The sequence below is a fragment of the Gorilla gorilla genome, chromosome 17 (genome assembly GCF_029281585.2).
Source record: "Gorilla gorilla gorilla isolate KB3781 chromosome 17, NHGRI_mGorGor1-v2.1_pri, whole genome shotgun sequence".
Lineage (NCBI taxonomy): Eukaryota > Metazoa > Chordata > Mammalia > Primates > Hominidae > Gorilla > Gorilla gorilla.
In genome coordinates, this window is record NC_073241.2 from 83,846,705 (window position 1) to 83,911,963 (window position 65,259).

The 65,259-nt window shown below is 39.7% G+C and overlaps 2 protein-coding genes and 1 pseudogene across 3 annotated transcripts; all 3 read left to right on the forward strand.

The window, feature by feature from the left end:
* The first annotated feature begins 5,097 nt into the window (after positions 1-5,097).
* Positions 5,098-58,225, forward strand: LOC129528278 (mucin-2). 2 transcript variants are annotated; one of them, XR_010131245.1, is made up of 2 exons: positions 5,098-5,264; positions 58,124-58,225. XR_010131245.1 is itself a non-coding variant. In XM_055368162.2 (2 exons), exon 2 carries the CDS (start codon positions 7,377-7,379, stop codon positions 12,294-12,296), a length of 4,920 nt encoding a protein of 1,639 aa, XP_055224137.2. In that variant the 5' UTR covers positions 5,098-5,264; positions 7,065-7,376; the 3' UTR covers positions 12,297-13,487. The 2 variants fall into 2 exon arrangements, 1 of the variants encoding a protein (XP_055224137.2); XM_055368162.2 differs by lacking the exon at positions 58,124-58,225 and adding an exon at positions 7,065-13,487.
* Positions 26,589-30,488, forward strand: LOC129528279 (endogenous retrovirus group K member 8 Gag polyprotein-like; annotated as a pseudogene).
* Positions 27,570-35,953, forward strand: LOC129528280 (endogenous retrovirus group K member 6 Env polyprotein). Its single transcript, XM_055368163.1, has 2 exons — positions 27,570-27,646; positions 33,004-35,953. Exon 2 carries the CDS (start codon positions 33,021-33,023, stop codon positions 35,118-35,120), a length of 2,100 nt encoding a protein of 699 aa, XP_055224138.1. The 5' UTR covers positions 27,570-27,646; positions 33,004-33,020; the 3' UTR covers positions 35,121-35,953.
* Positions 58,226-65,259: the final 7,034 nt, after the last annotated feature.

Below are 65,259 nucleotides of genomic sequence, written 5' to 3' on the forward strand. Positions count from 1 at the left end.
TAGAGATTAATTGATCTGTCAATAGTTTTTTAAAAATCCATTTTTAAAATATACTCGAGAGTATATTTTATTTATTTATTTATTTATATTTTATATATTTTATTTTTTGAGATGGAGTTTCACTCTTGTTGCCCATGCTGGAGTGCAATGGTGCTATCTCAGCTCACTGCAACCTCCACCTCCCAGGTTTAAGAGATTCTTCTGCCTCAGTCTCCCAAGTAGCTAGGATTACAGGTGCATGTCACCACACCCAGCTAATTGTTGTAGTTTGGGTAGAGACAGGGTTTCACCATGTTGACCAGGCTGTTCTCGAACTGTTGACCTCTGGCGATCCACCCGCCTCAGCCTCCCAAAGTGCTGGGATTACAGGCGTGAGCCACTGCACCTGGCCAGGAGAGTATATTTAAATAATATTCTTACTGTTGTATTAGAAAAAAAGTTCTAGATAATTGTATAATATTTTTCAATTGTAACAAATTTACATGGACCAATTTGCGGTCCCTTGAATATCTAACACAGATTATTCTCCTTTTTCTTAAAACTGTTTCTGAGATTGTTTTTTCTTTCAACCACCCTTTAAGAAAAACCTAACCCCCCAAATGTTTCACATTTGAACCGACATTTTTAATGCATTTAGTTTAAAAAAATTTTAAGTAGGCACCCATGTACCAAACACAGATGGAGTCTTCTTTTTCTTTTATTTTGGAGACAGAGTCTCACTCTGCTGCCCAGGCTGGAGTGCAGTGGCGCGAACTCGGCTCACTGTAACCTCTGCATCCCATGTTCAAGTGATTCCCGTGCCTCAGCCTCTGGAGTAGCTGGGATTACAGGTGTCTGCCACCACATCTGACTAATTTTTATATTTTTAGTAGGGATGGCATTTCACCATGTTAGCCAGGCTGATCTTGAACTCCTGACCTCAGGTGATCCACCCACCTCAGCCTCCCAAAGTGCTGGGATTACAGGCATGAGCCACTGCGCCCGACCATGGGTTTTTCTAAAGGAGGGAGTGGAGACCTTCTTACTCTCTGATACTCCAAGATATTCAGGCTCATCTTATATATTTCCTGCTCTAGCACTAGAATCAGCCATTTCTCCAAGGATCCCTGGGTCCTTTTATTGGAAATGGTATTTAAAAACCAAGATTTGGGTGCTGGGTGTGCTTGTTGCTACTAGCATTTTGTTGATTCTGGGTCCTCTCAGCTGACAAAGCAAGGAGACATATGTGAGTGTACTAACCCATGCATATAAACATATCTATAAATATTTCTATATGTAACTATCAATGTTGCTATTAAGCTAAACATGAGTTTATATTGATATCTCCAACTATAATTCATCCAGTCTCCAACTGTAATGATCCATGGATCATTCTAGCCTCCACTGATGAAAAAAGCCAAACTCTAAAATATTTGAAAAGGTTTCTTATGAGCCAAATATGAGTGACCATGGCCTGTGACATGGCCTCAAGAAGTCCAGAGAACATGTGCCCAAGGTGGTTGTGTTATAGCTTTTGGTTTTATACATTTTCTGGCGTCAGAAGTTACAGGCAAAGATGTAAATGAATACGTGTAAGGTATACATTGTTTTGGCCTGGAAAGTCAGGGCATCTCAAAGTGGGTGGGATGGGGGAGCAGTAGACACACTGGTCATAGGTGGATTCAAAGGTTTCCTGATTGGCAATTGGTTGAAAGCATTGATCTTTGCCTAAAGAGTGGAAATCAGCAGAAAGAAAAGCTTGAGTTAAGATAAGGAAGATTGTGGGAGCCAAGATTCTTCTTATGTAGATGAAGCTTCCAGGTGGCAGGCTTTAGAGAGAATAGATGGTAAATGACTCTTACCTGACTTTAAAAGCTGTCAGGCTCAGTTAAATCTCTCCTGAATCAGGAAAACACCTGGAAAAGGAAGGGGCTTTTTCTACAGAGCACAAATTTCCCCCACAAGAGATGGCTTTGCAGGGCCATTTCAAAATATGTCAAAGAAATATATTTTGGGGTAAAATTCTTGTATTTCCATCAGTGCCTGCTGTCATGTGATGCTAAACCAAGGTCAGGTTGGAGCTGGGTATCTCATTGCTACAAAGAGTCTGTTTTGTTAGTCTATGATCTCTATTTTAATGTTAATTCTGGTCAGTTGTGCCTAAATTCCAAAGGCAGGAGGGAACAATGAAGTATGTCTGACCTGCCCTTCCTTTTGTGGCTTGAAGTAGTTTTTCAGGGTTCTTTGGGATCCCCTGGCCAAGAGGTGAGTCTGTTCATTTGGTTGGGCAGCTTAGAATTTTACTTTTGGTTTATACTTTCTTATCTTGCTTATCCGTAAACTTCTACTCTAACACGGAGAAACCTGGCTCCCACACTGCCATCCTCCATCCGTTTGCTTAATTATTTCATTCCAGAATGCATGTATGGAACTGTTACCCTGTAGGTAACAACTTCATCAACTATGATTCAATGCTGCATCCAGTTTTTTGCTTTTAGTGTGACAGTCTCCACTTGTTCCCAAAGTTCCTTTAGTCAGCACCTTTTTACTCCATCCACTTCAGTGAAGTTGTTGATTCTTACATTTGTGATATAGTCAGGTTGTTTCATCCTACTCTGCATTCCATTTTGGGATTCTCCAATGTCCTACATGATTTTCAAAAATTTTCATATATTAAGGTTCATTCATGTTGTAGCTTAGTATACTCATTATTTTGAATTTTTAAAAATTGAGGTACAATATACTTTATGTAAAATACACATAAACATATTTAAGTGAACAAGTTAATGAATTTTTACACATATATGCGTGCATATATACATCAAACACATACCTGTGTAACCATCCCCTGTACAGTCTTAATTAGGGAAAAGGAGTCAGGCTGGTGGAACCAAGGGAAAGCAAAAACCAAAAGCAGATAAGCTATAAGTCTGCCATTCTTCATGGTCCAGGACACACAGCTGTCCTGTGCAAATAATTCACAATCTTCCTGTGCCCAACCGATCACCAGACACCTGCAAGTTAGCTCACTGCAATCTTGGCATTATCAATACTGCATAAATCCCTCTTCAGCACACAGCACAGGCACCATCCTACAAAATCCCCAGCAAGCCTTTATCTCCTTGCCATCAGCTCCTCTCTTGCTAACTTGCCCACTGTTTCCTTGCAACTTATTTTGCAACTTTCTCTGATAAATCTACTTTTCTTTACCTACAAGTGTTTTGATAAATTATTTTTACCACCCATGCCACTGGCCCAGATAGTCACTGATCACCTGTGACATCCCCTAGATCTAAATACAGAACATTTGCAACATCCAAGAAGACCCCCTATGCTGCTGCCAATCAGTACCCCATCCTTTCAGAGGTAACCACTCTTACTTCTGTTGCCACATCTTAGTTTTGTGTTTTCCTGAATTCTGCATAAATGGAGTTGTACAGTACTCTTATGTGTGTGGCTTATGTTGCTCAACACCATATCTGTATCACTGGTTTCTTCTTTATAACTGTAAAATATTTCATTTGCATAAACAAACCATAATTTATTTATCCATTTTCCTGTTGATGAACGGTTGTTTTCATTTTTTGCTGTTATGAATCAAGCTTCTGTGAACTTGTTGCACCCGAGCGAGTTAGAGAAACGCCACACTTTGAGAAGAAATTGAGAGTCCTTTATTTAGCCGACGACCGAGAGGCGGCTAACGCTCAAAATTCTCTCAGCCATGAGGAAGGGGCTTGATTTTCTTTTATTCTTTGGTTTAGGTAGGGGAGGGGGGTTCAGATGCAATAATTCTACAGAGGTAAAACATGCAAAAAAATTAAAAATGACAAATGGCTACAGAGAAACAAACAATTTAAAAGACAAATGGTTACAGAGAAGCAACAGTACCAGGTGCGGGGGCTCTAAATCCTTCATAAGATGTTAGATATGGGTGCTATGCCGGACACAAACTCAAGGCTTTATGGTGTTATCTTTTGAGCAAAATCCTGGGAACTTCATACATTGCTTGTTTTAGTACCTTATCAGTTAATTGGACTCTTGATATGTTGAGAATCTGCTTACACAAGTTAACTCCTTGAGGAAAAGGGGTGGGTAAGGAGTCCTTAATGTCTTGTAAATCAAGGGAGCCAGGTGGAGTTCGTCGGGCTTTCTCAGCTAAGTGAGAGTCTATTCATGTGGAAACAAGGCTAGGTGATTAAGGGAGAAAAAAGGAGAGTCTAAAAACTGGGTTAGTAAAATAAGGTTAGGGATTACAAACTTCCTTGTCCATGATTTATGGAGCACATATACTTTCACAGCTCTTGGATGTACAGGCAGGAACACAGTGACTATGTCATATGATAGGTGCTGAGAGATGCTAGCTGTCCAGGTGTTCAGTTAGGACTTTGAGCCAAATTAAAAGTAATGACTAAGCCCTTTTTCACTTATTGCAATAGTATAAGCAAGAGGTCAAAGAGATATGGTGTCAGCCACCATAATGTTCCATTTTTTTTTTCTCCGCATAACAGCACTGGGCAAGAGTTAAATGGATCAGCATAGACCAGGATGACCCCATTGCCAAGGGAGCACTGAACAAAGGGCTTCTGCCATTTTATGGACTGGGAGATAGAGAAAGAGGAAGAAGGCCTAGAAGTGGGAAAGAACTGAGTACTGAGTCAGGGTGGAGAAAATTGTCTTCAAGGCCCCTGTTAAGGAGATCTCCACACAAGTGCTTGAACAGTATCTCCCCTGAGGCAACCCTTGCTTCTACCCCCTCACCAAACAAGGAAGCCTCCAGATGGAAGTTCCTAGGCAAGGAATGAAGATATGCTCAACAGCATGATTGCCCAGGGTGGCATGGGGGAAGGGAAGGCTGAATTCCTGACTGCAGCTTCCTTCATAGACTGCAGTGCACAAATGCAATGCAGCTTCCTGACTGCAGCTTCCTCCAGATACTGCAATGCACAGCTGCACCAAATCTTCAGGGAGGGCCGCTTTCTTCTTTGAGGCTTTCCAGGTGAAGACTTTGCAGTGGCCTATGGTTACATCAGAAAGGTCACACATAGAATTTTGGCCTGGAGCCAGACATCTCAATAGGTAGTACATGTTTTACATTTTTTCCCATTCTTTTCTGCCTATAGCCTTTCCTGAGTCCAAGAAACCGTGAAGCTCACAATTCAGCATGTCAGTTCTCTACATCAACTGAAATAACTGGTGATGTTGGTACTAATTTAATTGGTGCCTGCACCAGCCCAGCGACCCTTGAACACTCAGAATTTCCAAACAGAGAATTCCAACACTATCAGGTAATACTTGGGACAACACTGTTTTCTGGATTAAGATATAATCCACATGAAAATACTCTTGATCCAATATTTGGAGGAAGAACGTTTGGTCAATTAACATTAACATTTTTCTTTTGAGAAATCCTTTGAAAATGTGAAGTCACTGAGAGGGAATATAGGAGAGGTAGAAGATTTATGGGGCTGTTTGTTTGCTTAAGGAGTTAATGATCTTAATAGAAAGACAAAAACATATAAGGAGTTTAGAGAGGGTCAAAGAAAACAAAAATTAGAGGCTTTTGTTTTTGAAGTACTGAATAGGTAGCAACATAACAAATACATTGGCAGTGAATGACATTGTCTGTAAACCTTGCTCAGGTGGAAGATGACATCATGTGTTGAGGTCCAGGCCCTAATCTGTGGATGATCTGTCTCACTCTGCCTTCCTGCATGCCTCTGAACCTAACTGTGGGCCTTCCTGTAGCCCTCCTGGCTCTGATCTCATATGTTTTCAACCTTGACTTAGATGGTTTATGTACCCTGGGAGGTATAAAGAGTTTCTAAGAAGATATTTATTATTTTTTAATTTGGAAAGATATATTCATGTGAATGAGAAAGCAAGAGAGATCAGCGGAAATTTCTTTGAACATTAAGGAAACAAAAGTACAAGGTTTTTCCTAATAAGAGCTAAAATTTGGGCCCAGCATTTGTTATTTAAAATAGTTTTTATCTTCCTGTTTTATGCTCAATGGGTTCTTCTTGCCCACTGCTTAGATAGAACCAATTTGTCAAGACAGGGGGATTGCAATAAAGAGTTTTATACACTTAGAGCTGGCTAAATGGGAGGCCAGAGTTTTATTATTACTCATATCCACCTCCCCCCGGATTTGGAGGCTAGAGTTTTTCAAACATAGTTTGGGAGAAGGAGAGGTGGCTAGGGAATGGGTGCTACTGACTGGTTGGGGATGGAATCACAGGAGTGTGGGAAATGGTCCTCATGGCCACTGAAGTTGATTCTGGGTGGGGCCACAGGACCAGTTGGGGCCACCAGTCACCAGAAATGCAAAAACCTGAAAAGGAATCTCAAAAGACCAATGTTAGGTGCTACAATAGTGAAGGAATCTGCAGGAGTAATTGGGGAAGTTTTAAATCTTGTGATCTCCAGAATAATGATAGGTAATCATTTATGTCTACACCTGATCAGAATTCAGGCTCCTCTCATCCTCCTAACCTGGTGGTCTTTCATTAGCTTTACAAAGGCAGTTTAGTTTTGGGGAAGGGCTATTATGCCTAGGAACAAGTAAGGACAGTTTGGAGATTAAAGGCAAGATGAGGGTTGATTAGATCAGATATCTTTCACCATCATAATTTTCTCACTGTTATAATTTTTGCAAAGTTGGTTTCATTTATACATTGTTTCAATGAAGTAATCTATTTCAAAATCTACTACAAAGCTGTAGTAATCAAAACAGGATGGTATTGGCACTAAAAAACCAGACCAATTGAAGAGGACAGAGTCCAGAAATAAATCCACACATTAATGATCAATTGGTTTTTCAACAAAGATGTGAAGAACACACAATGAAGAACAGTCTTTTCAAAAATGGTGTTGGGAAAACTAAATATCCACCTGGAGAAGAGGGAAATTGGACTCTGATCACTCATCATATACCAATATCAACACAAAATGGCAAAACACTCAAGTGTAAGACTTGAAACTATAATGCTACTAGAAGAAAACGTATAAAAAGGATGAACAATGGCATTAATTTTTCATAAAATATTTATTTTCATCCTTAGTAATTTTATTTAAATCTGTTCCAGGTGACACGAAATTTCTTCTGTGACTGGTCTCTATGCAAAACCTTTCTGGCTTGTCTCTTAGCCTGTGTGATAACGACAGCAATTGGAGTACTCATAGTATCCCTGGTATATAATGGGAAAAATAATAATGCCTCCATTGTTATCCAATTTCCCCAAAGCCATGGAACACCCTCATCTGCCACTGGAATAACCTCATCTATAGATTCTCAACCTACTGTTACCACTATAATAAATTCTACCACAAAATCCACTTCACCTAAACCTACTATTATAGGAACCACTGCAAGCACTTCTATAGAACCTACCAGCACAATGACCTCCAATAATACTTCAGCTGCAACTACAATATCACCAGCCACCACTTCAACTGAAGCCACAGCCACAACAGCAGGAATTTCCACAGAAGCTACAACCAAAACAGCCACCACTAACACTTCCACTGAATACACATCCGCAACAACAACAAGCAATGCAACTGAACAGTCCACCACAACAACTGCAAGCACTTCCACTGAGTCTACAATCACAACAGCCACCACTGCCACCTCTACTGAACCCACAACCACAACAACAGCCAGTAGTGCAACTGAACAGTCTGCCACCACAACTGTAGGCACTTCCACTGTGACTACAACCACAACAGCCACCACTACCACGTCTACTGAATCCACAACCACACCAGTCAGCACTGCAACTGAACAGTCTGCCACCACAACTGCTGGCACTTCCACTGAGATAACAGCCACAACAGCCACCACCACAACCTCTACTGACTCCACAGCCACAACAACAGCCAGCACTGCAACTGAAAAGGATGCCACTACAACTGCAGGCACGTCCACTGAGGCTACATCCACCACAGCCACCACTACCACTTCTGCTGAACCCACGACAACCACAGCAAGCACAGCAACTGAACAGTCTGCCACCACAACTGCTGGCACTTCCATTGAGACTACAACCACAACAGCCACCACTCCCACCTCTACTGAACCCACAACCACAACAACAGCCAGCACTGCAACTGAACAGTCTGCCACCACAACTGCTGGCACTTCCACTGAGGTTACAACTACAACAGCCACTACTACCACTTCTACTGAATACACAATGACAACCACAGCAAGCACTGCAACTGAACAGCCTGCCACCACAACTGCAGGAACTTCCACTGAGACTACAACCACAGCAACCACCACAACCACTTCTACTGAGCCCACAACCAAAATGACAGCCAGCATTGCAACTGAACAGTCTGCCACCACAACTGCAGGCACTTCCACTGAGGCTACAACCCCATCAGCCACCACTACCACCTCTAATGAACCCACAACCACAACAGCCAGTACTGCATCTGAACACTCTGCCACCACAACTACTGACACTTCCACTGAGGCTACATCCACAACAGCCACCACTACCACATCTACTGAACCCACAATGAAAACCACAGGAAGCACTGCAACTGAACAGTCTGCCACCACAACTGCAGCCACTGCTACTGAGACTACAACCACAGCAGCCACCACTGCCACCTCTACTGAACCTACAACCACAACAGCAGCTAGCACTACAACTGAACAGTCTGCCACAAGAACTGGAGGTACTTCCACTGGAGTTACAACCACAGCAGACACCACTGCCATGTCTACTGAACCCAGTACTACAACAACTGGCACTGCCAGTGAACAGTCTGCCACCACGACTGCAGGCACTTCTATTGAGGCAACAACCACAACAGCTACCACTACCACCTCTACTGAACCCACCACCACCACAACAGCCAGCCCTGTAACTGAACAGTCTGCCACCACAACTGCAGGCACTTCCACTGAGACAACAGCCACAACAGCCACCACTACCACATCTACTCAACTCACAATGACAACCACAGGAAGCACTGCAACTGAACAGTCTGCCACCACAACTGCAGCCACTGCTACTGAGACTAAAACGATAACAGCCACCACTGCCACCTCTACTGAACCCACAACCACAACAACAGCCAGCACTACAACTGAACAGTCTGCCACAACAACTGGAGGTACTTCAAGTGGAGTTACAACCACAACAGCAACCACTAGCACCTCTACTGAACCCAGCACTACGACAATTGGCACTGCGACTGAACAGTCTGCCACCACAACTGCAGGCACTTCCATTGAGACTACAACCACAACAGCCATTACTACCACCTCTACTGAACCCACCACCACCACAACAGCCAGCCCTGTAACTGAACAGTCTGCCAACACAACTACAGGCACTTCCACTGAGACAACAGCTACAACAGCCACTGCTACCACTTCTACTGAACCCACAATGACAACCAGAGCAAGCACTGCAAGTGAACAGTCTGCCACCACAACTGCAGCCAGGGTCACTGAGACTACAACTACAACAGCCACCACTGCCACCTCTACTGAACCCACAACCACAACAACAGCCAGGACTGTAACTGAACAGTCTGCCATCACAACTGTAGGCACTTACACTGAGACTACAACCCCATCAGCCACCACTACCACTTCTACTGAACCCTCAACCACAACAACAGCCAGCACTACAGCTGAACAGTCTGCCACCACAACTGCAGGCACTTCCACTGAGACAACAACCACAACAGCCACCACTACCACATCTACTGAACCCACAATGACAACCACAGCAAGCACTGCAACTGAACAGTCTGCCACCACAACTGCAGCCACTGCTACTGAGACTACAACCACAGCAGCCACCACTGCCACCTCTACTGAACCCACAACCACAACAACAGCCAGCACTACAACTGAACAGTCTGCCACAACAACTGGAGGTACTTCAAGTGGAGTTACAACCACAACAGCAACCACTAGCACCTCTACTGAACCCAGCGGTATGACAATCGGCACTACGACTGACCAGTCCGCCACCACAACTGCAGGCACTTCCATTGAGACTACAACCACAACAGCCATTACTACCACCTCTACTGAACCCACCACCACCACAACAGCCAGCCCTGTAACTGAACAGTCTGCCAACACAACTACAGGCACTTCCACTGAGACAACAGCCACAACAGCCACCACTACAGCTTCTACTGAACCCACAATGACAACCAGAGCAAGCACTGCAACTGAACAGCCTGCCACTGCAACTGCAGCCACGGCCACTGAGACTACAACTACAGCAGCCACCACTGCCACCTCTACTGAACACACAACCACAACAACAGCCAGGACTGTAACTGAACAGTCTGCCATCACAACTGTAAGCACTTACACTGAGACTACAACCCCATCAGCCACCACTACCACTTCTACTGAACCCACAACCACAACAACAGCCAGCAGTGCAACTGAACAGTCTGCCACCACAATTGCAGGCACTTCCAGTGAGACAACAACCACAACAGCCACCACTACCACATCTACTGAACCCACAATGACAACCACAGCAAGCACTGCAACTGAACAGTCTGCCACCACAACTGCAGCCACTGCTACTGAGACTACAACCACAGCAGCCACCACTGCCACCTCTACTGAACCCACAACCACAACAACAGCCAGCACTACAACTGAACAGTCTGCCACAACAACTGGAGGTACTTCAAGTGGAGTTACAACCACAACAGCAACCACTAGCACCTCTACTGAACCCAGCGGTATGACAATCGGCACTGCGACTGACCAGTCCACCACCACAACTGCAGGCACTTCCATTGAGACTACAACCACAACAGCCATTACTACCACCTCTACTGAACCCACCACCACCACAACAGCCAGCCCTGTAACTGAACAGTCTGCCAACACAACTACAGGCACTTCCACTGAGACAACAGCCACAACAGCCACCACTACAGCTTCTACTGAACCCACAATGACAACCACAGCAAGCACTGCAACTGAACAGCCTGCCACTGCAACTGCAGCCACGGCCACTGAGACTACAACTACAGCAGCCACCACTGCCACCTCTACTGAACACACAACCACAACAACAGCCAGGACTGTAACTGAACAGTCTGCCATCACAACTGTAAGCACTTACACTGAGACTACAACCCCATTAGCCACCACTACCACTTCTACTGAACCCACAACCACAACAACAGCCAGCAGTGCAACTGAACAGTCTGCCACCACAATTGCAGGCACTTCCAGTGAGACAACAACCACAACAGCCACCACTACCACATCTACTGAACCCACAATGACAACCACAGGAAGCACTGCAACTGAACAGTCTGCCACCATAACTGTAGCCACTGCTACTGAGACTACAACCATAACAGCCACCACTGCCACCTCTACTGAACCCACAACCACAACAACAGCCAGCACTACAACTGAACAGTCTGCCACAACAACTGGAGGTACTTCAAGTGGAGTTACAACCACAACAGCAACCACTAGCACCTCTACTGAACCCAGCGGTATGACAATCGGCACTGCGACTGACCAGTCCGCCACCACAACTGCAGGCACTTCCATTGAGACTACAACCACAACAGCCATTACTACCACCTCTACTGAACCCACCACCACCACAACAGCCAGCCCTGTAACTGAACAGTCTGCCAACACAACTACAGGCACTTCCACTGAGACAACAGCCACAACAGCCACCACTACAGCTTCTACTGAACCCACAATGACAACCAGAGCAAGCACTGCAAGTGAACAGTCTGCCACCACAACTGCAGCCAGGGTCACTGAGACTACAACTACAGCAGCCACCACTGCCACCTCTACTGAACCCACAACCACAACAATAGCCAGGACTGTAACTGAACAGTCTGCCATCACAACTGTAGGCACTTACACTGAGGCTACAACCCCATCAGCCACCACTACCACTTCTACTGAACCCACAACCACAACAACAGCCAGCACTACAGCTGAGCAGTCTGCCACCACAACTGCAGGCACTTCCACTGAGACAACAACCACAACAGCCACCACTACCACTTCTACTGAACCCACAATGACAACCACAGCAAGCACTGTAACTGAACAGTCTGCCACCAGAACTGCAGGCACTTTCACTGACACTTCTACCACAATAGCCACCACTGCCACCTCTTCCGAATCCAGTAGTAGAGCAACACCTGGCACTGCAAGTGAACAGTCTGCCACAACAACTGCTGGCCTTTCCACTGAGACTACAACAACCACAGCCACCACTACCACCTCTACTGAACCAAGCACTACAACAGCAGCCAGCACTACAACTCAATAGTCTGCCATAACAACTGCAGGCACTTTCTCTGAGGCTACAACCACAACAGCCACCGCTACCAACCTTACTGAACCCACAACCACAACAACAGCCAGCACTGCAACTGAACAGTCTGCCACAACAAGTGCAGGCACTTCCACTGAAGCTACAACCACCACAGCCACCACTGCCATCTGTACTGACCCTGAAACCACAACAACAGCCAGCACTGCAACTGAACAGTCTGCCACAACAACTGCAGGCACTTCCACTGATACTGCTACCACAGTTACCACCACTGCCACCTCTACTGAGCCTGGCACTACAACAGCCAGCATTGAAACGGACAAGTTTGCCACAAGTGCAGCAACTTCTGCTGAGTCTTCAACCACATTGGCCACCACCACTGCTTCCTCAGAAATCACCACTTCAATCCAACAAGCCACCTAATTGCCAGCACTTTTACTGAGGCTGCCACCATGGTGAGCACTACTACCTCCTCTACTTGATCTACAACACCAATAGCAACAAGTACCTCCATTGAAACAGCCACCATAATAACATCAGGCCCTTCCACTGTGGCTACAACTACAACAACCACCACTCTCCCTTCTACTGTACCCATAAGCACAATAGCAGCTAGCACTGAAAGTAAACAGACTACCACAATGACTGTGGGTACTTGCATAGTGGGTACAACCAAAATTGCCACTGCTAATGCCCTCACTGAGTATACAACCACAATAGTAGCCATGATGCCCACTGAACAGACTAGTGCAACTGCAGGGACTTCCACTGAGCCATCAATCACAGTGATCCCAACTCTGCTTCTACTAAATCTTCAACCACAACTACAGCCACCAGTTCACCTGAACTGACCACCACAACAACTGCAGGCACTCCGACTCAGGCTACAACCACAAAATCCCCATTACTACTTCTACTGAACCCACCACTCCAACAGCATCCACCTCTTTGACTGAACTAAACCTGGAAAACAGAAATAGCCACCATTTTTACTATGGTCATTACCATAACAATCATAGGCAGCATTTCTACTAGCCTGTTAGTATAAGAGCCAGGACAATTGCTTCAAAAGAACCAATTATCACAACAGCAGCCATTCCTTCAATTTAACCACAAACCACACAACCATATATAGCACTTCAGCTGAATTTAACAGAACGACAACATGGACCTCATCTAATGAGTGTGTAGATGCAATTGGTAGTGCTACCAGTTTTTTTTTTTTTTTTTTTTTTTTTTTTTTTTTTGAGACAGAGTCTCACTCTGTTGCCCAGGCTGGATTGCAATGGTGCCACCTCTGCCTCCTGAGTTCAAGCGATTCTCCTGCCTCAGCCTCCCAAGCAGCTGGGACTACAGGCATGTGCCACCACGCCTGGCTAATTTTTTGTATTTTCATTAGAGATGGGGTTTCACCGTGTTATCTAGGATGGTCTCAATCTCCTGACCTCGTGATCCACCCGCCTCAGCCTCCCAAAGTTCTGGGATTACAGGCATGAGCCACCGCACCTGGCCTGCTACCATTTTAAATAAACTAATAACCACAACAGCAGCTGCTACTTTAACCGAAGTTACTATAAGGACACCTACTGGTAGCACCTCATCTGAACGTGTCAGCATAATTGTGAGCACCATTTCTTAATCCAGACTTATCACTGTAACTTCAAGCTTTGTTCCTTCAACTGAATATATTACCACAATCACAATTATCTTTTCGATTGAGGCCACAGCCATGACAACCAGGTTCATATTAACTGAGTCTATGACCATTGTAACTTTTTACTGAATCTGCTATCATAAGATTACAATAACAGTTTCACTCATTGGTATCCACAGTGGCCAAAACTCCCACTTCAGTTAAAGCTACAACTACCTAAATCATCCAACAACTTTAACTCAACCCTGAATTACTCTCATATCAAATGAACCTACAAATGACTATTACTTTAACAAAATCATCAGGCACTACTACCAGCACTTTAATTGAATTTACAACCCTCACAATAGCTACCTCCAACTCAGTTACTGAATCTATTCTGTTTTCTGATACAACTAAAACATCATCTTTAACCTCCACTGACACCAACTCAACTAAATGAAGGCCAACAGATACACCACTAACTCAACTGACTCTTCTGTCACAACTCCCTAGCAATGTCAGCTCAGTTTACAATTTCCATGAGCATCATTACCTGTTAATAGAAAATGCAATTACAGTTTCTACATAATCTGCTATCATAATACTGCCAGCTCTTCCACGGCCCCTTCAGATGAGTCCATTCATAGCCACAGCAACCATGCCACATCAGCAAAATGTGCTATTCCCATGACATCTACTGAAATTTCACAATAGAGACCACATTTCTACTCTATGTACTCCTACAACAGACAAAACTTTACTGAACCTTTTAGTACCCTATCGCTGGAATCTACAATCATCACAATTTCTATTAGCATGTTATTCAAAGTCATTCACTGCTTATTCATAAATGCAACACTATCATTTTTTTCTAGTAAATTGACTAAGTCAGATTACTACTGTCACTTGACAAAAATGACAGCTTTCTAATGACCTATTCCTGGGGCAACTGTGGTTAGTATACCTAGAAATTAAATCCTAACATGTACTATCCTCATTCCTACACCAGATATACCAGATTCTGTATCAACCATCAATACCATAGGGAATTCTATGGCCAATATCAGTGCCAACATATAACTCCAAAAACGTGGGGTTATAGTGGTTACCAGAAACAACCACTTCTAAAACAAGACTTACTTGTTGACCAGTTCAGCTATTGCTACCATGACAATGAAGTCATTTTCATGCCTACACTTAGATTTAAAAATATGACTTAGCAGACCTGAACACTTAACGTGGAGTTTTCCTATTTTCTCTGTGAAGTTTTAGATAATACAATTTTTATACAAAGTAAGTTCAATCTATTTATTTATGTTGGAAACCTGTTCTGATTAAATAAATAAGTTACCAAATATGAATATAGTCTTTTATTATTCCAAAGATTTAGTGCTTAATGCATATACTCCTTATGTAATAGGGAAAGAACATTCTGTATGGTGAGGGTATATTAAATGTATGGAGTACCACATTTCCTCTTCAGATTGTGTGAAATTATTTCCATTTCATTATTGACTGTTTAAATTGTTTTACTATTTAAGTAATATTTATGAATTTGTTCTCGCTATTTTTGGTTTTAAAAATTTATTTTCCGCTATTTTTCCCATAATCTTGTACAGTCATTCAAGTAAAAATTTTGAGTAGTGATTTACTGTGTGCCTGCTATTTGCTGAAGTACTGAAGAAAATTTAGGAAAAGAAAATAGCAATGCAGGCCAAGCACAGAGGCTCACATCTGTAATTCCAACATTTTGGGACCCTGAGACAGGAGGATTGCTTAAGGTCAGGAGTTCAAGACCAGCCTGGACAACAGGGTGAGACCCTGCCTCTATAAAAAATTAAAAAATTAGCTGGGCGTGGTGGTGCACACCTGTAGTCCCAGCTACTCGGTAGGCTGAGGTGAGGGGATTGCTTGGCCCAGGAGCTCAAGGCTGCAGTAAGCTATGATTATGCCACTGCACTCAAGCCTGGGTGACAGAGCAAGATTCTAAAAAAAACAAAAAAATGCAGATAAAAATACTTACAAATTTAGGTTCTGTTATTTAGAATTCTTGGTAATTGACAGATTTAAATTAATGTTGATGGTACTTGCATTCCAGTGCAGTTCTACTGAATCAAAATCATCAAGGATGGGCCAGAATTCCATATTTTTCAAAAAGTGTGTAGCTAGGGCTCATAACTACCCAATGAAGCATTGAACTCAGGAGGACATTCTGACTTGTTACAGCTTTTGGATGGTGTTGATGAGATTGATATAAATCATCTAACAGTTTTTAAGCACTAAGAAAATTCAATCACTTTTTGGTGTTACTGCTATGTATAAACAAAAGATGGCGGTATACAGGCACTTCACTTGAGCACGTGGTTGGGAGTGGGAGTGAAAATGCTTTATTTACCAAAAAAAAGTGTTCTCAAGAAATTTAAAACAAAGATTTTGATAGCCTTTATGCTACTTAGAAATCATATTTAACTTTTTTAAATGTCATTCCTATAAAAGCGTTTCCCCCCATTTTGCTAGCCTGCTGTCATTATATGCAGTTAATTTAACAAAACTGTATTCAAATGCTTTAATTCTATTTCCTTTCTTCATTATATTTTCAATTAGTATTACTTTATTATTAAATGTATCATTGATTAAACTTTTCTCTTTCTGCAAATTCTTTTACAGTAAATTTTAGTAAAAATTATAGTAAAATAACTTTTATTGGTTATAACTTTTACTATTTTCTAGTTCTACATTTCTGCTGCTAATTAGGATGAGAAATGTTCCAGAGTAAATTCATTATGTAAATAAATACAAGTTTGTTTTTTTAAAAGATAGAAGATTTTCCCAGTTTAACACATTGCAGGTGCTTAATAGATATTTATTTAATGCAGTTGACCCTTGATCTCTGCTCAGTCTAAAATCTGCATATAACTTTTAACTCCTCAAAAATTTAACAACTAATAACCTACTATTGACCAGAAGCATTTCCGATGACATAGTCAACCAACACATCTTTTGTATATGTATTACAGACTGTATTCCTACAATAAAGTAAGCTAGATAAAAGAAATTATTAAGAAAATCAGAAGGAAAAGAAAGCACATTTACTATTTATTAAGTGGAAGTAGATCATCATAGACTTCTTCCTTCTTGTCTTCATGTTGAGTAGGCTAAGGAGGAGGAAGAGGAGGGTTTGGTCTTGCTTTCTCAGCATGGTGGAGATGTAAGAAATTTGCAGCACAGTTCAATCCCATGACATTCAAGGGTCAACTATGAGCATGTAAATGCATCATAGGAAGGCAATATGAGTTAAACTTTCAGAGCCAGGGACCTGGCCTCTATGTTTAACCACTATGTGTACCTGGCAGCTAGTAGCTAATAAATATTTGTTCCACTAAAGAAAATAGTGATCATTGTAAGAATTTATTACCAAACTAAGATGACTAGAATTGGAATTACACTGTTACCTCAATTTTTAATCTACTTTTGTTTATGTTATCTATTCCTATTAGTATTAGTATTAGTTTTCTAATTTTTTTAGTTGAAGTACAACATATTAGCAGAAAATGCACAAATCATAAGACACAATGCAATGAATTATCACAGAGTGAACATACCCACATGCAAATCAAGAAATAGAACATTATCAGCACTTCAGAAACTCTCATGTGCCATTCCCCAATCACCACTTCATTTTTCTTCCCCGCAAGGTAAACACTGTTCTGATTTCTAACACTGTTAATTACTTTGTCTGATTATGAACATAGTAGAAATGACATGGTATCACAGGAACTCTCTTCATCTGTCTCTTCATCTGGCTTCTTTGACTCAACCTTATATTTGTGAGATTCATATATGTTTTTGCTTATACCAATGGTTCCTAGTGTTAGGTACTGATCCATGTGGCTATCCAAAGGATCCTGCATCATTTATTTAAAAGGCTATCCTTTCCCACTTCTCTGCTGTCTTACCTTGTCATAAATCACATCTGCCCTTTGACTCCTATTATCGTGAATTTGCTTGATTAATTTTCCCTGTGTGTAACCAAGGTCCCATTCCATGACACTCCTGCCACTCCTTCAGTGACACAGATGCCCACTTCATGCCACTCCGCTACAAAACCCAGCGTCATCTCTCATAACATCCGCTGTACCCTGTTCAGCCTCTGACTGTCCTCCTAGAGCCATTCTGGCCCTTTTCGCTTTTAAAGCAGATGCCTGCTTTGCTCTGTCCCACCTAGTGGGCTTTAGGGCTGAACAATTCAGAAAGGGAAGGAAAAAGAAGAGAAAGAGAAAAAGTAAAAGCAAGAGCAGAAAGTTTTTATGTGGTTTGAGGTTATCTTATTTTCTCCATATGAAGTTGGCCTCAAAGTTGTCAACCTAAAGAAAGGAACTGAGGCAAAATTAAAATAAGTAGAGAGTTTATTTGGACCAAATTTGAGGACTGCAACCTGAGAGACACAGATTCAATTTTCCCTGAATATGTGCTCTAATTAGCAGCTATCAAAAATGAGTTTTTAAAGGAAAAAAAGAAAGCAGTTCCTACATTGTTCATTAAAATAACAAACTATTGATTGGCTATAAATTGTCTTCATGAGATATCTTTATTTAATCTTGTGAAGATACTGAGTGTAGGTCACTCTCATGTGATGACATTTTAGGTAATTTATCAGCTAGTCTGGAAACTGTAAGGAAGAAAAGAAAGAAAAAATGCCTTTAACAATTGTCCCTGGGCGTGGATTTGATGGGGTAGGGGGTGGGTGTAGTGGGTGGTGGGGGATGGGAAGTCCTGTCCTGACTGAAGTCTCATATTCATGTTTCTCTGAACCTGATCAATTTTGCATACCTCACATAGTTCACACTGCTCTGAGCTACTCTTCTGTCTCAAACTCTTCCTGTTGATAAGAAAATTATCAATCAATTGTTCCTGCTTTGAAGAAAATCTATCTTTTACTCTGGTTGCTTTTAAGATTTTCTTTTTTGTTTTTGGTTTCTTGAAGTTCAAGTGTGATCTCCCTCTGTCATAGTTTTACTTGTATTTATTTAGTGATGAAGCTTTTATTGATTTATATTTCAATGCTCTTTAGTTTTGGGCTTAATGTTTTTTATATTAGTTTGAAAAATATGAAATCATAATATTTTCCAGCATAACTGCTTCTGCTTATCCTCTCTCTTCCCTCTTCTGTGATGGATATATTTAAATCATGTCCATTTGGACTCATACTATTCCCCCATTTTTTGGTCTCTGTGTGCTTTACTCTGTATTTTTTCTGATGCATCTTCTAGTTTGCTAATCTCTCTCCTTAATTGTATCTAATTTGCTAATAAAGCCTGATATGAGTTGGCTGTGTCCCCACCCAAATCTCATCTTGAATTGTAGTTCCCATGAACCCCACATGTCATGGGAGGGACCTGGTGGGAGGTAATTGAATCATGGGGGCAGTTACCCCCATGCTGCTGTTCTCATAATAGTGAGTGAGTTCTCATGAGATCCGATGGTTTTATAAGGGGTTTTTCCCCCTTTTGCTCGGCACTTCTCCTTGCTGCCACCACGTGAAGAAAGATGTGTTTTCTTTCCCTTCCACCGTGACTATAAGTTTCCCAAGGCCTCCCCAGCCCTGTGGAAACTGTGAGTCAATTAAACCTCTTTCCTTTGTAAATTACCCAGTTTTGGATATTTCTTCATAGCAGCATGAGAATGGACTAACACTGTAAATTTGTACTGGTAGAGTGGGACACTGCTGTAAAGATACCCAAAAATGTGGAAGTGACTTTGGAACAGGGTAACAGGCAGAGGTTGGAATAGTTTGGAGGGCTCACAGGAAGACAGGAAAACGTGGGAAAGATTGGAACTTCCTAGAGACTTGTTGAATGGCTTTGACCAAAATGCTGATAGTGATATGGACAATGAAGTCCAAGCTGAGGTGGTCTCAGATGGAGATGAGGAACTTGTTGGGAAATGGAGTAAAGGTCACTCTTGCTATGCAAAGAGACTGGTGGCATTTTGCCCCTGCCCTAGATATCTGTGGAACTTTGAACTTAAGAGAGATGATCTAGGGTATCTGGCAGAAGAAATTTCTATGTAGCAAAGCATTCAAGAGGAAGGAGAGCTTAAAAGTTTGAAAAATTTGCACCCTGGCAATGTGATAGAAAAGAAAACCCTATTTTCTGGGGAGAAATTCAAGCAAGCTGCAGAAATTAACATAAGTAAGGAGGAGCCAAATGCTAATCACAAAGACAATGGGGGAAAATGTCTTCAGGGCATGACAGAGACCTTCACAGCAGCCCTTGATGTTAAACCACAGGCCTGGAGGCCTAGAAGGAAAAAGTGGTTTCCTGGGCGGGCCCCCCTGCTCTATGCAGCTTTGGGACATGGTGCCCTGTATCCCAGTTGCTTCAGCTCCAGCCACAGCTAAAAGGGGCCAATGTAAAGCTCAGGCCATTGCTTCAGAGGGTGCAAGCCCTAAGCCTTGGTGGCTTACATATGGTGTTGGGCCTGTACGTGCACAGAAGTCAAGAATTGAAGTTTGGGAATCTCCGCTTATATTTTAGATGATGTATGGAAATGCCTGGATGTCTAGGCAGAAGCTTGCTGCAGGGGCTGAGCCCTGATGGAGAACCTCTGCTAGGGCAGTGCAGAAGGAAAATGTGGGGTTGGAGCCCCCACACTGAGTCCCCACTGGGGCACTGCCTAGTGGACCTGTGAGAAGACAGTCACCATCCTCCAGACCCCAAAATGGTAGATCAGCCAACTGCTTGCCTTGCACACCTGGAAAAGCCACAGACACTCAATGACAGTCTGTGAAGGAAGCTAGGAGGGGGGCTATACCTTGCAAAGCCACAGGGGTGGAGCTGCCCAAGGCCATGGGGGCGTGACCTGGATGTGAGACATGGAGTCAAAGGAGATCATTCTGGAGCTTTAAGATTTGATGCCCCACTAGATTTTGGACTTGCATGAGGCATGTAGTCCCTTCATTCATGTAGGCAGTAACTAACTTGCTTTTGATTTTACAGGCTCATAGGTGGAAGGGACTTGCCTTGTCTCTGATGAGATTTTGGATTTGGACTTTTGGGTTAATGCTGGAATGAATTAAGAATTTGCGGCACTGTTGGGAAGGCATGATTTTGTTTTTAAGTGTGAGGACTTGAGATTTGGGAGGGGCTGGGGTGGAATAATATGGTTTGGCTGCATTCCCACCCAAATCTCATCTTGAATTGTAGTTCTCATAATCCCCACATGTTGTGGGAAGGACCCAGTGGGAGGTAATTGAATCATAGGGTGGTTACCTACATGCTGCTCTTCTCATGATAGTGAGTTCTTACAAGATCTGATGGTTTTATAAGGGTTTTTTTCCCCATTTTGCTAGGCATTTCTTCTTGCTGCCACCATGTTGCTTCCCCTTCCACCATGATTGTAAGTTTCCTGAGGCCTCCCCAGTCCTGCAGAACTGTGAGTCAATTAAACTTCTTTCCTTTATAAATTACCCAGTCTTGGTATTTCTTCAGAGCAGTGTGATAACAGACTAATACAAAGCTGTAAACCAAAAGTATTGGAGGTGAGGCTCATTCAGTTTAGAAAGCTTATTTTTGTCAAGGTTAAGAACATGCTCATGACATAGCCTCAGGAGGTCTTGATGACATGTACCCAAGGTAGTCGAGGTATAGCATGGTTTCATACATTTTAGGGAGGCATGAGACATCCATCAATACATATAAGAAGTACATTGGTTCAGTCTGGAAAGGATAGACAACTTGAAGCAGGGGCTTCCAGGTCACAGGTAGATTTTCTGATTGGGAATTAGTTAAAAGATTTATTAGTAATAGAAAGTAATGTCTGGGTTATGATAAGGGGTTGTGGAGACCAGTATTTTTCAGGCAGATAAAGCCACCAGGTAGTAGGCTTCAGAGAGAATACATTGCAAATGTTTCTTATCAGACTTAAAGAGTCTGTTCTATCAGTAATTCCAAAAGGGAAGAGGGTATAATGAGGCATGTCCAGCTCCCTCCTTCCCATCATGGCCTGAACTAGTTTTTCAGATTAACTTTGGAATACCCTTGGCTGAGAAGAAGGTCCATTCAGATGTTGTGGAGCTTAGAATTTTATTTTTGGTTTACATTCTCCCCCTTCTGTCCAGGATTTGCCAGAATCAATGCCACGGAACTTTTACTTTGTCTCACAGTGTTAACAGGGTGGCATGTCTGCCTGCCACAGGCCCATCCTGTTCCTCAGTGGGACTCCCAAAGGCCAAGGCACTTAGAGCCAAAAGACTTATAGTCAATGAAATTTTTTAGGCCAGATAGGAATGGATGTGGACAGGCATTCATTACCCCTCAAAAATTTTAAAGTAGTATAAAATCCAACAAACAAAAGCCAACAGCAAGGTTAGAAAATTGACTTTATCTTTAACTTCTATGCATTGAGCTACCATTATCTTGGTTTTGGTTACAGACTTACAGGAATTAGCTATAGAAAACATAATTATTATTGGCCAGGCATGGTGGCTCATGCCTGTAATCCCAGCACTTTGGGAGGCTGAGGGGGGTTGATCACGAAGTCAAGAGATCAAGAATATCCTGGCCAACATGGTGAAACCCTGTTTCTACTAAAAATACAAAAACTAGCTGGGCATGGTGGCGTGTGCCTGTAGTCCCAGCTACTTGGGAGGCTGAGGCAGGAGAATCACTTGAACCTGGGAGGCAGAGGTTGCAGTGAGCCGAGATTGTGCCACTGCACTCTAGTCTGGCAACAGAGCAAGGCTCTGTCTCGAAAAAAAAGAAAAAGAAAAAGAAAACATAATCATTATTAAAACCTTTTACACTAAGAAATTTAGAGGCTTTTGTTGTACCACAATGCTTTTTGTGGTCTTTTAGTAATTTTGTTGTAAGATGGCTGATAAAATTTAAAAATATATATATATGCATAAATTTCATAGTTAGGAGTATTATACCCAGAAGGCTTTGTCATGAGGTATCATTATATCCTCTCAGTAATAATTTTCTTTCAGTTATATGGGAAAGAGAAAAATTCTTTATGGTTGGGGTGGATGAAAAGGTGCCATGCACATAATAACACAGGAGGCAAAGCCCATTATTTTGCCAGCTGTTTAGACATCTGTGTAGCTCATCCTTGATTTGGAGGATCTGAATTAATTCCAGCCCTCAAAACTGGCCCTTACGATCTCATGGACCCACCTCTTCCAGGATAGTCCTGGGCCTAGGAGCTTGTATACTTTTAGCAGCAGTGCATTTGCAGTGAAAAATAGATTGGGCTCAGTGGGATTCTAGATGAGGAAAATTTACAGGCTTTGCCAAATCATCTCTAGTCTTTGGAATATCATGATTCTAGTTTTCTCAGACCAAGTAAAACTATGGGAGATAAATAATATTAATAATTGGACAATTAAAAGATAATGTACGTGTCAGAAAAGAAAAAGGAATCTATTCCATTAGAACTCCAACTAAAAATGTGAAGAAAATTATAACCTGGTGCTGTGCTCTTTAGATGATTATTGTAGCCAAGAAATAATTCATTTTTCAATCTGCACTCAAAAGTCAGGGCTAGAATCTAGTAGTATGTGGTACAGTTTTCCTTTGAAGCAATTTCCTTTTTTAGCCCTCATTTTCTACTAAAGAGAAATAATAAGACCAATTTGTGTGCAAAATAAGTTTTAGGCTTATTATACTTGGCTTGATTATTTGCGTAAAGTGCAACAAGAATTGATTGGCCATATAGGCTCTTTTCAAGTTGGCTTTGCTGGAACTTTACCTGAAAATGTGTTAGTCCAGTCAAACCCTTGGTAAAATAACCAGCGTCTCCAATTGTGACTTGTTTCAAAAGAAGGGATTCTTACTAAACTTATGCAAATAACTATGTTGTCATAAAATCAAAATATTTATGAATAGCGTTTGGATTTTGGAATTTAGAGTATGATCCATCATCTAAATTCCACTGGTTACTTTTGCTTTTAGTAACTGAATACAGCCCTGCTGCAACTCCATACCATGGGTGACCACATGGCCACCCAGTAGTCAAAGGTTTCTTATTTCCTGAACTTTTATTTCTCTTTATTCATTAGTTTTATTTATATTTTTTCTTTTATTTTGAAGCAACCCCTAAATAGTCAATAAATGAGAAAAATTACATTTTCTTTAGCAAAAACTACACATTCATGTTTTTATAAACTTACCAAAAACACATTTTTTATTTCCTACTGTTCTGTTAGCAACCCTAATTCCCATAAGAAAACCTAGTATTACTTAATTTAACATAGCATGACTTTAAGAAGATTTTAAACTACTGGAGAAAATTGAGATTTAATTTAACAAATTAATCTTACCAAAGATTGCTAGTCATATGAACTAAAAAGCATCTGAGCTAGATTCTATTAGTCTGAGAAGCACTTACTTTTGTTTTTCAAGCCAATTGATTAGAGCTTTTTCATATAATGGGTAGTGAAATATCACTTCCACATGACATATAAATATATAGATATAACAAACACACAGACAGAGGCAGATCCTATAAGAGTTTGCATTTGCCATTTGCCAGTTTTCAAAAATTTTCCCTTACTTTAGACTATTAATTAAAAAAAATTACACAGCAGCCAACAAAAGTTGGAGAGAATTACCATCCCAGGCCTTCTAAAATGGAGAAAGAGCTGAAGCAGCAGGGTACAGCAGAAGTTGAACTTCTGAGGTATCAATCTGAAGAATTTTAAAAAGAAAGAGATAATAGATTTTAAAAATTAAAAGCTTCTTGCAATTTCACTGAGTAAATCAAATTATAAGAAAATATAGTTCTAACCAATTCTTTAGTTTTATATTAGTGTTCTTTTAATATCAGTCCAATTTTTAGAAAGACTATTTGTTATAATTTCCTTTAACTATGACCAACTTAATCACATACATTTTTATAAATTCCTTCTTTCAATGAACCTTATTATGACTTACACAGACCATTTGTGATGTGCTTGGACTTTCTGTTTTGTTCTAAACATCTCTCTTAAACAACCAGTCATTTTATTTTAGGTCAAAATTTACTATGTGATTCTTTCTCATAACCTTTCTTACCAAAAATATATCTTTATATCTACAACCTTCTTTATATCTCTTACTTCCTGTTTCCTTTTACCTTGCTTTATAAATAACCTCTGAATTAGACAAAAACGTATTTTTTTAGATAGTTGTTTTCATATGATTTCTTAAACTGGAAATGACCCAGACATTGAATAAATATCTGTAATTTAGTTTCATATGTTTAGATTCTAAATTATATGACAATTTTACTTATATGCATTTATTCCATTACATTTATTTGATTAACTTATTATTTTTTAATAGTTTACCTACATTATTGATAAAAACTGTGATAGTCATCATTTAAAGTTTTTTCCTTGTTAACCATTTTTATAGGCTGTGAATTTTAGATGTTTACCTAAATAAGAACCTTAAGTTAAATATATAGGTATTTTACCAGTAACTCAGGATTTAGATGTTTTTATTAAAGCAACTATATTAAATATCATATTTATCAAACATTTCACAATCAAAGATCATTCTGTTTTGGGCTGGGTTTATAGTTTTATAGTCCTTATGGCAAATTTTGATAACTTATAGTATTTGGCAGGGATAAGTATGAACCACTTGATCAATAAGTAGAAATGAAAATGCTGACAGTTCTTAAGACATTTCTAATATTACTTTACCAATACTTTTAAAACCAGCTTATTTATTAAATATTTTACTTAAGTCACATAAACTTGAAAAGCATGTGGTCTTATTATTTAGTTTTATGAGTATTCTTTAACTTTAAGACAATTTGGTACCTTGTGGCCAAATCACATAACAAAATACATGTACATGTGTACATGTATGTACACATTAAACACACACATACATGCTCATACAAACTAAGATCCTACAGCTTTTACTTTAGAGCTCTAGGCATGGGATACTAATACAAACTCACTGGTTTACAAAAACAATAACAAAAATTAAAAGTTGCATTCAAATAGTGGGTTTTATCTCAGTAGAACAGTAACAGCAGATTTAAAGCAGGCAGAGAAGAAAATAAAGAAATAGACAACTTAGGAACTCTTTAGTTGCAGGTCAACCCCTGGGCTCTGAATTTTTCCTTGATGTAATTTGTCCATCAGTTTAAAATGTGCACAAAATGACCATAATATGCAACCAGCTGGAGTACTAGAGAGCCTGGCATGCCCTCAACCTTTTCCATTTTACACAAATACTTGCAAGGAGAAGCTCCATAAAACCAATGAGGTGCCCCAAAAGGGGTCCTTCTCCTTGTCTTTCCTCATTCTGAGATGGTTTGTTTCCCACATTTTTTTCTTACAAGGAGAAACTGAGCTGTAGCCTAGGGTTTAGTGTAGTGGAGAGAAGTGTGCTGATTGAGTAGAACTCCACAGTGTGTCACTATTGTGTCATTTCTTCCCTCTTTCTCTCTCTGAAGGGCTAGCACCTTTAAGAGATTCAAAGTATAGAGTGACCAGCTCTTATATGTGCTTCTGGACAAGCCTTTTTAATTTTGGTGGAGTTTCCCTGTAGGGCCACTGCACTTTGCAGGGAGGTCAGCTCCCTAAACTATCCCACTTGCGCCCACTTGGTCACCCAGGGGCACCTTTTGGCTGGTGTGGGGAAAAGCAAGAGAGATCAGATTGTTGCTGTGTCTGTATAGAAAGAAGTAGACATAGGAGACTCCATTTTGTTCTGTACTAAGAAAAATTCCTCTGCCTTGAGATTCTGTTAATCTATAACCTTACCCCCAACCCCCTGCTCTCTGAAACATGTGCTGTGTCAACTCAGAGTTAAATGGATTAAGGGCGGTGCAAGATGTGCTTTGTTAAACAGATGCTTGAAGGCAGCATGCTCCTTAAGAGTCATCACCACTCCCTAATCTCAAGTACCCAGGGACACAAAAACTGCGGAAGGCCGCAGGGACCTCTGCCTAGGAAAGCCAGGTATTGTCCAAGGTTTCTCCCCATGTGATAGTCTGAAATATGGCCTCGTGGGAAGGGAAAGACCTGACCGTCCCCCAGCCTGACACCCGTAAAGGGTCTGTGCTGAGGAGGATTAGTATAAGAGGAAGGCATGCCTCTTGCAGTTGAGACAAGAGGAAGGCATCTGTCTCCTGCCTGTCCCTGGGCAATGGAATGTCTCGGTATAAAACCCGATTGTATGCTCCATCTACTGAGATAGGGAAAAACCGCCTTAGGGCTGGAGGTGGGACCTGCGGGCAGCAATACTGCTTTGTAAAGCATTGAGATGTTTATGTGTATGCATATCTAAAAGCACAGCACTTAATCCTTTACATTGTCTATGATGCAAAGACCTTTGTTCACGTGTTTGTCTGCTGACCCTCTCCCCACTATTGTCTTGTGACCCTGACACAACCCCCTTTTCTTTAAGCACCCACGAATGATCAATAAATACTAAGGGAACTCAGAGGCTGGCGGGATCCTCCATATGCTGAACGCTGGTCCCCCGGGTCCCCTTATTTTTTTCTCTATACTTTGTCTCTGTGTCTTTTTCTTTCCTAAGTCTCTCGTTCCACCTTACGAGAAAGACCCACAGGTGTGTAGGGGCAACCCAACCCTACATCTGGTGCCCAACGTGGAGGCTTTTCTCTAGGGTGAAGGTACGCTCGAGCGTGGTCATTGAGGACAAGTCGACGAGAGATCCCGAGTACATCTACAGTCAGCCGTACGGTAAGCTTGTGCGCTCGGAAGAAGCTAGGGTGATAATGGGGCAAACTAAAAGTAAAATTAAAAGTAAATATGCCTCTTATCTCAGCTTTATTAAAATTCTTTTAAAAAGAGGGGGAGTTAAAGTATCTACAAAAAATCTAATCAAGCTATTTCAAATAATAGAACAATTTTGCCCATGGTTTCCAGAACAAGGAACTTTAGATCTAAAAGACTGGAAAAGAATTGGTAAGGAACTAAAACAAGCATGTAGGAAGGGTAATATCATTCCACTTACAGTATGGAATGATTGGGCCATTATTAAAGCAGCTTTAGAACCATTTCAAACAGAAGAAGATAGCGTCTCAGTTTCTGACGCCCCTGGAAGCTGTTTAATAGATTGTAATGAAAAGACAAGGAAAAAATCCCAGAAAGAAAGGGAAGGTTTACATTGCGAATGTGTAGCAGAGCCGGTAATGGCTCAGTCAACGCAAAATGTTGACTATAATCAATTACAGGAGGTGATATATCCTGAAACGTTAAAATTAGAAGGAAAAGGTCCAGAATTAGTGGGGCCATCAGAGTCTAAACCACGAGGGCCAAGTCCTCTTCCAGCAGGTCAGGTGCCTGTAAGATTACAACCTCAAACGCAGGTTAAAGAAAATAAGACCCAACCGCCAGTAGCTTATCAATACTGGCCGCCGGCTGAACTTCAGTATCGGCCACCCCCAGAAAGTCAGTATGGATATCCAGGAATGCCCCCAGCACCACAGGGCAGGGTGCCGTACCCTCAGCCGCCCACTAGGAGACTTGATCCTACGGCACCACCTAGTAGACAGGGTAGTGAATTACATGAAATTATTGATAAATCAAGAAAGGAAGGAGATACTGAGGCGTGGCAATTCCCAGTAACGTTAGAACCGATGCCACCTGGAGAAGGAGCCCAAGAGGGAGAGCCTCTCACAGTTGAGGCCAGATACAAGTCTTTTTCGATAAAAATGCTAAAAGATATGAAAGAGGGAGTAAAACAGTATGGACCCAACTCCCCTTATATGAGGACATTATTAGATTCCATTGCTCATGGACATAGACTCATTCCTTATGATTGGGAGATTCTGGCAAAATCGTCTCTCTCACCCTCTCAATTTTTACAATTTAAGACTTGGTGGATTGATGGGGTACAAGAACAGGTCCGAAGAAATAGGGCTGCCAATCCTCCAGTTAACATAGATGCAGATCAACTATTAGGAACAGGTCAAAATTGGAGTAGTATTAGTCAACAAGCATTAATGCAAAATGAGGCCATTGAGCAAGTTAGAGCTATCTGCCTTAGAGCCTGGGAAAAAATCCAAGACCCAGGAAGCGCCTGCCCCTCATTTAATACAGTAAGACAAGGTTCAAAAGAGCCCTACCCTGATTTTGTGGCAAGGCTCCAAGATGTTGCTCAAAAGTCAATTGCCGATGAAAAAGCCCATAAGGTCATAGTGGAGTTGATGGCATATGAAAACGCCAATCCTGAGTGTCAATCAGCCATTAAGCCATTAAAAGGAAAGGTTCCTGCAGGATCAGATGTAATCTCAGAATATGTAAAAGCCTGTGATGGAATCGGAGGAGCTATGCATAAAGCTATGCTTATGGCTCAAGCAATAACAGGAGTTGTTTTAGGAGGACAAGTTAGAACATTTGGAGGAAAATGTTATAATTGTGGCCAAATTGGTCACTTAAAAAAGAATTGCCCAGTCTTAAATAAACAGAATATAACTATTCAAGCAACTCCAACAGGTAGAGAGCCACCTGACTTATGTCCAAGATGTAAAAAAGGAAAACATTGGGCTAGTCAATGTCGTTCTAAATTTAATAAAAATGGGCAACCATTGTCGGGAAACGAGCAAAGGGGCCAGCCTCAGGCCCCACAACAAACTGGGGCATTCCCAATTCAGCCATTTGTTCCTCAGGGTTTTCAGGGACAACAACCCCCACTGTCCCAAGTGTTTCAGGGAATAAGCCAGTTACCACAATACAACAATTGTCCCCCGCCACAAGCGGCAGTGCAGCAGTAGATTTATGTACTCTACAAGCAGTCTCTCTGCTTCCAGGGGAGCCCCCACAAAAAATCCCCACAGGGGTATATGGCCCCCTGCCTGAGGGGACTGTAGGACTAATCTTAGGAAGATCAAGTCTAAATCTAAAAGGAGTTCAAATTCATACTGGTGTGGTTGATTCAGACTATAAAGGCGAAATTCAATTGGTTATTAGCTCTTCAATTCCTTGGAGTGCCAGTCCAGGAGACAGGATTGCTCAATTATTACTCCTGCCATATATTAAGGGTGGAAATAGTGAAATAAAAAGAATAGGAGGGTTTGGAAGCACCGATCCGACAGAAAAAGCTGCATATTGGGCAAGTCAGGTCTCAGAGAACAGACCTGTGTGTAAGGCCATTATTCAAGGAAAACAGTTTGAAGGGTTGGTAGACACTGGAGCAGATGTCTCTATCATTGCTTTAAATCAGTGGCCAAAAAATTGGCCTAAACAAAAGGCTGTTACAGGACTTGTCGGCATAGGCACAGCCTCAGAAGTGTATCAAAGTACTGAGATTTTACATTGCTTAGGGCCAGATAATCAAGAAAGTACTGTTCAGCCAATGATTACTTCAATTCCTCTTAATCTGTGGGGTCGAGATTTATTACAACAATGGGGTGTGGAAATCACCATGCCCGCTCCATTATATAGCCCCACGAGTCAAAAAATCATGTCCAAGATGGGATATATACCAGGAAAGGGACTAGGAAAAAATGAAGACGGCATTAAAGTTCCAGTTGAGGCTAAAATAAATCAAGAAAGAGAAGGAATAGGGTATCCTTTTTAGGGGCGGCCACTGTAGAGCCTCCTAAACCCATACCATTAACTTGGAAAACAGAAAAACCGGTGTGGGTAAATCAGTGGCTGCTACCAAAACAAAAACTGGAGGCTTTATATTTATTAGCAAATGAACAGTTAGAAAAGGGTCATATTGAGCCTTCATTCTCGCCTTGGAATTCTCCTGTGTTTGTAATTCAGAAGAAATCAGGCAAATGGCGTATGTTAACTGACTTAAGGGCCGTAAATGCTGTAATTCAACCCATGGGTCCTCTCCAACCTGGGTTGCCCTCTCCGGCCATGATCCCAAAAGACTGGCCTTTAATTATAATCGATCTAAAGGATTGCTTTTTTACCATCCCTCTGGCGGAGCAGGATTGCGAAAAATTTGCCTTTACTATACCAGCCATAAATAATAAAGAACCAGCCACCAGGTTTCAGTGGAAAGTGCTACCTCAGGGAATGCTTAATAGTCCAACTATTTGTCAGAATTTTGTAGGTCGAGCTCTTCAACCAGTTAGAGACAAGTTTTCAGACTGTTATATTATTCATTATACTGATGATATTTTATGTGCTGCAGAAACGAAAGATAAATTAATTGACTGTTATACATTTCTGCAAGCAGAGGTTGCCAACGCAGGACTGGCAATAGCATCTGATAAGATCCAAACCTCTACTCCTTTTCATTATTTAGGGATGCAGATAGAAAATAGAAAAATTAAGCCACAAAAAATAGAAATAAGAAAAGACACATTAAAAACACGAAATGATTTTCAAAAATTGCTGGGAGATATTAATTGGATTCGGCCAACTCTAGGCATTCCTACTTATGCCATGTCAAATTTGTTCTCTATCTTAAGAGGAGACTCAGACTTAAATAGTAAAAGAATGTTAACCCCAGAGGCAACAAAAGAAATTAAATTAGTGGAAGAAAAAATTCAGTCAGCGCAAATAAATAGAATAGATCCTTTAGCTCCACTCCAACTTTTGATTTTTGCCACTGCACATTCTCCAACAGGCATCATTATTCAAAATACTGATCTTGTGGAGTGGTCATTCCTTCCTCACAGTACAGTTAAGACTTTTACATTGTACTTGGATCAAATGGCTACATTAATCGGTCAGACAAGATTACGAATAATAAAATTATGTGGAAATGACCCAGACAAAATAGTTGTCCCTTTAACCAAGGAACAAGTTAGACAAGCCTTTATCAATTCTGGTGCATGGCAGATTGGTCTTGCTAATTTTGTGGGAATAATTGATAATCATTACCCAAAAACGAAAATCTTCCAGTTCTTAAAATTGACCACTTGGATTCTACCTAAAATTACCAGACATGAACCTTTAGAAAATGCTCTAACAGTATTTACTGATGGTTCCAGCAATGGAAAAGCGGCTTATACAGGGCCGAAAGAACGAGTAATCAAAACTCCATATCAATCGGCTCAAAGAGCAGAGTTGGTTGCAGTCATTACAGTGTTACAAGATTTTGACCAACCTATCAATATTATATCAGATTCTGCATATGTAGTACAGGCTACAAGGGATGTTGAGACAGCTCTAATTAAATATAGCATGGATGATCAGTTAAACCAGCTATTCAATTTATTACAACAAACTGTAAGAAAAAGAAATTTCCCATTTTATATTACTCATATTCGAGCACACACTAATTTACCAGGGCCTTTGACTAAAGCAAATGAACAAGCTGACTTACTGGTATCATCTGCATTCATAAAAGCAAAAGAACTTCATGCTTTGACTCATGTAAATGCAGCAGGATTAAAAAACAAATTTGATGTCACATGGAAACAGGCAAAAGATATTGTACAACATTGCACCCAGTGTCAAGTCTTACACCTGCCCACTCAAGAGGCAGGAGTTAATCCCAGAGGTTTGTGTCCTAATGCATTATGGCAAATGGATGTCACGCATGTACCTTCATTTGGAAGATTATCATATGTTCATGTAACAGTTGATACTTATTCACATTTCATATGGGCAACTTGCCAAACAGGAGAAAGTACTTCCCATGTTAAAAAACATTTATTGTCTTGTTTTGCTGTAATGGGAGTTCCAGAAAAAATCAAAACTGACAATGGACCAGGATATTGTAGTAAAGCTTTCCAAAAGTTCTTAAGTCAGTGGAAAATTTCACACACAACAGGAATTCCTTATAATTCCCAAGGACAGGCCATAGTTGAAAGAACTAATAGAACACTCAAAACTCAATTAGTTAAACAAAAAGAAGGGGGAGACAGTAAGGAGTGTACCACTCCTCAGATGCAACTTAATCTAGCACTCTATACTTTAAATTTTTTAAACATTTATAGAAATCAGACTACTACTTCTGCAGAACAACATCTTACTGGTAAAAAGAACAGCCCACATGAAGGAAAACTAATTTGGTGGAAAGATAATAAAAATAAGACATGGGAAATAGGGAAGGTGATAACGTGGGGGAGAGGTTTTGCTTGTGTTTCACCAGGAGAAAATCAGCTTCCTGTTTGGATACCCACTAGACATTTGAAGTTCTACAATGAACCCATCGGAGATGCAAAGAAAAGCACCTCCGCGGAGACGGAGACACCGCAATCGAGCACCGTTGACTCACAAGATGAGCAAAATGGTAACGTCAGAAGAACAGATGAATTTGCCATCCACCAAGAAGGCAGAGCCGCCGACTTGGGCACAACTAAAGAAGCTGACGCAGTTAGCTACAAAATATCTAGAGAACACAAAGGTGACACAAACCCCAGAGAGTATGCTGCTTGCAGCCTTGATGATTGTATCAACGGTGGTAAGTCTCCCTATGCCTGCAGGAGCAGCTGCAGCTAATTATACCTACTGGGCCTATGTGCCTTTCCCGCCCTTAATTCGGGCAGTCACATGGATGGATAATCCTATAGAAGTATATGTTAATGATAGTGTATGGGTACCTGGCCCCACAGATGATCGCTGCCCTGCCAAACCTGAGGAAGAAGGGATGATGATAAATATTTCCATTGGGTATCGTTATCCTCCTATTTGCCTAGGGAGAGCACCAGGATGTTTAATGCCTGCAGTCCAAAATTGGTTGGTAGAAGTACCTACTGTCAGTCCCATCAGTAGATTCACTTATCACATGGTAAGCGGGATGTCACTCAGGCCACGGGTAAATTATTTACAAGACTTTTCTTATCAAAGATCATTAAAATTTAGACCTAAAGGGAAACCTTGCCCCAAGGAAATTCCCAAAGAATCAAAAAATACAGAAGTTTTAGTTTGGGAAGAATGTGTGGCCAATAGTGCGGTGATATTACAAAACAATGAATTCGGAACTATTATAGATTGGGCACCTCGAGGTCAATTCTACCACAATTGCTCAGGACAAACTCAGTCGTGTCCAAGTGCACAAGTGAGTCCAGCTGTTGATAGTGACTTAACAGAAAGTTTAGACAAACATAAGTATAAAAAATTACAGTCCTTCTACCCTTGGGAATGGGGAGAAAAAGGAATCTCTACCCCAAGACCAAAAATAATAAGTCCTGTTTCTGGTCCTGAACATCCAGAATTATGGAGGCTTACTGTGGCCTCACACCACATTAGAATTTGGTCTGGAAATCAAACTTTAGAAACAAGAGATCGTAAGCCATTTTATACTATCGACCTAAATTCCAGTCTAACAGTTCCTTTACAAAGTTGCGTAAAGCCCCCTTATATGCTAGTTGTAGGAAATATAGTTATTAAACCAGACTCCCAGACTATAACCTGTGAAAATTGTAGATTGTTTACTTGCATTGATTCAACTTTTAATTGGCAACACCGTATTCTGCTGGTGAGAGCAAGAGAGGGCGTGTGGATCCCTGTGTCCATGGACCGACCGTGGGAGGCCTCGCCATCCGTCCATATTTTGACTGAAGTATTAAAAGGTGTTTTAAATAGATCCAAAAGATTCATTTTTACTTTAATTGCAGTGATTATGGGATTAATTGCAGTCACAGCTACGGCTGCTGTGGCAGGAGTTGCATTGCACTCTTCTGTTCAGTCGGTAAACTTTGTTAATGATTGGCAAAAAAATTCTACAAGATTGTGGAATTCGCAATCTAGTATTGATCAAAAATTGGCAAATCAAATTAATGATCTTAGACAAACTGTCATTTGGATGGGAGACAGACTCATGAGCTTAGAACATCGTTTCCAGTTACAGTGTGACTGGAATACGTCAGACTTTTGCATTACACCCCAAATTTATAATGAGTCTGAGCATCACTGGGACATGGTTAGACGCCATCTACAGGGAAGAGAAGATAATCTCACTTTAGACATTTCCAAATTAAAAGAACAAATTTTTGAAGCATCAAAAGCCCATTTAAATCTGGTGCCAGGAACTGAGGCAATTGCAGGAGTTGCTGATGGCCTCGCAAATCTTAACCCTGTCACTTGGGTTAAGACCATCGGAAGTACTACGATTATAAATCTCATATTAATCCTTGTGTGCCTGTTTTGTCTGTTGTTAGTCTGCAGGTGTACCCAACAGCTCCGAAGAGACAGTGACCATCGAGAACGGGCCATGATGACGATGGCGGTCTTGTCGAAAAGAAAAGGGGGAAATGTGGGGAAAAGCAAGAGAGATCAGATTGTTGCTGTGTCTGTATAGAAAGAAGTAGACATAGGAGACTCCATTTTGTTCTGTACTAAGAAAAATTCCTCTGCCTTGAGATTCTGTTAATCTATAACCTTACCCCCAACCCCCTGCTCTCTGAAACATGTGCTGTGTCAACTCAGAGTTAAATGGATTAAGGGCGGTGCAAGATGTGCTTTGTTAAACAGATGCTTGAAGGCAGCATGCTCCTTAAGAGTCATCACCACTCCCTAATCTCAAGTACCCAGGGACACAAAAACTGCGGAAGGCCGCAGGGACCTCTGCCTAGGAAAGCCAGGTATTGTCCAAGGTTTCTCCCCATGTGATAGTCTGAAATATGGCCTCGTGGGAAGGGAAAGACCTGACCGTCCCCCAGCCCGACACCCGTAAAGGGTCTGTGCTGAGGAGGATTAGTATAAGAGGAAGGCATGCCTCTTGCAGTTGAGACAAGAGGAAGGCATCTGTCTCCTGCCTGTCCCTGGGCAATGGAATGTCTCGGTATAAAACCCGATTGTATGCTCCATCTACTGAGATAGGGAAAAACCGCCTTAGGGCTGGAGGTGGGACCTGCGGGCAGCAATACTGCTTTGTAAAGCATTGAGATGTTTATGTGTATGCATATCTAAAAGCACAGCACTTAATCCTTTACATTGTCTATGATGCAAAGACCTTTGTTCACGTGTTTGTCTGCTGACCCTCTCCCCACTATTGTCTTGTGACCCTGACACAACCCCCTTTTCTTTAAGCACCCACGAATGATCAATAAATACTAAGGGAACTCAGAGGCTGGCGGGATCCTCCATATGCTGAACGCTGGTCCCCCGGGTCCCCTTATTTCTTTCTCTATACTTTGTCTCTGTGTCTTTTTCTTTCCTAAGTCTCTCGTTCCACCTTACGAGAAAGACCCACAGGTGTGTAGGGGCAACCCAACCCTACAGCTGGGAGGACCAAAAGCCCCTTTCTCTTTAGAGCTGAGGAACTCAGTTTCTCATGTATCTACAAGAATGACAGTTCAGTTCCTCACACAAATGTACAGACATACCAATCGAGATTAATTTTGAGAGACAAGGCAATGGAGAAGACCCTTTAGAATGCACCACCAAACTCGACTTAGGATTTTCAACAACAACTTCTTAGGAGGGAAAAAACCCAGCTAAGACCACTTTCTGTAAACTGTCCTCAGCCACCCCTAATGTTGTAGTTCTTGTCCTCCTTTACACACACCAAGGTCAAATCTTCTCACAATACAAGGTAGCCTCTGATACCCCCACAAAGCCAAAGAGGTCAGTTAATGCAATACAAGAAAGCAGGGCTGTAGACCTAAGAAGAATCTGCCCATGACTCTTGAAACTCCACAGAGAAAACTGAACATGCCCCACAGGGGTGAGCGGCACCTTTATTCTGAGTTCTTTTTTTTTTTTTTTTTTTTTTTGATATGGAGTCTCACTCATTCGCCCAGGCTAGAGTGCAGTGGTGCTATCTCGGCTCACTGCAAGCTGTGCCTCCTGGGTTCGCACTGTTCTCCTGCCTCAGCTTCCCGTTTAGCTGGGAATACAGGTACCCACCACCATGCCTGGCTAATTTTTTGTATTTTTAGTAGAGATGGGGTTTCACTGTGTTAGCCAGGACGGTCTCAATCCCCTGACCTTGTGATCCACCTGCCTCGGCCTCCCAAAGTGTTGGGATTACAGGCATGAGCCACCACACCCAGCCTATTCTGAGTTCTTTAAGGAACCTGAGTCATTAGAAGCCTTATCTAGATTTTTTTTTTTCACTTGATACTGGAGATGGCCAAGAGTGGAGGAGGAATAGGGCAGAAGAAAAGTAAATGAAAGAACAACTTTTTTAAAGAAAGTAAGTGAACAGAGAAACCAACTGGATGTTTTTATTTTTCAGTTGCAAGGAATTTTAGCCGATTCAAAGGCCTTGCTCTCCATAATTTGGAATTCCTAATCAGATTTGACCAAGTTGGGTAGAGCCAGTCAAATCCAAAGGAAGACCAGAACAACAGCAAACAAAACAAAACAAAACAAAAAAACAAACAATGATTACTGAGTGCTCTAATGTTAAGGAGAAATTAAGACCAGTTGGTTGTCAGTTTTAACTTTTAGTTATTTAGGAGAATTTTCAAGACAAAATCCCAATTCAGCTACTTACCCAGGAATGGGGCCCAGGTTCAAGACTGCTATCTACCATCCTAGCAGCAGGGGGGAAAAACACCCTCAAATTCACCTTCCCTATTGGAAGTGAGCTGAAACTCCAGAAAGCAGTTGCCTCTTCTCTATTGCCATGGAAGCAGGAACAAGCGCCTTCCTTGTTGGAAGTGAGTAAAACTCCAGAAAAGGAGCTGTACAGCTAAATAAACTTTAAATCTCAACCAGATTTTGGGAGATTGGGGATTCTATGGAGAAGGGAGCTCCAGAAAATTGTCCTATTGGTTTGAGCAATAAAGATAGCTCAAGCTGGTGCCAGGCACTGACAGGAGATTTGTCAAAGGTCAGGAGCACCTCTACTCAGAATCCCTTTGAGGTTGCCAATTTGTAAACCAAAAGTATCTGAGACAGGTCTCAATCAGTTTAGAAAGTTTATTTTGCCAAGATTAAGGATGAGCTTATGACACAGCCTCAGGAGGTCCTGATGACATGTGCCCAAGGTGATGAGGGTAGAGCTTGGTTTTATACATTTTAGAGAGACATGAGACATCCATAAACATATGTAAGATGTATATTGGTTTGGTCCAGAAGGGCTGGACAACTCAAAGCAGGGGCTTCCAGATCACAGGTAGATTGAAGGATTTTCTGATTGGCAATTGGTTGAAAGAATTATTATGAATAACAAGGTCTGGGGCCTGTAAATCCCAGCTACTCAGGAGGCTGAGGCAGAAGAATCCTTGCACCCAGGAGCAGAGGTGGCAGTGAGCCAAGATCGCACCACTGCACTCTGGCCTGGGCAACAGAGCAAGACACTGTCTCAAAAGAAAAATAAAGAAAGGAATGCCTGGGTTGTGATAAGGGATTGTGGAGACCAAGAATTTATCATGTAGATAAAGCCTCCAGATAGTAGGCTTCAGAGAGTAAATGTTTCTTATGACTTAAAGAGTCTCTTCTCAGTCATTCCAAAAGGGAGGAGGTTATAATGAGGCATGTCTAGCTGCTCCCCTTCCCATCATGGCCTGAACTAGTTTTTCAGATTAACTCTGGGATGCCTTTGCCAGGAGGAGAGGTCTATTCAGATGGTTGGGCAGCTTAAAATTTTATTTTTGGTTTGCAAAGCCATCCATTGAATTCTTAATATTATTTTATTTTCAGTTTTATAATTTAAATTTTAAAAACAGTTTTATGTTTCTGCCAAATTCACCTCCTTATCTTTAATTTCCTGAACATGTTAATCATAAAGATTTTCAAGTCATATCTGAAATTCCAGTACCTTTATTCCTGTGTGTCTGTTTTTTTGTATATTTTCTTTCTCTTGTTTTTCATACAAATGTTATTTTCTTACATGCATAGTAATTTTTGCCCAATATTTTTTCATGAAAAATTTATAGAAATAATTTGAGAATCTTAGAAGGATTCTCTTTCTCCAGAAATGATCTACATCTGCTTCTGGCAGGCAGCTGGGTTGGAGGTGGATCACCTTAATTCAATGAGGTGTGGAAATGACTCAAACTTGAGGTTTCCTGCTTGTGAGGGTCAGTTTGTTTCCTATTCATCTCTACCCTAGTCAGAGACAGTTCTTTGGATCCCAAATAAATACCTGTAATGTTTATCAAGACCCATCCTTTTGCATGCAGAATTTAGAATAGAAGCTCTATGAGGGCAGGAATCTTTGCCATTTTATTCATTGCTCAAAATTCTGGTCAGAACCTGGAAGATATAGGCATCCAATAAATATTTCTTGAATTAATAAATTGATAAATGAACAAGATATAAATTACAGTAACCAGGGGATATCAATTCCTATAACAAACTGATGAAATTAAAAATCTGACAATACCTAATTTTTAGCAAGTAGGTATAAAACTGAGACCATTCCTACAAGAATGTACACAGGTAGTTTTAGAGCTTGATTTGGCAAAACGTAGCAATTGAAGATGCACATACACTTGAATCTAGCAAATCCATTCTTAGATATATAGTTTAGAAACATTTACCTTCTGTTCAATGTAAAATTCTTTCTGTCTGTTCTTATATTTGAAATATTTCTTTATTTTTTAAGACAGCATGGTTGGGACACAGTAAGTATATAAATGAGTGAACAATGAAGCTTGACAGGGGAGCAGGGGTTACCCCCCCCCCCCCCCCATGGTCTTACAGGTCATTCTAACTTTTAGTGATTTCCCCTCTGAAGAGGAAATGCCATTGAGGTGTTCTGAGCAGGATAGTGGCATATTTGCTTTCATTTTAGATCAACAATGTGGATGCTGTGTGGAAAAGGGATTGGGGGATTGTAGAAGTGGAAATAGGGAAGACAGTTTGGGAGAGTTTGCAATGGATTTGGTAGGAAGGGAGGGTGGGTTGGGTGAAAAGACTCAACATAGTGCCTAACATGCAGTGAGTGATCAATACCATGAATATTACTCTTATTGCTCAGACAATCCAGGGATATACAGTCATTTGTCCTTTACTGAGAATGGAACCCCAACCCTCAATATTTTATTCACATACAGTGACCATGCTGTTTTCTTGAAGTTATGTCTTATCTCTTCTAGATTTAAAATCAAAGTTCCTATCATCTGCTTTCTCACTTTGTACATTGATACCATTTCTCTACATTTTCACAACAGCCTCTCTGTATACCTGGCCCTATCTTTATAATTTCCTTCAATCTTATAGCTCCTCTGCATTGTCTTAGCTGCTCTTGCCTTCTCCAATGCCCTTCTTCCTCCCCTTTTCTAACCTGTGTACATCAGGACCTTTAAGATCTGATTATCTTCTCCATGCTGTGACCAGCTTCTTTGCTCAGAGATTATTTTCTTTGCTTTCTTACACGTTGAAAATCATCACTCCAAATATGTTTATTTCCAGCTCCATCCCTTGGGCCCTGCCTGAGCCTCTCTCAGGTCCTCATGGCTGAATCCACCAAACCCCCTCAACTGTAACCTCTCTCTTGCCCCAGCGTCTGCCCTAGTCCCAGGCAGAACTGGGTCAAAGAAAACAATTATATTAGTGCTACTGCCCCTTATCTTCTGCTGTTGGGCAGGGGTGCTTCATACTCATCTTCTGCCACCTTCAACTCAGATTAGGTGGCAAATCCCATACTCTGACCACTGTGACAGCACAGTCCTACCCTGACATTCTGCTCAAAACTTTCCTCGCTGTGGCCCTGAGTGGGGGCTGAATGTCCCAATGCTGATTCCTGATTCCTGCAGTCCCACTGTGATTGTAGGGTTAGAGCTGTCCCCAGCTCCCACAGGACCTCAGATTGGACAACTCCATCATGGCCCTGCAGCTTTTAATCCCTTTTCTGTGAGCTAGTTTGCAGCATCTGATAATTAGCGGATCCCTTTTGTGTTGCTGATGAATATCTGGTTGATTCCCACTCATTTCCCAAGAGTGCTTACAGCCATACTTTGTTCTTTTCAGGCCTCACCCCTGGAGACTAGGTCTTTTCCATAAACTTTGCCTCCAAAGACTAAAGACCTGCTGACTCCTACAGACCTTAACTAAGACTGCAAGATCTGCAGAGCTCTTGATGGATTCATGATTCTTGTACTCGGTGAGAGGATGGGCTTCTCCAATGGGGATGCCTTAGTGCTGATCATCTGTTTAAATCTGGGTTGGAGATTGGAGTGTTTGCATGGATAGGAAGCCTGGCATCCTCAATTAGATTTGCTAAGCCATTGCTACTACTTACAGCCTGGACACCTGCAACTCCTGCCCCATGGATGTTCTATTTCCAGCCCTCAACACTACCTCTGTTGTGCTGCCCTGTCTTGTGTTAATAACATCTAGGCATCCCTGATGCATTTGAAGATAAGTCGCCAGTATCTTTATTTTTTTTCAGTGTTTTTGTTTGGTCCCTTTGAATGATTCACTTCTAAATGTCTTTCATTTCTAATTCACTTTTCCCATCTCCCCTCAATATACTTTTCAAATATCAACTTTATTGAGATATAATTCACATATCATAAAATTTGCCATTTTACAATGTATACTTTTTCTTCTCCTATTATTAACAAAAGTGTACAATAATTATAGAATGACCTTAATTAAATGATTGTTGGATAAATGAGGTAACCTCAGATTCACACACTAAACTTAGCTTGTGAGTCATTGAGTGTTTCTTTAACAGTTGATGTCTCATCAACACATGGGGATAATAATCTTTCCTTCTTAGAGGGGTTATAAGAATTAAATTATGAACAGAGAGGTGCACCTACTCGTTAAGCACACATCTTTTTATAGTGAATTTATTCATTCTGAATGAGGGAGTAAAAGACAATATTCTACTGATAAAAACACATTTGACATTTTTAATCTAATGTAATGTGGAATTAGACAAATTTCTCATATGGGTCAAAACATATTTTTCAGCTGCTTGTTTCCATTTTGAGTAGTACTAATTGTCATTATTACAATTGTACTAGTACTGGCAAGTGTGGAAAATGCTGCCCAGGTGTTAACACGCATTTAGGAGGCTGCAGTAACATTTTGCAACAACAGATGGTGCTATTCATTTCGTTACCTCTTCCCCATTAAAAATAACTGACTTAGGTAAAAGTCAAATCGTAATTTTTTTTTGTAAGAAGTTTTTTTTTTTTTTAAATTTGAGTAATGAGGGGGCATGTTTGTGGTGCTAAAATAAGAACTACCATTTAGAAGAATTTTTAAAATGTCAACTTTTATTTTAGATACAGGGGATACACGAGCAGGTTTGTTACACAGGAATATGGCACGATGCTGAGGTTTGGTGTATGGATCCTGTCACCCAGATAGTGGGCATAGTACCTGATAAATACTTTTTAAACCCACAGCCCCTCCCTCTACCATATAGTAGTCCATTGTTTCCATATTTATGTTCGTGTGTGCTTAATGTTAGCCCCCACTTCTAAGTGAGAAAATGCAGCATTTGGTTTTCTGTTCCTGCATTAATTTTGCTTAAGATGATGGTCTCTAGCTCCATCCATGTTGCAGCAATGGACATGATTTCATTCTTTTTATGGCAGCATAATACTCCATGGTGTATATGTACCACATTTTCTTTATCCAGTCTATCATTGATGGACACCTGGGTTGATTCCATATCTTTGCTATTGTGAATCATGCAGTGGTGAACATATGAGTGCATGTGTAGAATAATAATTTGATTTATTTTGCGTGTCTCTCTACAAAACAGAACCCGGGGCAATAAGTTAAAGTTACTGAGAAGACTTTGACTCAACATAGAGAAGAATGATCTAGTAGTGTAGGTCAACTCAAGAGAAAATGTTGTACTCTAGAAAATGAATGAGCTCCTGGTCATTGTAAGTTGACATAGAGTCTGGAAGATAGAGTTCACTTTTGTTCATTGGAGTTTGATCGTATTTCTAGGTCCTTGTATCTAAAATATAATTGCATACATTTTTTAAAAGCAGACTATTATCCATAATATAATACAACTACTTTGAGAGGCTAAGACAGGCAGATCGCTTGAGCTCAGGAGTTTGAGACCAGCCTGGGCAACATGGCAAAACCCTGTCTTTACAAAAAATACAAAAAACTAGCCGAGCATGGTGGTGTGTGCCTGTAGTCCCAGCTACTCAGGAGGCTGAGGTGGGAGGACTGCTTGAATCCAGGAGGTTGAGGCTGCAGTGAGTGTGATCATGCCAACTGTACTTCAGCCTGAGCGATAGAGTAAGACCCTGCCTTAAAAAAGAATACAACTACTGTTACTTAAAAGAACTTTTGCATTTGTAATCAAAAGTCAATTATTATATGTATTGCCAACTGCATTAAGACTAGAATGTAAGCTCCAATAACACAAGTACTTAATCTGTTTTATTTATTGCTTTGTAGATCATTATTTCCCAGAAAAACCTGACTTGTATTACATTTTCAATAAACATTTTCTGAATGAATGAAGAAAAGACACTATCATTAAAAATGCATTTGGCATTTTTAATCAATCATTCAAAACATTTTTCAGCTGCTTGTTTCCATTTTGGATAGTATTAATTATTATTATTACAAGATACTACCTAATTTATTTTTCATTAATTTTAATCTGTTGAAAGGACATTCTGTCACTGGTATTAGAAGTTGAGTAAAATAAAGAACCACTCTTATTCTTTATGATAATTACATAAGAGAATCTATAAAATTTTCTTTTTTTTAACTTCTACATTTAGTGATTTTATGCAAAGCACTCACTGAATTAATACCAATCTGAGAAGGTTTTTGAAATTTTTTTGCACCTCTGTGTATTTTTATGACTTTTCATACATTAAATTAATTGAATAATACTGGAAATATAGTTATCACTAATTGCACTATATTTTAAAACCTCTTGTCTGGCTTGTTAGTAACTATGCCAATCAAACAGTTAAAAAGGGAACTAAGATAATCTCTTTGCCTGAATATTGTCAAAAATCGGACAACTGGAGCTGTCATATTGGTCTCAGCCAATGAATGAACTAAGTTGCTTTAATTATCATCAGACCATAGTGAAATTTCAGCCAAGGAGTTTGTGTGTGTGTGTGTGTGTTAGTCAAAATAGAAAACAAATTGACATAGCATTAATAGATGAACCTAAAAGAGACCACCAAGTTTCTTTGGCTAAAGAATGGCCAAATATCAAAGCACTTTCACTACTTTACTAATAAGTGTTTCCAAATTCTTTTGGCAAAAAAAAAAAAAAAAAAAAAGAACGAAAAACCAGAGTGGAAGTATGTGACTGTGAAGACGGTGGGATACGCAACTGCAAGTGGCATCATTTTCACAATCTAACGTGCAAAAAAATCTAAGGTGCACTTTTGCCCCTGGTATTGGGAAAAGTGACAATCCTGGATTTACCCATACATTCTTTACACATCATATTAATCTGGGTATTCTATTCTGAATAATATACTAATACCTGCGTAAGAAATATTCTTTGACAATGTAGAGATCAGATGAATTTCACAGTAACATATTTTCTTTGGTACTTCGTAATTGAGTCTTGCGACTGTGTAATCAATTAGGCATTTTGAAAGTGGAACGTGCCAGTTATTGTACAAGCATCAGAAATAATTTATTCATCTGTAGGCTATCGAAATAAGGTATAAATACAAAAGAATGCTTGCAAAATTTTGTCTATGCTGTGGTTATTGTGCCCCAGGACCAAATTAGGATAGTATCTCCTCCCTGCCGTAATATGTTAGTGTACTACTAAAGATGTAATTCAGCTGTTATAAAGTCTACAGTGCTGCAGTAATTCTTCATTATGAAGGTTTTAGAGGTTCAAGCTTTTTTCACTTTGCTGCTCTGTGATTCATAGGATGTTGCCTTGATCTCTTTAGTTGACTTACACTATTAGATTATTCTTCTCTATGTTGAGTCAAAGTCAACCCATAAAGAGTAAGTAAGCTGATTATCATACAATGCATTAACCGTCCTGTTTCAGGAGTGACACATCATAAAGGATGGCATCCTTCCTTCCCAGCCCTCTCCTGCTCTGATTATAGCCTCTGTCCTCTGTTTGGCTGAGCTCAAATTTCTTCATCTTTCTTAATCCTGTCACACTCATAACAGTGCCTTTTTATTTTTTATAGATGAACAATCTGATTTATTATACACAGAGACATATCACTTCTTTTTTCCCTATAATAGAGCATGAAGGCCTTGAGGCGAGATAGAGACCACACAACGCATGTTGATCAATTGCAAAATACTTGATCTTTCTTAACTTTGTCTTGAGCTTGGACTCTGGTATTCTGTCAGAGCATTGAGTTACTACTAATACAGAACGCATCTTTGCATGGGGGGTTTTAAATGGTGGTTTTAGTTGCAGGCACTCCAGGATTAGCAGGAGAAAATTGAATGATAGAACTTTCTGAACAGTTATTATGGAAAGTCTCCACACCACTTTTGGTCTCAGTAGTTTTATTTCTAAAATAACTGGCAAGGTTGCTTTTGGTAAGCAATTGGTTTTCTTTTAGCTCTGATCATCTATGACCCCTTGTTTCTATACCTAATAGAAGCTCTGTTGTGGTGTATCTTCATAGGATGCACCTATGCTTGAAATATGGGGATATTTAATAAATATGCATCATAATATGATGATAACAGATGATGGGTGATATTGCCTCATAATATTAATAAAGTATATGAAATAATAAAAGCTAGTGACCTGACTGGATTTAATTACTTTGAGAGATAATTTTATTTAAAGACTATATTTATTCCTAAAATAAAATGAAAATTTTGATTTATTCAGTATAAGTCTTGTTTTAAATATTGATCTTCTACTAATAATTTTATTACATGTCACAAGACAGTTTAAAATTTTTAGAATAATTTTGCTTTAAAAATTCAACACAGCAGCTTCTTTTTCTTCCCATTTGTTCCATTGTTTTGTCCCTGTAGACAGTCCAGAGTCCAAACAACCATGAAGCTCATAGTTCAGCATGTCAGTTTCTACTGATGTCACCAGTGGGGCTTGCACCAATATCAATGCTGTCTGCATCAGTCCAGGAACCCCTGAACCCTCAGAACTCCCAGAAACACTATTCCAGCAGGGCCAGATAACATTTATGATAATATTGCTTGTTTCTCCAGTGATACTTCCGTGGCAGTACTCCTGGCTCAGTATTTATTGAATGGGTATATGTATATAATAATATAGGTATTATATATTAGGAATTATATATATATATAGAGAGAGAGTGTGTATATTTCTATAGAATGATGTGTGTGTATGTATATATACATATGTATACACATATATATGTGTGTATGCATATATGTGTGCATGTGTATAATATTATCTAATATCCAATATATATATACACACACATATATATCCCATATATATATGGAATGGGCAGGTAAACTAAGCTCAAGTAGCAAGATAGAGGTATCAATGTGCTCCAAGACTCTAAAGGCCCTGCTCTGTAGGAACCTGCCTCTTGCTGCAATCCCAATCCAGCCTCTGAGTCAGCCTGACTGTCCTTTCTTTACCCCTCTGGGCTCTGACTTCTTTTTTTTAAAAAACTTTTTATTATGGGAAATTTAAGACATGCAGAAAAGTAAAACAAATAGTATAAAATAACCTCATATTTATATCATTCAGCTTCAACAAGTATCAACATTTTCCCAAATGTGTTTCATTTATCCTTTCATTCACTTTAGGTCCTTTGACTCGCAGGTAACTCAGCATACTTCTCTATCTGGTAAGGACATTTTAAAAAACATCACCACTTTTCTGTTACCATACTTATAAAAATTAACAGTAACTCCTTAATATTACCTAATTGCCAATCTATATTCGAATTGTCCCTATTATCCCCAAAATTATAATTTTTGGTTTTAATGAGGATCTAAATAAAGTCTACACATTTCTTTGATTGTTATATATCTGCATCTCTTTTAGTCTAAAATAGTTTTTCCTATCCCCCTCCCCCTCCGTTTTTTCTAGATGGCATTGATTTGTTGAAGAAACTAGGTCATTTCCATGTAGAATGTCCCACATTCAGGATTGGGTTGGTTGTTTCTTCCTGATACTTTTTGACTTGTTACTTTATCCTCTCTATTTCCTGCAAGCCACAGGCAAGAAAAATATATAGGTGATGCATTCTACATTTTACTGCACACAAAGTCTGTTTTTTCCACTTACTGTGATGCTAAGTCTGTAGATTCATATGGTATCAGGCTGATAGCACTATCATAAAGTTCCTTAACTCTTCCACATAATAGCTTTAGTATCTATTGATAATCTTTACCTAGATTCACTTTTGTTTTCCCATTAGGGGTTGGAAACTGGTGATTTTCTGATTATATATTTCCCTCTACAATTATTAGATAGAGATCTTTGACAAAGATGAACCAGCTGTTTTATTACCTTGAAACTCAATCCTTAAAGAAAGGACTGCAGAAATATTTCAGTATTTCATTTTATTTATTAATTTTCAAGGAAATGAGCTTGCTGGTGCCGTAGCAACCTCCAGTGGTGAACCGTGAGGTTTGATTTTTAAGAGTCAATGTTATCATTCCTTTTTTCATGGTTTAATTTTTCCTTCTGGCCACTTAGGAGCCCCTTCAAGTTGACTCGTGTCTTATTGGCAAAATCCCATTAATCTTTGACAGATCTCTTGCTGAAGGAAGGAATGTCCTAGGAATATCATCTTGTACTTTGCACACCTCAGACTTATAATTAGCTACCTCTCCAAGGACTACAAACTTTCTTTTGCCCTCCTGATTCTAATCTTAGCATCTTTCTTTTTGTTTTTGTTTTGCTTGGTTTTTGGAGACAAAGTCTCGCTCCGTCCCCAGGCTGGAGTGCAGTGGTGTGATCTCAGCTCACTCTGCCTTCTGGGTTCAAGCAATTCTCATGCCTCAGCCTCCTGAGTAGCTGGGACTACAGGTGCTTGCCACCATGCCCGGCTAATTTTTGTGTTTTTAGTTGAGACGGGGTTTTGTCTTGTTGGTCAGGCTGGTCTTGAACTCTTGACCTCAAGTGAGCCACCCATCTCGGCCTCCCAAAGTACTGGAATTACAGGTGTGATAATCTTAGTGTTTTTAACCTTGACTTAGAAACTTTACTTTGTTTCCCTGTGTTTTTCACTTTGGTTTGTTGCCCAGACTCAGATCTCCCACATTTCTGAACTCCTGCCATGTTGCTATATTTACTTCACCTCACAGCATGACCCTAAGCCCCGAATCCGGCAGAAAATTGCCATTGCTTTGTGGGTGAGATGTTTGGCAGCTCGGTTGGGTTATCCTGGCTTTGAATCCACCCCTCCTCTTTTTCCTGCTATTATGGAGCATCTTCTGGAGGGTCTCAGTCCTGGTCCTTGATACAACTTTAGCAGAGCTGAGGCAATGTGGATGTTGGAGTGAGCTTAAAGAGAAGTAAGAGGATGTGTCTCCTTGTCTGCAAAAGTGAAATAAAACATTTCGATTTTCAAGCTGAAAGTTATCTTAGCTACCATTTAATCCAACCTCTTCATTTAATAACTGGAAATACACCTTCAGGAAAGTTGAATATTTTGCTAGAATTTATACAACTAGTTAGTGGCTGAGATGAACTAGTATCAGGCAAACTTAGAAACTTCTACTAACTATCATAGTTTTGAGACTTAAACTTAAGAATGCTTGATTTTTAAAAAAGCCTATTCTTTTCCCATTATCATGCTGTCTATCCACTTAATAATAACAAAAAAGATTTGTTGCCATGTCATGATAATCATCAGTACCAACATAATCATAAGCGTTTTATAGCATTTGCTAAATCCTGGAGAGTGAGATAAGAACTTTACACATTTATCTCATTTAAGCTGCACAACAACCTCATGTGCCAGGTTATATTATTATCCTTATTTTACAGATGAAGACTGTGAAAAGCAGAATTGAAGTAACTTGCTCAAGGCAACATTGTAAGTGGCAGAGCCAGGTTGGAAGCCAAGTTGTTTGTGGCTCCAGACTCTATGCCGTCCAACCACCATGTATTCAACCTCTCACTTGAACAGCTCTTTATAGTTCACAAAGCTATTTCACCCACATGAATCTTTGTGCCAGTATTATATGTCTACTAGCACTCCTGTTACTAATTTTACAGATGAGGACATAGGCTCAAAGAGGATAAGCAATTTTCCAAGGGAAAATAGCTAGCAGCTTGTAGAAGCTAGACTCTCCTAAGATCTGTCTGAAAATTGTCATGCTGACAACTCCTAATATGAGCTGAAGATTAGCAGATGAATATGTTTTGTCCAATAATTTAAAAGTAAGCCACTGGAAGATTCCTAGGGAGTCTACTTAATGGAAGAATTTTGGGTTTTAATAGGCTCAGAAAGGAGAAAATTTTTATCAGGAGAATTTAGGCAATTCCTTATTGCCAATATAAAGTCAACAACCTACCTGTGTACTGATCTTTGAGGATTTTGGTTTTTTAGCAAGATTTTCTTTATAAGATTCAGACATAAGTATAAGAAAGGATGAGAGTTGTATGCAAGTTTCTTTACTCCAGTGGTAGGAAAAGCTTAAGACCAATCATTGCTCAGGATGAAATGTAGAAATTTAACTTAGTATTTATTATGAAAAAAAAAATAGTGACATTTACACACTTTTGGTGAGGCAAATTACAAGTAAGTGGCAAATTATAAATAACAAGCACAAATTAAAATTATAAAGAAGCAACAATGACCTTCATTTTTCTTGAAATGTTTGATTTCATTTTTACTATTTTTCTTTAAATCATTTTTAGGTGACACAAAATATATCTAGTGACTACTCTTTGTGGAAAATCTTTCTTATTTGTCTCTTATCCTGTGTAATAACAGCAGCAATTGGAGTGTTCATTGTGTGCCTGGTCAATAAATATGAGGACAACACTGCCTCCATTATTGTCCATGTACCCCTAGATGATGCGAAACCTAGAATAATCATTCCCGGAACAACCACACTGCCTATCTCTTAATCTACAGTGACCACCACAACAGAACTAACTACGTCAATTGTACACACAACTACCACAACAGATAATTCTAAAATTTCAACTGAACTTATGACCATAAGGTCCTCTACCATCATGTCACCTGAACCTGCAGCCAACATAATTTCAACCGAACCTGCAAACATAACCCCAGTAACCTTCACTTCAACGGAAGCTATTACCATAATGGAAACAATCATCAGCATTTCAATGAAATCGTCTACTATAATGGATAGTACCACCACTCCAACAGAATCTATCACTTCAACTGAGCATAATAGCACCACAACAGTTATGGTCATGTCAATAGAAGTTATACCTAATGTTACTCCAACAGACCTTACAACAATAACCACTTCAATGGAACATACAACTCCTGAACCTACAACCATCAACACAAAAAAACAAACACACAAAACACCTGCAACAACACAAGGACTTCCTCACAGCAAAGAAACTTTTATTACTACTTTTAATTATCCCATTGTTTCATCCCCCACTATCTTTTCTACTCCTGAGTTTGTATCTATGCCTAGCTGATTCTTTAACCAACAGGAATATTTCACTGGAAGTTTATCACCTTTTGAAGGGCAAAAGGACAACCATTTGGTCCATCATCAATCTTCCATCAGTATAATGAGATAAAACCCACATTGTCTTCTGCATTCATTAGACCATTTCACTAGAACTGAAATTTTAATTTAAAATGTTTGTCAGTTTTCTTAAAGTTTCTGATTACGTAATTTGCCTAGACAATGAGCCTAGTTTGCTATCTAAAAAGCCTTATCTAAGAAAAGTATGGTAAAATCTCATAATAAAATCACTTTGATATCTGTTGGTAATATTAATGCATTTATAGGGTGAACTTTCAATATAGGAGTGTGTTAAATAAACATAAATAGAATATTTCCAATTATTGTATTTTTTCCTATGTATGCAACACAAAAAGGTAGTTATTTTCTCCTAAGGTTGTCTTTTTGCATATTATATTGACTGCTACTGCTAATGACACTAACATTATTGTGTAAAGAGCTTTTTCTATTTTTAAATGGAAGCATTAAATACTGAAGAAGTAAAGAAAGAAAATAACAGTGCAGGATAAGTAATATGATTATTAATATGGACTTTTATTGTTTCGAATTTCTGCCAACTGATGAGGTTAGAATGAATACTTACAATGGCCAGGCTTCTCTAGAAGCCTATGGAACCAATGAGGTGGACCAGGAATATATTTTATAAATCCGTAGATATTAAAGAGTTGTTAACAAAATTAGTTATTGAGACATACTGTAAAAAATGTTAGCCTATAAAGAATGGACTCCTATTAAACATGATTTCATTCTGGCAGGGGTTAAGGGGGAATATTTTGCTTACCATGTAGTAAAAAAGTATGTATGATTAAGGAAAAATTTTTAAACAAATATTTTAATATCAACCATGCTAATTTAAAATATTTAAAAAAATTCTTCCATGCCACTTCAACAGGATATTGTTTTCAATATTTTAGTCTATTTCCCATAATTATACATAGCTAAAGGTGACCCAATCCATTTGGATACTTTAATCTAGATTGTAATCATGCAAATTACAATTCTCTTCGAGTCATTTAATTAAACAACACACACATACACAAGCTTACTTTAAAAAATGATAGTAAGATTTTTCTCAGCTTGACATGTAATAGGTGCTTAATAAATATCCATTACATGAATGTCTACCTGCCCACATATATAAACAGATAAATGTTAATGGACTTGTATATTAGTTTTCTATTACTGCTGAAACAAATTATGAAAAACATAGGGGCTTAACTCCACACAAATTTATTATTTTTAAAATAAAACAGAGATAATAAAAGTTATTTTCTCCGGAGGACAGTCCATTTCCTTGCCTTATCCTGCTTCTAGGGCATGCCAAATGCCTCCCGGGTGGGAACTTCCCACATATAATTTGTAACTACATGTGTGCATCTTGTATTTATTTAATACCTGGGTAGTATTCCATTGTATAAGTATGCCATTTTGAGAACCATTCACTCTTTTAGAGGCTTTAGACTATGTCATTTTACTTCCGCTTCTTCCAGTAGAATTCCCTAAACTAAAGGCAGGGAAAAAAATTGAGTAGTTTTTAAAAGATCCTATGTTTTTCTTTTAAATTCAGAATCAACATACGGGGTATAATATAATGTCCCAGCAATGCAGGGATGTCACTTGTGTGTTTATTATTGAAAATTTACAGATTAGCATGATGCATGGAAAATAAATAATTTTTAATGAATCAATTATTTTTAAAAGTTATTTCTTTATATTTATTATTATACTTTAAGTTCTAGGGTACATGTGCACAACGTGCAGGTTTGTTACATATGTATACGTGTGCCATGTTGGTGTGCTGCACCCATTAACTCATCATTTACATTAGGTATATCTCCTAATGCTATCACTCCCCCCTCCCCACACCCCACAACAGACCCCAGTGTGTGATGTTCCCCTTCCTGTGTCCAAGTGTTCTCATTGTTCAATTCCCACCTACGAGTGAGAACATGCCGTGTTTGGTTTTCTGTCCTTGCAATAGTTTGCTGAGAAGGATGGTTTCCAGCTTCATCCATGTCCCTACAAAGGACATGAAATCATCATTTTTTATGGCTGCATAGTATTCCATGGTATATATGTGCCACATTTTCTTAATGCAGTCAATCATTGTTGGATGTTTGGGTTGGTTCCAAGTCTTTGCTCTTGTGAGTAGTGCTGCAATAAACATAGGTGTGCATGTGACTTTATAGCAGCATGATTTATATTCCTTTGGGTATATACCCAGTAATGGGATGGCTGGGTCAAATGGTATTTCTAGTTCTAGATCCCTGAGGAATCGCCACACTGACTTCCACAATGGTTGAACTAGTTTACAGTCCCACCAACAGTGTAAAAGTGTTCCTATATCTCCACATCCTCTCCAGCACCTGTTGTTTCCTGACTTTTTAAGGATCACCATTCTAAATGGTTTGAGATAATATCTCATTGCGGTTTTAATTTGCATTTCTCTGATGTCCAGTGATGATGAGCATTTTTTCATGTGTCTGTTGGCTGCATAAATGTCTTCTTTTGAGAAGTGTCTGTTCATATCCTTCGCCCACTTGTTGATGGGGTTGTTTTTTTCTTGTACATTTGACTTCTTTGTAGATTCTGGATATTAGCCCTTTGTCAGATGAGTAGATTGCAAAAATTTTCTCCCATTCTGTAGGTTGCCTGTTCACTCTGATGGTAGTTTCTTTTGCTGTGCAGAAGCTCTTTAGTTTAATTAGATCCCATTTGTCAATTTTGGCTTTGGTTGCCATTGCTTTTGGTGCTTTAGACATGAAGTCCTTGTCCATGCCTATGTCCTGAATGGTATTGCCTAGGTTTTCTTCTAGGGTTTTTATGGTTTCAGGTCTAACATTTAAGTCTTTAATCCATCTTGAATTAATTTTTGTGTAAGGTGTAAGGAAGGGATCCAGTTTCAGCTTTCTACATATGGCTAGTCAGTTTTCCCAGCACCATTTATTAAATAGGGAATCCTTTCCCCATTGCTTGTTTTTCTCAGGTTTGTCAAAGATCAGATGGTTGTAGATGTGTGGTATTATTTCTGAGGGCTCTGTTCTGTTCCATTGGTCTATATCTCTGTTTTGGTACCAGTACCATGCTGTTTTGGTTACTGTAGCCTTGTAGTATAGTTTGAAGTCAGGTAGCGTGATGCCTCCAGCTTTGTTCTTTTGGCTTAGGATTGACTTGGCGATGCAGGCTCTTTTTTGGTTCCATATGAACTTTAAAGTAGTTTTTTCCAATTCTGTGAAGAAAGTCATTGGTAGCTTGATGGGGATGGCATTGAAATCTATAACTTACCTTGGGCAGTATGACCATTTTCATGATATTGATTCTTCCTATCCATGAGCATGGAATGTTCTTCCATTTGTTTGTGTTCTGTTTTATTTCATTGAGCAGTGGTTTGTAGTTCTCCTTGAAGAGGACCTTCACATCCCTTGTAAGTTGGATTCCTAGGTATTTTATTCTCTTTGAAGCAATTGTGAATGGGAGTTCACTCATGATTTGGTTCTCTGTTTGTCTGTTATTGGTGTATAAGAATGCTTGTGATTTTTGTACATTGATTTTGTATCCTGAGACTTTGCTAAAGTTGCTTATCAGCTTAAGGAGATTTTGGGCTGAGACGATGGGGTTTTCTAGATATGCAATCATGTCATCTGCAAACAGGGACAATTTGACTTTCTCTTTTCCTAATTGAATACCCTTTATTTCTTTCTCCTGCCTGATTGCCCTGGCCAGAACTTCCAACACTATGTTGAATAGGAGTGATGAGAGAGGGCATCCCTGTCTTGTGCCCGTTTTCAAAGGGAATGCTTCCAGTTTTTGCCCATTCAGTATGATGTTGGCTGTGTATTTGTCATAAATAGCTGTTATTATTTTGAGATACATCCCATCAATACCTAATTTATTGAGAGTTTTTAGCATGAAGGGTTGTTGAATTTTGTCAAAGGCCTTTTCTGCATCTATTGAGATAATCATGTAGTTTTTGCCTTTGGTTCTGTTTATATGTTGGATTACATTTATTGATTTGCGTATGTTGAACCAGCCTTGCATCCCAGGGTTGAAGTCCACTTGATCACGGTGGATAAGCTTTTTGATGTGCTGCTGGATTTGGTTTGCCAGTATTTTATTGAGGATTTTTGCATCAATGTTCATCAAGGATATTGGTCTAAAATTCTCTTTTTTTGTTGTGTCTCTGCCAGGCTTTGGTATCAGGATGATGCTGGCCTCATAAAATGAGTTAGGGAGGACTCCCTCTTTTTCTATTGATTGGAATAGTTTCAGAGGGAATGGTATCAGCTCCTTCATGTACCTCTGGTAGAATTCGGCTGTGAATCCATCTGGTCCTGGACTTTTTTTGGTTGGTAAGCTATTAATTATTGTCTCAATTTCATAGCCTGTTTTTGATCTATTCAGAGATTCGACTTCTTTCTGGTTTAGTCTTGGGAGGGTGTATGTGTCGAGGAATTTATCCATTTCTTCTAGATTTTCAAGTTTGTTTGCGTAGAGGTGTTTATAATATTCTCTGATGGTAGTTTGTATTTCTGTGGGATAGGTGGTGAGATCCCCTTTATCATTTTTTATTGCGTCTATTTGATTCTTCTCTCTTTTCTTCTTTATTAGTCTTGCTAGCAGTCTATCAATTTTGTTGATCTTTTCAAAAAAACCAGCTCCTGGATTCATTGATTTTTTGAAGGGTTTTTTGTGTCTCTATTTCCTTCAGTTCTGCTCTAATCTTAGATATTTCTTGCCTTCTGCTAGCTTTTGAATGTGTTTGCTCTTGCTTCTCTAGTTCTTTTAATTGTGATGTTAGGGTGTCAATTTTAGATCTTTCCTGCTTTCTCTTGTGGGCATTTAGTGCTATAAATTTCCCTCTATCCATTGCTTTGAATGTGTCCCAGAGATTCTGGTATGTTGTGTCTTTGTTCTCGTTGGTTTCAAAGAACATCTTTATTTCTGCCTTCATTTCGTTATGTACCCAGTAGTCATTCAGGAGCAGGTTGTTCAGTTTCCATGTAGTTGAGTGGTTTTGAGTGAATTTCTTAATCCTGAGTTCTAGTGTGATTGCATTGTGGTCTGAGAGACAGTTTGTTATAATTTCTGTTCTTTTACATTTGCTGAGGAGTGCTTTACTTCCAACCATGTGATCAATTTTGGAATAGGTGTGGTGTGCTGCTGAGAAGAATGTATATTCTGTTGATTTGGGGTGGAGAGTTTTGTAGATGTCTATTAGGTCCGCTTGGTGCAGAGCTGAATTCAATTCCTGGATATCCTTTTTAACTTTCTGTCTCTTTGATCTGTCTAATGTTGACAGTGGGGTGTTAAAGTCTCCCATTATTATTGTGTGGGAGTCTAAGTCTCTTTGTAGGTCTCTAAGGACTTGCTTTATGAATCTGGGTGCTCCTGTATTGGGTGCATATATATTTAGGATAGTTAGCTCTTTTTGTTGATTGATCCCTTTACCATTAAGTAATGGCCTTCTTTGTCTCTTTTGATCTTTGTTGGTTTAAAGTCTGTTTTATCAGAGACTAGGATTGCAACCCCTGCCTCTTTTTGTTTTCCATTTGCTTGGTGGATCTTCCTCCATCCCTTTATTTTGAGCCTATGTGTGTTTCTGCACATGAGATGGGTTTCCTGAATATAGCACACTGATGGGTCTTGACTCTTTATCCAATTTGCCAGTCTGTGTCTTTTACTTGGAGCATTTAGCCCATTTCCATTTAAGGTTAATATTGTTATGTGTGAATTCGATCCTGTCATTATGATGTTAGCTGGTTATTTTGCTCGTTAGTTGATGCAGTTTCTTCCTAGCCTCGATGGTCTTTACAGTTTGGCATGTTTTTGCAGTGGCTGGTACTGGTGGTTCCTTTCCATGTTTAGTGCTTCCTTTAGGAGCTCTTTTAGGGCAGGCCTGGTGGTGACAAAATCTCTCAGCATTTGCTTGTCTGTAAAGCATTTTATTTCTCCTTCACTTATGAAGCCTAGTTTGGCTGAATATGAAGTTCTGGGTTGAAAATTCTTTTCTTTAAGAATGTTGAATATTGGCCCCCACTCTCTTCTGGCTTGTAGACTTTCTGCCGAGAGATCACCTGTTAGTCTGATGGGCTTCCCTTTGAGGGTAACCCGACCTTTCCCTCTGGCTGCCCTTAACATTTTTTCCTTCATTTCAATTTTGGTGAATCTGACAATTATGTGTCTTGGAGTTGCTCTTCTCGAGGTGTATTTTTGTGGCGTTCTCTGTATTTCCTGAATCTGAATGTTGGCCTGCCTTGCTAGGTTGGGGAAGTTCTCCTGGATAATATCCTGCAGAGTGTTTTCCAACTTGGTTCCATTCTCCCCGTCACTTTCAGGTACACCAATCAGACATAGATTTGGTCTTTTCACATAGTCCCATATTTCTTGGAGGCTTTGTTCGTTTCTTTTTATTCTTTTTTCTCTAAGCTTCTCTTCTCGCTTCATTTCATTCATTTGATCTTCAATCACTGATACCCTTTCTTCCAGTTGACCGAATCGGCTACTGAAGCTTGTGCATTCATCACGTAGTTCTTGTGCCATGGTTTTCAGCTCCATCAGGTCCTTTAAGGACTTCTCTGCATTGGTTATTCTAGTTAGCCATTCATCTAATCTTTTTTCAAGGTTTTTAACTTCTTTGCCGTGGGTTCGTACTTCCTCCTTTAGCTCGGAGAAGTTTGATTGTCTGAAGCCTTCTTCTCTCAACTCGTCGGAGTCATTCTCCGTCCAGCTTTGTTCTGTTGCTGGTGAGGAGCTGCGTTCCTTTGGAGGAGGAGAGGCACTCTGATTTTTAGAATTTTCAGTTTTTCTGTTCTGTTTTTTCCCCATCTTTGTGGTTTTATCTACCTTTGGTCTTTGATGATGGTGACGTACAGATGGGGTTTTGGTGTGGATGTCCTTCCTGTTTGTTAGTTTTCCTTCTAACAGTCAGGACCCTCAGCTGCAGGTCTGTTGGAGTTTGCTGGAGGTCCACTCCACACCCTGTTTGCCTGGGTATCAGCAGCAGCTGCAGAACAGCGAATATTGCTGAACAGCAAATGTTGCTGTCTGATCGTTCCTTTGGAGGTTTCGTCTCAGATGGGTACTCGGCCGTGTGAGGTGTCAGTCTGTCTGGGGGGTGCCTCCCAGTTAGGCTACTCGGGGGTCAGGGACCCACTTGAGGAGGCAGTCTGTCCATTCTCAGATCTCAAACTCCGTGTTGGGAGAACCATTACTCTCTTCAAAGCTCAGTTGGAAATGCAGAAATCACCCATCTTCTGCGTCACTCACACTGGGAGCTGTAGACTGGAGCTGTTCCTATTTGCCCATCTTGGAACTGGAAAAAGTTATTTCTAAGTTTAAGAAAAATTAGCTTTATTAAAACATGTTTCTTGAAATATTTCAAGCAGTCCATTTCATCTATTATAAACATTTCCACTTGAGATTGTCTCCAGTTTTTATGCACATAAGTATCATCTGTTTCTGGCCCAAAACCTCATCCTCAGAGCCAACGTCAAATTCCTTAAATCTGAGATGAAAGCAGAAATCTTCACTAAGAGCAGTTGCCAGCTGGGATGTTTTCCAATACTGAGACTTTAATCCTTGCTTTTCTTTGTTTTCCGAAAGACCTGTAATTGATATCTACCGTGATGTTTACATTTCTACATGATCTCTCATGTGCTAGGTAACCTGGGAGGGGCACTAGACTAACTGACGGGAGACACACTCAACCTGAATCCGCAGGACACAGATTGTGCTACTTTTCTTTCCTAGACTTTGGGTTCCTTATCTCAAATTCACTGCTAATGGTTCATTTTAGTTCTTTCTTTTTTCTTTTTTTTGTAGAGACGGGGGTCTCACGATGTTGCCCAGGCTGATCTCGAACTCCTGGCCTCCAGCAATCCTCCCACCTCAGACTTCCAAAGCACTGGGATTATAGGCATGATCCATCGCAGGTACCTGGCCTCTTTCTGTATTTTTCATTTTTTACTGAGGGCTAACATTCATAAAGTTCATTAACATAACATGCACACACACACACGCACACACACACACACACACACGCCCGTCACCCACGTCAAGATATAGAATATTTCCAGTACCTCAAAAATTTTCTCATGTCTCTTCCCCATCAACTTCTCCCAGCCCACTCTGAAATAAACAAATATTCTAATCTCTCTCATCATCTGATTACTTTTGTTCATTCCTGAACTTCATATATTGAAATCATACATGTCTGATATCTCTCAGTAAACATAGTAAATTAACATGCAACATGTTGCTGCATGTAATAATAGCTGATTTTTAATTATATATGTGTGTCCCTGTTGTTTAATACTGTGCCATACTTCCTTGTATCAGTATACCAAAATTTATTTATCGTTTGTGGGTATTTGGATTATAAATGTTACAAATAAAAGTGTCTAAATATTTCTATGCATGTCTGTTTTGGACGTATACACTCAGTCTCTTGGGGATATATCTAGGAGTGGAATTGCTAGGTCATAGGGTAGATGTATACAGAGCCTTCATAGAAACTGCCAAACAGCTTAACAAAGCAATTGTATCATTTTCCACTCTCACCAGTAATAATGAGGGTTCAGTGGATCCATATCTCACCAAGACTTGGTAATGTCAATCTTTTAATTTTCATCTGTCAGTGGGTGATTTTGACCTAAGTTTTATGGGTATCTAGGCAATGAGTGCTAATGACATAAGCATTTTCCAAAAAGAACAAAACTAACCCAGCACAGTGGCTCGCACCTGTAATCTCAACACTTCGGAAGGCTGAGGTGGGAGGATTGCTTGAGCCCAGGAGTTCGAGACCAGCCTGGGCAACATAGTGAGACCTCATCTCTACAAAAACAATAAAAAAAAAATTAGCTGAGAGTGGTGGTGCACACCTGCAGTGTCAGCTATTCGGGAGGCTGAGGCAGGAGAATTGCTTGAGCCCAGGAAGTCGAGGCTGCGGTGAGACATGATTGCACCACTGCACTCTGGCCTGGGTGACAGAGTGAGATCTTATCCCAACAACAACAACAACACCAAAAAAACCTACAAAAACCAAAAGAACAAAACTACTTTGCCTTGATTCCTCTATTTGCATAGCGTTACTTTTGATTACTTAGCCCATCAGATCAATTTATTTGAAAACTTTAAAATATTCTAATATCATTCTTGGCAAAAAACTGTTTGTTCTAGCTTTATGTAGAGTATCTTTGGATGTATATGTTTGTAGTAGCTAACTTATTTCTTAACTCCTACAAATGCCTTAATTTTAAAAAGAAATTTCTAAAAAGAGAAATAAAGAAGGTTTCTCTAAGGCAAAATGGAAGAGCTTGAAAGAAATACTTGCCTAAATCTCCTTTAACTATCACTTTTAAGTTGCCAAAAGTGCATTAAAAATCTCCAAGATTAGGTTTATATATTACTGTGCAGGAGAGAAGAAACTTGGTAAATGAATCAATAGTTATTAATTTATTAAGCTCCCTCTAGAAAACAGAGTTGGATGCCAGGTGTTGTGGCTCACACCTATAATCTCAACAGTTTGAGAAACCCAGGTGAGAGGACCACTTGGGCCCAGGAGTTTGAGACTAGCCTGCGCAACATAGTGAGACACTGTCTCTAAAAAAAAAAAATTAGCATGGTGGCACACGCCTGTGGTCCCAGCTACTTGGGAAGCTGAGATGGGAGGGTTGCTTATGTCCAGGAGGTCAAGGCTACAGTGAACCGTGATTACACCACCGCACTCCAGCCTGGACAGTGTAAGACCTTATCTAAAAAAAAAAAATGTAAAATCTTGTTTCAAAAAAAAAAAAAAAAAACACAAACAAACCAGTATAACTCATTGTCTCAAAAGAAAAGAAAAGAAAACAGAGTTGGAGTCTAAGAAAGTGTTACCCAAGGGATCACGCCTGTAACCCCAGCACTTTGGGAGGCCAAGGCGGGCAGATCACAAGGTCAGAAGTTCAAGACCAGCTGGCCAATATGGTGAAACCCGGTCTCTACTAAAAATACAAAAATTAGCCGAGCGCGGTGGCAGGTGCCTGTAGTCCCAGCTACTCGGGAGGCTGAGGCAGAAGAATCGCTTGAACCCGGCAGGTTGCAGTGATCAGGCGAGATCAGGCCACTGCACTCCAGCCTGGGCGACAGAGCCAGACTCCGTCTCAGAAAAAAAAAAAAAAAAAAAAAAAAAGTGTTACCCAAGGGAATCTCATCTTGCTAAATACTTGGACTGTGGGACTGAAAAGTTCAGAGTATTCGGCACAGACTGAGTCAAGGCAAGCTGCTCAGGAGCCCTGGATGCCTCCCTCAGAGGAGGTGTCAGTCCTGGAGAGGGAGAATGGTCATCCTAGGCTTGAAAGAAGGCAACTGGAAACTTCATCTACTTCAGAATCCTCTCATGGACTGGCCCTGAAGTTTGGAGGAATGATGTCTGTGGGATGATAGCAAGAGCAAGAAAGGAAATATTACATATTACCACAGTTTCCTTCTGCTAGACAGGATGCTCAGAAAGAAGCAACAATACCTCTTAGGGGCAGGATTGGTTTTCGTGTTACTTATTGCAATTAATGAATATTTTACTTCTGACTGTTAAGGTGGGTCTTCTGTTAGTTCTGATATTTAATGTTTCATTTAATCAACACATGCATGGATGCCTCATAGTGAATTCGCCATCAGCCAACTAAAATATTACTCAAGGTTTCAAATATAAAGAGCAATCACTGATCAAAAGGCAAATTAGTTTTGAAGTTAAACTTGTGATACTGGCAGCTCAAAAATGGAGAGGAAACATGGGGAATACATGGTAAATATTGACCCCTCTAGAAACCAGCCCATGAGTAACTGTTTTTCCATTTGGATATTGTGTTTATGTGAATGTTTCGCCTGGTTTTAAGAGAAAACTCTATGGCTTTTAATATAATAGAAGTAATGCTTACACATTCTTCACAAAAAAGAATGCATAATTTTAATGGTTCAGGAAAAGGCAATTTTTTAATTTTATTTTTTATTTTTATTATTATTTTTTTTTGAGACAAGAGTCTTGCTTTGTCATCCAGGCTGGAGTGCAGTGGCGCAGTCTTGCCTCACTGCAACCTCCGCCTCCTGGGTTCATGCCATTCTCCTGCCTCAGCCTCCTGAGCAGCTGGGACTACAGGCGCCCACCACCATGCCCGGCTAATTTTTTGTATTTTTAGTAGAGACAGGGTTTCACCATGCTAGCCAGGATGGTCTCAATCTCCTGACCTCATGGTCCGCCCGCCTCGGCCTCCCAAAGTGCTGGGATTACAGGTGTGAGCCACTGCGCCCGGCCAGAAAAGGCAGTTTATTAACTTCTCAACTATTCTCTAAAAATCAGAAATTTTGTATTACTCTACAGTACTAAAGGAATAGTTTAAAATGTATTCTATGTATTTATTAAACTAAAATGTTAGTATTTTCTGGAATATTTTAACGAGTTAAAATAATAATATGCAGTTAAAACCATGCAATGCTGGCTTCAGCTACTTTAGAAAGTATTTTTTAAGTTTGGTGTCTAGGTTTTGGTATAGAATTCTTGGATCTTTGCAATTAATTCTAGAACTTTCAAAACTCAAATAATTCTGTTATCTTTGAAAACCAGAAATTAATCTTATATATGCTCTGCAAGTCCAATACATAAGTCAAGAAAATCTGGTTTATATATAGACAGCATCACGTTTTCCATACCCAGGAGCCAAACTCTTGCCTTGATAAGAGAAACAAATGTGGATATGTAGTTTGAAATGGATGGTTTAAAGAACAATTTGAAAGTGAGTGGAGAAGCATTTTTCTTCATCCAAGAGATATACCAAAGCAGAAAGTCATGTTGCTCAATAAGTATATTTGTTGAATGGTTGAACATCAAGAAAAATATTTCTGCCTCAAAAGTAGGAGATTTCCCCCTTATTTGTTTTAGTTTATGTGATCCTCAAAGATGGTCTCCAGATCTTTCTGAATCCTCACTTCTCTGATGGAATTTTCATTATTTGAAAGCACTCCGGTTAAATAAAAAATTAGTTGCCTTTGCTAAGGCATTAATTGATCATGTTGACCTTTTCTTGGGTTAGTAGTAAATTTAGGTATGTTTCAAATCCTGTAAAAACAGTACTATACAGCACTCTAGAAATTTTACTTCCATCTGGATATTTTGATGTAATGAGGTCAATTTTGACCAATGAAATAAAGTAACACTTGAAAGTTAGATTCAAAAAGGCAAGTTACGTATTTCTTTCTTCTTGGAGAAATAGTACATCTTACCTCATAACTTTTCAGTAAATATACCAAATGCATTTCAGCTGCACTGAATGATATTATTGACTATTTTTGACCAGCTGATTAAACATTATCCTCAGCTCTCTACCTATTCAAATTTTAAAATTTACAGTCAGAACAGAGCCAGAGCAAAATGGCAGTAAAAATTATGACTTGGGCTGCAACATTTGTGACAAATAACAAAATACTCCTTCAGCAGCACTGTTTTTTCACCACTGAAAGACACCACCTGTCATGGTCTACAATGAATACTTCAAGTGAACCTTCTGCTTACCAGCACTTTAGCTAAAATGTAGCTATCACGATGTCTACTGAATCTGCCACTATTATCGTGTTAAATTAAGCTGCAACTACCACTTCAACTGAGCCTTCAATTTTTACAGCTACCACTATTTCAGTTGAATGTACACCAACAACAGAAACCAGCACATCAGCTGAGACAGCACAACCTCTATCCTCCCTTCCAGTGAATCTACTAATGAAAGTGCTAACATCACTATTCTCACAGAAATTACAATGTGGTGGCCTCCTATAAGGCAACCAAACCATTAAGTACTTTGATTAAGTTATCTTTGACTATTTCCATAGCTACTCATAAGATAAATTTGAATCTGCAATGCTATCACAGGTGATTTGTTTAGCTGACAGAAATACTTCAGCAGAGCCTGAAGCAATGGCCAACAATAACAATTTAGCCCATTTCCAAGCACCAGCGCCATGACATCAAATCCACCTCATTTGTCTTTTATACTTAACAGATCTCCATTTTATTAGAATTGTTATTTTATTTTGTAATAGTTTAATAATTTTTCTAAAATTTCAGATCATGTAATTTTCCTAGAAAAAAAAATCTGGGGACCACCCTCCAAGTAATTTGATAAAACCTCACAAGGAAATCTTTATTAACATGGTTGGTATTCATTACCAATGTTGTTTTTGTTTTTATAAAATTAAATGGTTCAGCAGTGGAAATGCAGTTTCTTACTGTTCAGAATATTTCATTTAGTATGACAATTCTCTATGTATTGAATCAGTATACCATGTATGTTTTAAGTACCACATTTTGTTTCCTTATGTGTAAAATTATCTTATTTATATAAGTTTTCTTCAGATTATTTTGCTGTCTAGCACCACAGTTGTTAGAATTAATTATTTGCTATTCTTTATGTAACCTTAGTCACTTAGTTAAATGTCAGACATTTACTATATGTCTATCTCCCAAAATACTGAAGGAGATGCAGAAGAAATAACGATGCAAGATAATCACTAAAATAATTACCACGAACACGCTTTGTTTACATTTTCTGGATATCAAGGTTTTAATTGATTTTGATATTGCTTGGTTCTTCCCCAGGCCTACTGTACTATAACCAGCAGGAGTACGGCAGGAATCTATGTTTATAAACACCTTCACAGCTGATTCTAATGCATAGGCAGGTTTAACAGTCATGGTCCAATCAGTAAACCAACGAAAGCATTCTGACATGCTATATCTTACTGGTGGGTTTGGTGAAGTTGATACAAACTATACAATCTTATTTTAAATCATGAAAAGAAAAAATCAATTTTTTAAGATAAGAGAAACATGAAAAAATTAATACTGATCTTAATCCAATCTATGAAGAAAGAATTATATATAAATACTGTCAGGTATATAATCACATGGGAAAAAATGTTTCATTTAGATAAAGGAAAAACTTATTTTCAAGCAAAAACTGAAAAAATATATTTCAGTATCTATTAAGCTAATAAGAATTAATTTTTAACAGTTCTTCCACTTAGCTCCACAAGAATATTTTTTAAAAAGTTCTGCCAGCAATTTTAATTAAAAGATTAAAGTTGTACTGAAATCTTTTAACTTATATTTTATTAGTATAAATTGCTGTTTCTTTCTTACTAATACAAATGCAATTGAAATGATCCAGCCGGGCGCGATGGCTCACGCCTGTAATCCCAGCACTTTGGGAGGCCGAGGCGGGAGGATCACGAGGTCAGGAGATCCAGACCATCCTGGCTAACACAGTGAAAACCCGTCTCTACTAAAAATACAAAAAATTAGCCAAGCGTGGTGGCGGGCGCCTGTACTCCCAGCTACTCAGGAGGCTGAGGCAGGAGAATGGCGTGAACCCGGGAGGTGGAGGTTGTAGTGAGCGGAGATCGCATCACTGCATTCCAGCCTGGGCGACAGAGTGAGACTCTATCTTAAAAAAAAAAAAAAAAAAAAAGAAATGATCCAAGTCTTTTCCATCTGTAGTGTTATTGTATACAGACATTTGTGACTGTATTTTTCTATTTAAAAAGAAATATGTTTTCTAATTTGTAATTTCTGTTATAAGTCAGAAATAAAAATATTCTGGAAACAAATTCAATTTTAGATTTTATAACAATAGTAACTTTCTCCCAGACTTACACTTAGTCAGCTGTCAATATGTATTTGTTTAATAAATGGCTGAGTGAATATTTCAGACCCTGGCACATCCAATCAATAAAATAATTAGCCAATGAGTCTATTAATCATCAACTCTTTATTCAAAAAAAGGCTTTGAGCCTCTACCGTGCACTAACCCGTCTACTTGGCACATGTCCTGTTCTTCAAAAATGCTGTTGTCCCTCTCCTTCCTCTCTTAGAATTCCAACTGTACTCCAGGACTCGGATCAGTCCTGCCTCCTCCAAGCGCTGCTTATCT

Bases quoted from the DNA above. Each gene is read 5' to 3' on its own strand.
- LOC129528278 (XM_055368162.2), top strand. From the start codon at position 7,377: ATGACCTCCAATAATACTTCAGCTGCAACTACAATATCACCAGCCACC.
- LOC129528280 (XM_055368163.1), top strand. From the start codon at position 33,021: ATGAACCCATCGGAGATGCAAAGAAAAGCACCTCCGCGGAGACGGAGA.